The sequence below is a fragment of the Marmota marmota genome, unplaced genomic scaffold (genome assembly GCF_001458135.2).
Source record: "Marmota marmota marmota unplaced genomic scaffold, marMar, whole genome shotgun sequence".
NCBI classification, from domain to species: Eukaryota; Metazoa; Chordata; class Mammalia; order Rodentia; family Sciuridae; genus Marmota; species Marmota marmota.
Genome location: NW_025999999.1, coordinates 5,456,173 through 5,528,261, shown reverse-complemented (window position 1 = coordinate 5,528,261; position 72,089 = coordinate 5,456,173). Strand labels below are relative to the sequence as shown.

The window sequence follows — 72,089 nt, the reverse complement described above, 5'->3', positions numbered from 1 at the left end:
AACAATGGTCTTTAGAGAATTTGACCATTAGGAAAAATATTAAATGCTAGGGAAAAAATAACTATAAAAGTTAATAATACAGCAGATGTATAAATACAGGTGATCAAAGGAGTAATAATGCTACTTTTGAGTTCTTTTTATTTCTAAGTCTGTATCCTCTGTCATAGAATTTTATTTTCCTTCTTTTTCGTTGTTAAAAATAAATACTTTTAAGGTTACCAGGCTGGATAGATCATAGGTTTGAGCCACATGTAGAAAAAAAAAAAAATGTTTTCTGAAGGCTCCAAATATGATTATTTGGAGCTTTTAATTAAATTTAAAGCCTAAATTATTAGGCTTTAAATATGATTATTTCTTGTGATTGAAAGATAAATGTATTTTCTTTTTATTTTATTTATTTATATATCTACTTATTTCTTTTGTGTGTGTGTGTGTGTGTGTGCGCACGCGCAAAAAGAAACCCAGGGCTTCTCTTATGCTAAACTACACTCTACCCCTTAACTGTGTCCTCAGATCCAAATATTGTATACTTTTTGTCTTCAAATAACTCAATTTTGGGCTGGGGTTGTGGCTCAGAGGTTGTGGCACTCGCCTAGCATGCATAAGACACTGGGTTCGATCTTCAGCACCACATAAAATAAAATAAAGATATTTTTAAAAAATAACTCAATTTTCAGAACATTGTGTCTTTATCAGTGTTGGCATGAGGAGAGGGGGAACATGTCTTGGTGTAAATGCTTTACAGATAATTCTGGGTCTTTCTTAATTTTTTAAACAATGGAAATTCCAGAATTAAAAGCTGTGTTGGGATTATATAGTCTAACCTCTTACCTAATAGTAATCTTTTTGTAATACCATTTCTGTCATGTGGTCCCACAGAGGCTACTTGTACATGCTTAGCAATAGGCTAGCATTTCCATTATTTGAAACTCAAATTCTTAGAAAAGTTTTCCTTACCTTGAGCCACAGTTTACTGCCTAATAACTGCCACCTGGCTATACCTTTTACCTATCAAATAGCACCACTGTACCTGGTGCCCAACTGAGGAGGACAGAGGCTCAAATCTAGCACCATCTGCTTGCTATTTGTGTCTGAGGAACCACATTTGCCCAGAGACTGGTGCCTTTTTCTGATTGACTGTGATGCTGTGTGGGCTAGCAGAAGGCCTAACAGAAGGAAAGCTTTTATGTACTTCCTTTCAGATCACAGCCCGGTACATGGCACAGTTAGAAGGAAAAAATTAGGCTGAGTTCTAATATTCTAATTTTTGTTTTTCTTATCTCTGGGTGACTTTGGACCAATCATTCCATCTTTCAACCTCACATTCATTTTAAGTAAATACCTGAACATACCCTAATGGACCCAAATATCCTTATTTGAAAAATGTTTCTCTAACTCATGGTCAAAATTACTATGACCACATCATAAGAGAATCATTTCCGGGGCTAGGGATAAAGATCAGTGTGAGAGTGCTTTCCTAGCATGCACAAGTCCCTGAGTTTAATCCCCAACACTGCAAAATAAAAATTTTTATAATTTTTATAATGTTTTGCTTTAAAGGGAGGCTGAGAAGACTAAACTTCTTATAGCTGCACAGAAACAAAAGGTTGTGGAGAAAGAAGCTGAGACGGAGAGGAAAAAGGCTGTTATAGGTACTTTGACTTATTTCTGAAATGAATGTCTCTAAGAATCTGTGCTATGAGTTGTCTTGTTCTTTGTTGGTCTCAAGTTGGATATTGAGAGGATTCAAATAAGATGGTATCATCTGTAGTGGAGAATTCTGGAAACTTCATTGTGCATTCAGATGTCCTGAAGCCTTTGAAAGAAGGTGAAGCCAGTACTTAATGAAGTATCTTGGCTCTCCATCATGTTGTTGACTGCTGCTGTTGTCTTTTTCAAGTGTAGTGAGAAGGGCTAGGGTTTATGGGCAGCTTTAATCTCTGGAGTAGAATTTTCATTTATTCAATTTAAGAATAAGGAAGTTTTTTGGCTAAATCTCAAGTTAGAGTATGTGTCCTTGCTGTTATCATGCACCAAGTTTTATTTGTATAGATAACTGCCATCTATGAAAGTACAATAGTATTACTTACAGCTCATTTTGAATTATATTGTAGGATACTGTATATTAGATTGCCTCTTTCGTCTACAGTTGATGCTGAGTTTAAGGACTTCTTTTTTTTAAGTAAATATATATAGATAGATAGATAGATATAGATAGATAGATAGATATAGATCACTGTTTTCATATATATATATATATATATATATATATATATATAGGAATGTACAAAGAATATATAGGAAGTCTTAAAATTTTACCATATTTTAGCTAGGTGTAGTATGCACACCTGTAATCTCAGTGACTTGGGAGGCTGAGGCAGGAATATTGCAAGTTTGAGTCAGCCTGGGTAACTTAGTGAGACCCTGTCTCATAAAATAAAAAGGACTGGGGGTATAGCTTAGTATTAGAGTACCCCTGAGTTTAATCTCCAGTACTACCTTTAAAAAAGAAAAAAAAAAAAAAGGATTTTGCCACATTTCCTTGAGATATTTTCTTTAAAGGGAAAAAAAAACACAAAAACTATATATGTCTTTGAAGCCTACTTTGTCCCCTTCCCTAGTCTTATTTTTTGACCCTTCTTCTTAGAGCAGCTTCTGTTCTGAAGTAGATGTGTACGTTCTTTTTATCCATATTTTTAAACTTTTATTTCTAATATGTAACAATAAACAGCTTATTTACCTCTTTGAAGCTACAAAAACAGTATTATACTCCCTTTTATTTTACACTGGGCCTTTTTCTGACCATTGAAATTTATTCATATTGATACATGTTCATTTGGTTCATTTTTAACTGCTGGGTAATTTCATTCTGAGTGAACCTCGAATTTTTTTCTGATGAATTACTAATAAAGAATTTGCATAGTTTATGGTTTATCCTTATTACAGACCCTACTGTCCTTTTTATGTCTTCTTTTACTTGTGTGCAAGAATTTGCCTAGAGCAGGGTTATTCAGCATGTGGGGTGGGGTAGTGTCCTATCACCAGCTATTCTTTTCTGAGCCACAATAAGATAAGCCTAAATATTCAGATCAGAGTGAGTTTAGAAGTTCTTATAGCATTTTAACACAGTAATTTTTTGTTTTCTCTTGGTACTGGGGATTGAACCAAAGGCAGTTAACCACTGAGCCACATTCCCAACCCATTTTTTATTTTTTGAGACAGAGCATCACTAAGTTGGTGAGTTTGGCTTTGAACTTGTGGTCCTCCTGCCTCAGCTTCCTGAGCCACTAGGATTACAGGTGTGTGCTACTGTGCCCAGTATGATCTCTCGTACATTGAATTAATAGTAAAAGATGGAGTTTATGTTTTTATGTTCAGTTTTTAAATTTTTTTAGTAGTTCATTTTTATTATAGTTTATAATATATTGGTTCTTCAAAACACACACAAAGGCATTTTCCCACAGATAGTCTGAGAAGCACTGTACTAGAAAAACATATCTCGAAGTAGAATTGTTTCATCATAGGTTGTACATATTTTCAAAATTTACATACTGCCAAATTGCTCTCTGAAGTGATTGTTTTATTTTATCGTCTCTTCAATAATGCTGAATTCCAAGTTCTATCCTTCCATACTTGAGTTCCTCATTCTGCAAATCCACCTCAACTCTTAGAGCTATCAGACTTTTAAACATTTACGTCAATTTAATGGTAGTCTTGGTGTACCACATAAGTTCAATTTTAATCTCCCTGATTATTAGTAAAGTTGAATATCATTTATTGGTCATTCAGGTTTCCTTTTTCTTTTCCCGTATGAATTGCCTTTTAGTGTCCTTACCCCGTTATTTTATTATTTTTTTGAACTGGTTTATAAGGGTTCTTTATATCTTTTTAGTACTAATTCTTTTCTAAATTTATGCATCAAAATATCTTCTCTTAATTTGTTGCTTGACTTTGAACTCTGATATCTTTGACATACATATATATTTTAACTTTCACATAGTCAAATTGATCACTCTTTTCCGTTATGGTTTGTGGCATTCCTATCTTTCCCTACCGCAAAGTAATTTCTATTCTAAAAGTTTTAAAATTTCTGCTTTTCGAATTTAGCCATGGAATTTATTTTAGTGTTTAATGTGACATAGAAATTCGAGTCTTTTTCCAAGTGACAAACCAATCATTCATTATTTATTCTACTTATTTCTAATGCATATATATCATATAACAAGATACTATATGTAATTTGTTGTGTTGCTAAGATCTCTGTTTTGTTCCAGTTTTTTGATTTTGGTTTTTTTGGTCTATCTTTTATTTCTAGTATGTAACAATAAACAGCTTATTTACCTCTTTGAAGCTACAAAAACAGTATTATACTCCCTTTTATTTTACAGTGGCCTTTTTCCCAGTATTACCTTGTTTTAATTACTGTAGCTTTTATGTTAAGTCTTACTATCTGGGAGAGTGAGTCAGTCTCTCTTTAGCTATTCCTCTGAACTGTTAACTATTTCTAAAATTGTTCTGGACTATTCAGGGCCCTTTATTCATCCATATAAATTTAAGAATCAGCTCCAGTTCTATAAAATACTGTGTTGGGATTTTTTTATTGGCAATGCATTGAATGCATACATCAGTTTGGAGAGAATTACAGTATTTATGATCTTGAGTGTTATTATATTTCTCCATTTACTATAAATATATTTCAGAAATTATCACAATTTTCTTAAAATTCTCACACATTTGTTAGATTTATTCCTATATGTCTTTTAGGTGTTTTTTCTGTCATAAGTATGCTCTTTTTTAAAGACAGGTTTTCTGATTGCTTGCTGCTTTTGTATAGATTTGCTGTTGATTTATTATTTAGTATTCATGCTGAAAATGCTATTACTCCTAGTAGTCTCTTGAATTTCCCATGGAGCAATCATATTATCTTTGAATAAGGACAGTCTTAAGTTTTTTGTTTATTAGCTGCATACCTTTCATTTCTTATTGTTTTTAAGCTGTGACTTCCTATACAGTCTAGAAAAGAAAGATAGCAACAGGCACTCTTGTCCCTAACTTTGAATAGTCCTAGTCCTATTTGTTATATTTAATATTAATCTGTTAATGAAGTTTCCTTCTGTTCTTTCCTTGCCAAGAGCTTTTATTGTGAATGACTGTTAAAACTAAAAACTTCTTTTTACTTAGATTTAGATAAATATATGATTGTTCATTTTAAAGTTGTTAATTTGGTGAATTATATTCATAGATTTTCTATTACTGAATTTTCTTTGTGTTCCTGGGTTGAACCCACTTGATCATGATGTAGGAGGTTCACTGTAATAGATTTCTCCATTGGGTTTGCTGATAAATTCCTTTAGAATTAGTACCTTTTTTAAAAAAAAAAAAATGAATGAGATCCATTTATAATTTTTCTTTCTTCCATCAGGTTTTGTCTGTTTTTATTTGGGGATTTGGGTTTGTTTTTGTATAATGATTCTCCTAGCCTTAAAATGAATTGAACACATCTTCACTTTCTGTATTTTGGAGCATTTTGTGTAAGATAAGTATTATCTATCTCCTTTTATAGATATGGTGGAACTTACCATTTTGGTCTGGTGGGATTTGTGGTTTGGGTTTTGCTTGTTTGTTTTTGTGGTAACACTTAACCTACTGATTTAATTTCTATATTGAGTTTAGGTCTGTTATTTGTTTCTTTTGAAGTCAATTTTAGCAATTGTTTTGTTTTGGAAAATTGTCCATTTATCAGATATTTCAAATTTGGAGGCATAAAACTATTTATAGAATTCTTTCATAGCACCTACCAATCTGTATGCCCCTTTTTCATTCCTAATAGTATTTATTTGTGCCTTCTCTTTTCCTGAATCAATTTTGACAGATCTGTCTTATTTTATTTGTTTTTTCCGAGAACTAGCTTTAGGTTTTGATTTTGTTGATTCTTGCTTTCTTTCTTTCGGATGCTACTTATATTTGCTTTTATTAATTTTTTCTTTCTACTTTCTTTGAATTTACTCATTGGTTTCTTTTCTAACTCCTGGAAGAGTTAAATACTTTTAATTCATTAACTTTCAGTTTTTTCAAATGGTTTCTCAGTTTTATTCTAAGTTCTGCTTTAATTATTTCTCGGAAATTTTGAAGTGTATTTTGTTTACTGGTGTTCCGTTTTACTTCTTTTAACAATATTCTCATAATAATGTCTTTGACTTATGAATCATTAAATGTTCTGGTTCAGTGGGTTTTGAGGGTCTACCTTTTTCATTGTGGTTTTCCAATGTGAATGTAATGTAGTCAGAAAATAAGTGCTATATGGATTCTTAAGTTTTTGTTGAAATTGTTTTGTGGCCTACCTATATACATTGTCCTTTTCTGTAAATGTTCTGTGTGCTTTAAAAGATTGAATATATATTCTCTATTTGTTGGATGCAGGTTTCTCTATATTCATTAATTCAGGCTTATGAATTGTGTTGTTCATCTGTATTCTTCTAATTTTTGTCTTCTTGAGTTATCAATTATTGAGACAGGTGTGTTAGAATTTCCTACTGTGACCATGTATTTGTTGACTTGTATTTTTTTTTATTTATTTATTTGTATATTTTGGGCCTGTATCATTAAGAGCACTCAGGCTCAGGATTGTTACATTTCCCTGGAGAATTCCTCCTGTTTTATGGTAATATTCTTTATCCCTAAACGTGTTTTTTGACTCAAGATCTATTTTGCCCGATGATAATATAGCTGTGACAGATTTCTCTGCTTTTTTTCTTGGTGTATCTTCCCATCCTTTTACTTTCAACTTTTCTATGTCGTTATGTTTTAGGTGTGTCTCTTGTAAACAGCATATAGCTGGATTTTGTTATCTTATCCAATGTGAGAATCTATCTTTTAACTGGTGAGTTTTAGTATTTTTATATTTATTGTGGTTACTGCTGTATTTGGATTTGTTTGTATCATTAAATTATGTGCTACTTACCATACATTTATCTTCCTCTGTTGCTTTTTCCCTTCATTTCTGATTGGTATTAACTTGATTGAGTTGTCTTTAAATTCTTTTCTTCCTTTTACTTGACTGGAAGTTTTACATTCTGTTTCTGGAATGTACAAACTAGACATCACTGGTGAAATGTTAATACGTATACTTGACAAAGTCTAAAAGTTAATTGTTCTCTACATTCTGTTCTTGAACAGTTCTTTGGAATACTTTAACTCCTGTCTCTAATCTACATATTATTGTTGCCTTGTATTTTAGTTGCATGTTGTTTTTATTCTCCCATTGATTATCATCATCATTATCATTGATTCTTATAGTAAATATTTACCTTGTTTACAAATGTTGAATAATTTTGTCCTATACTGCTTCTGGCAGTTTGTTCTTTTTTCTGTTAGGTTGTTTGTTTTGTTTTATTTTTTCCTTTCAGAGAAGGCTAAGTAAAAGAAAACTTCAGTCTTCAGACTTCCTCAGTCTAAAAATGCTTTTATTTCATTCTTGAATGGTAGTTTAGCCTACAATTCTGCACCAAACTAAATTCATTTTTTCTTTATCACTTTGAGAATATTATTTTATTTTATTTTTGTTTGCGGGCTATCAGTCTAATTGTTTGTTTTGAGTACTTAATCTTTCTTCTCTTTTTGCTTTTAAGACTCCTCTGTATTGGGGTATTCTCCAATTTCATTATGATGTGTCTGTGCAGAAGAAAGTTCTTGCTAGTGAGCTGGTGGGTGGAGTTCTTTAACCTCCCTTTCACTGGAGTCACAGCCTCCAGAGATCTTGGTTTTATTCAGGAGTCAGTTCTAACAATTCAAGGAATGCTATAACCCAAGTGTCTCTCCCTTTCTTGCATTAGAACACCCTCAGGGCTGCCACTGTATAGGCTCTCAGCTCTCTCTTTATTCATGTAACTTTAGGATCATTCATTATTTGTTATGAACTCAGCCCTGCATTAAAAAACAAATTTGTTAAGATTTTAACAATTCTTTAAGGTGCTGCTGAGAGATTTTGTTGTTGTTGTTGTTTATTAGCCTACTCCACAACTTTTCTAGAACTAGAAGTCTGGCCTTGTTCTTCATTGTTTTATTCCCACATGACAGTATTGAGGGATTACTACAATAGTTTCTCTGTGTTGAGGCAACATTCTCTGGGTTCTAGCTTTAGCTTCTACATCGCTCACCTTTTACTCAAATTTTATTTTGAGTTTCTTCTTACAATTAAATTTCTAGCCCAGTAGTTTGTTTTTAGGATAGTATAATATAGATTGAATTTAGTCTGATGGGAAAATAGGGAAATAAGCCTTGGAGTTGATAAAGGATACTGTTCTCTGGAAAGAAGTACTTTGAAATTTTCTCACCGTTATGTGCTTCCCCCAGGGGCCAGAGATGAGATGTGTTAAAATACAATCATATCTTGTTATCTGTGGGAATTGGTTCCAGGACATCTACCCATACCTCATACCAATATCTGCAGATGCTTATGTCCCTTATATCAATTTTTTTATGTAATTTATGCTTATTTTCTCATATAATTTAAATCATCACTAGATTACTTATAACTACTACAATACAAAGGCTTTATAGTTGTTATATCGTATATGGAATAATGACAAGAAAAATTGTACATGTTTAGTATAAACATAGTTATTTTATTTCCAAGTATTTTCAGTCAAGAGTTGATTTAATCTGCAGATTTAAAAAATGCAGATATAGTATTTGTTATTTAAGCTGAAAAGAATTAAGAATGTTTTTTTAAGAATTGCACTCTTTGAATTTGAAGTAAATTAGAGTCTCTTTTCCCTGGTCCTGGGTCCTTTGGTTTGACCAGACATCTACTGAGGGTGTTTAGTTTCTCCCATGTGTACTTGCCTGCTGTAGCTAACATGTTCACTTCAAATGTTCATTTTCACCTTCTCAGATAAATTATCCAGATTTTTGTTTTATCTTCTACAGCAGTCAGGATATTCCTCCTTTATATTCTTTTCCTCATGTCATTTTCCTGATGGCAACTTAGCAATAGATCCTGAGATATTAAAACTAAACTTCTTAGCCTGTCACTCAAGACTGAGGCCTTGTAGCCCTCTTTCTCATCTTAATTTTTGTTGTTTTCTCTCGTCAACTGGCTATGTATCCCCTTTCCATCATGACTTGTTCATCTGTACCTTTTTGTTTCCTGTCTTGTCCATTCTTCCCTAGAAGATTTCTATGTTGTCATGCATTTATGTTGCTGTTTTTATTCTGTAGTATTTTTATTAAGTGTCCTTTTTCCCCATTAGCTTGTGAACCATTGCTAAATAGTATTATGAAGGACTGAAACTATTGACCTTTTGTACTCCCTCTTCTCACAAAACTTGCACTGTCAAAATAAAACTGTGAAGTAGGAAATAAATTCCCTCTTTTACATTTGAATTCCTTTGTTTACAATCTAAATCTATTAAATTTAAGGAAATAATTAGCTATAAAGCCTCATGTAAATAAATGTTAGACTGTGCACTGCTGATTCTAAGTACCAAAGGAACTAGAGAAACATTTTTGAGTATGTCTTCTGTTGTATAATTATAGAAGCAGAGAAGATTGCACAAGTGGCAAAAATTCGGTTTCAGCAGAAGGTGATGGAGAAAGAAACTGAAAAGCGCATTTCTGAAATTGAAGGTACATTGGGGACAGTGTGAGGATCTGTCTTCCTTCAGAGATCAGCTCTTGATTGTCTTGGGTAGGAAAAACAGAATATTATGGCCTGGAGGGAATAGCTGGCCTGATATTCTAGATACAAGAAATTTTTGACTGTTATTACATATCTAGCAGTTGCCTTGGCTTGTGACTCTAGTAGGTCTACATTTCATTTCCTTCTTTAAATTGGGGCCTATTGTTTTATTCTCGGAGTACAATAATTACTCATAATCAATTGTTTTTTTCTTTGTTTTTTGGTACCAGGGATTTAAGTTTATGGGCGCTCTACCACTCAGCCACATCCCCAACACTTATTTTTGCATTTTATTTAGAGACAGGGTCTCACTGAGTTACTTAGCACCTTGTGGTTGCTGAGGCTGGCTTTGAACCTCCAGATCCTTCTGTCTTCACCTCCTGAGCTGCTGGGATTACAGGCTTGCGCCACCATGCCCGGCACTCATAATCAACTGTAAAGAATATACAAGACAATAAACCCTATCACCATCAGTTTCTTTTTCATCTGTCAGCAACAGTGATAACAACAACAAATTAGCCAGGGGATAAAGAAGCCTCAGTTTTCATGAAAAATCTCAAACTCATTGATATCACATAGTGGCTTGTTAATGTTGTTAGCTCACAGTCTTGCAGACACTTTGAGTTATAAACAGCTGCTTCCTATCTTTCTGTGCTAACTGACTCTGGGTCAAAATTGGAGGAAATTGGGACAATGCAGTAAATAGAATAGAGCTTACTCTTATATCTGTAATTAGTTACTTTACTTGAAACCAATGGGGTAGGAGGCTTTGGGTAGTGGGAGGTGGAATGGGAAAGTAAAGGAAAGAGGGAACCACTTCAGGTAAAAAAAATTAATGGACTCAGATTTTTATTCAGCTTCCTTGACAAGGAGCTGTTTAGGGGCTGGGATTTTAAAAGTGCTAATGTTATAAATTGTTAAAGTGAGGTAAGCATTGAAATATTAAGCAGTGTAAAAGGGACAGTTACTCTACTGAGGGAACAGATTGACAGTATTTTTTTGTTTTTACACATCTCGACTATGTTTTACTTGATAGATGCTGCATTCCTGGCCCGAGAGAAGGCGAAAGCAGATGCTGAGTATTATGCTGCACACAAATACGCCACCTCAAACAAGGTGACTGGCTTTCTGTGCCACATTCCTATTGATAGTTTGGGCTTTGCCTTTCGAAGATATCTAATATGATAGAGCTGAATTTATCCAACATCAAGGAAGGATAGTGACCAGTCAGTCCTTCAGCATTAGCCAATCACTTAGCAAGACATATGGCACACCACATTATTGGGTAGGAAATTTTGAATGGTGCCTTATAAAAGTGAGGAGTAAGACATGACATAAATCAGTTCATTTGTATTGGAATGTAGAGACTCAATAATTAGTAAAGTTGAAGAGCTTAAAAGAGGGACAGGTAAAGACTGAAGTTCATTTAGAATTGCTTTCCAGGTAAAGTTATCTGCCAGGTAGAAGCCATGCTTTTTAAGAACGTTCTATAATGCAAAAATAAATAAATAAATATTACCAAAAATAATAATGATTTTTTTAAAAAAGAAAAGAAAACAGACTAAAAATAGATCTTCTTTTAAGTTATTATCATCATGCAACATCAGTTCTAAAAAAGTCTTCTTAAAAAAAAAAGTTTTGGCATGTCAGAAACATTCTTGGCATTTAGTATGAGATACTTTTTTTATGTTGAAGACTGTGTCATACATTGTGTGGGATATTTTGCATCTCTGGCCCTTGCCTACTAAATATCTGTAGTGCTGACCAATTATTTTAACAACCATAAACACACACACACACACACACATTTTGAAATGCCAACAATTGAGTACTCCTTGCATTTTGGATTTAAAAACTTTTAATCATGAGAAATTTCATGTGTGATAACACTGAGAAAGAAAGTAGATTGGGTGATGTATGAGTGAACAATTTTTGTAGAAGGTTTGGGTTAACTAGAGAGTACAGGCTAAGTGAGCAGAAATTATTTCATTAGGAGGCAGCTACAACCCCTATAGGATTCTGAGAAGGGAAGGATAAGTCCAAGATTTGTAAGGTGATTAACTGAGTTGGTACTGGTAAAAGGTTGAGATAAGTTGCTAAGGTGTATGATGCAATTTGAAGGATTAGAATTGAGATTTAAGGTATAAACAGAGCTTAAACTTTCAATTTAGAAAAAAAATGATATATGATAGGTTTACAGAATATGAATTGTCAGTACTTGGGAAACCAGTATAAATTTAGAAATAAACCTAACATTGAGGACACAGCTCTATAGAAACAGAATGTAATTTGTTCCAGATGAAGGCAAGAAGGAAAATTTTAGTTTATAAAACTAGCAGACCACATCTGTAGTAGGAGAAGCTGGACAGGCACAAGCATTAAGATCTTGCTACTAAGATCAACTTTATTCTCAAAGGGACAAACGTTTTATGGCATTTTGAAAAATGCTACTCAGATACCAACCTATATTATAAAGGCTTTAAGAAGTAATTTAGTTGGACATTTTGACCAGACCTGATTGCAGTGTTTTGACAGCAGATGTGAATCAACTGGAGAGTATAGAGATCCAGGGAGTGAAAGATGTAAGAATGCAGAGAACAGATGTTATGGAACTGTGAAGGACAAGAAGGGCTTTTGCCTAGAAGACAGATTGGGACCCAAGACGAGTAGAGGATTGCTAAGAAAGGTCCTAAAGGGCTTTGGGAGTGTATATTCTGGGAATGGTGGAAATGAGTTTTAATCAAATCCAGAATGGTTTTTGGTTAGATATATCTTGGCACCATGATTTAAACAAAACACTGACAGGGAAGGAGATCTGATAGTCAACAAACATCTGTCTATCATAAGCTGCTTCTGGGTAAAGGCAAGATGCTAGATAGTAACTTCTTGAGATTTTCCACTTCTAGAATTTGGTCAAGAAAAACAGAATCACAAACAGCTGATTATAAGATGATGAGCCCAGGCCCCTCATTGGAAACTCCAGCATCCTCATCCATTGACCTGTATGTCTCTCTCAAGAGAATCAGTAGAAATTTAAGGTCAATTACAGTATGATTTCAGCAAGATGAGAAGTGTATGTAAAAGTACTTAACAGGCCCTAAGTCACTATAGAAATATTAATTATCACTAGTTATCATTATTTGTTCCTCAACACCCTCTTTCTTCTATTAAAAAGTGAACAGCTTCTCCTGCATTAAGACAGCTCATTTGAAGGAATTTTAAGTCAAGAGTTTTAACTGCTAATATGATAGCACACTCCAGAGTATCATTGGCAACCCTTCCGAGTTGAGTCATATACTCAAGAAAGCAATAGGAAAAATGGATATAGAAAAAAAGAGATAATAACTATTACACCAGAGTATCCTGATTCCTTTGCTCTTGTTTGTCCTACACAGCACAAGTTGACCCCGGAATATTTGGAGCTCAAAAAGTACCAGGCCATTGCATCTAACAGTAAGATCTACTTTGGCAGCAACATCCCTAGCATGTTTGTGGACTCCTCTTGTGCTTTGAAGTATTCAGATGTTAGGACTGGAAGTGAAAGCTCCCTCCCCTCTGAGGAGGCTGTTGAACCCTCGGGAGAGAGTCCCATCCAAAACAAGGAGAGCACAGGTTGATGCAAGAGGTGGAAATGTTCTCCCATATCAAGATGTGTCCCAAGGGGCTAAGTGGGAACAGTGGTTATATGGACTCTTTGGATTTACAGAGAAGTTGTGCTCTGTCTGTTCTGGCTCTCTTGTGAATTGTCCTGGTTTGTCAGCTGATTGCAGGATAGAGCCAGCTGTCTGGCACTCAAATGGTCTTCTCAGCCACAGTTTATCAAGTCTCCTGTATGTATTCCTTTCTAAACTGGTACTCATGAATGAGGAAAGTCTGATGCTAAGATACTGCCTTCACTGGAATGTTAAACACTAAATATATAACAAGCTGTGTTTTTTTAAGCTGAGATCTATTGAATAATGTTTACATTGGTCTCCGGGGCCATGTGTGCTCAGCCATTCAAGAGATAGGAGGCCAGAGAGAAGACCTCTAAGACATGGTAAGTTAAAGAAGACTGATTGCACCTGGGATCCAGACTCTCTTTGGAGTCCAGTCCCAGTGTTCATCTGGGTGATTAACATTCAGGCCACTGAGGTTCCCCAGGAAATGATCTTCCACTTGAGCAACTATTTACTTGATATGATTTGCACCTTTGTTTTCCTACAGTCAGGTTGGTGGCTTCCAGGGATATGCGCTTTGCCATCCAACCAGAGATTCCTAATCACTTGTTTATTGCATTAGTAGGTTCAGAGATAAGGAGAGTTTGGTTTAAAGTTTTGAGGGAAATGAAACCTTTGCTCTGAACCAAAGCTCTGGGGCCCTGCATTCCCTCCGTTGGCTGATGACTGTGAGCATCACTGCCCCAGGCTATGATGACTAAGGTGCCTGGTTTTTAACCACAGACAATTCCTTATATGTCACCTCTCAGCTCTGGCTGGCCAAGAGTGAGACAGGGCTTTAACTGCACATAGAAGCAGTGTGCAATTTCTAGCCATTCATTGCACAGTATTGTATCATAATTGCAGGAAGTTTTTATTTTTAAAACTGGATTTGGGGTACATTCATTTTGCCCCAGCACTTCTGTCTAAAGGCCAATACATAGGGCTGCTGTGGTTACTAGCACATTGATTCTCCTTAATATTATTCACAGAGTATAGAACAGAGTATCCTATAGAAAGTATCCTTGGTCATCTTGGTCTCCTTCCTTCCTGGCCCTGGGATATTGAAATCAAAGTTATTTCTCCAGCTTTCACCTTCCCTAGAAGATCAGAGTTAACCTGTGGCTATAGGAGATCTACTTCATCTGGACCTCTTTTTTTTTTTTTTTTTTTTTTTTAGGTCATCTATCACTTTACTCTGAAGCTTGAGTGTACCTCTTATCAAAGGGCTAATTAAAGATCAGGGAACAGCAACAATAAAAAGACAACCCACTATTAAAATGGATAAGTGATCTCAATAGGTGTTTCTCCAGGAAAATATACAAAAGACCAATAAGGACATGAAAGTTGTTCAACATAATTGGTCATTAAAGAAATGCAATGAGATGCTACTTCACAACTACTAGGATGGCTATAATAAGAAATGTTAGCAAGTATGGGAAGAAGAAATTAGAAACTTCCATATATTACTAGTAGAGATGTAAAATGATGCAATGACTTTGAAATTTATTTTTATAATTTCTCAAATGTTAAACTGAGTTAACATATGACCTAACAATTCCACTTCTGGATGTCTACCAAAAGAATTGAAGCATATCCACACAAAGACTTATATATTGAAGTTCCATAGTAGCATAATATATAGTAGCTAAAAATTAGGAAACAACCCAAATGTCCATAAACAATGAATGAATAAATAAAAAGTAGTTATATAATGAAATATTATTCTATAAAAGGAATGAATCATGAGGATTGCTAATTCGAGGCCAGCCTCATCAATTTAATAAGGCCCTAAGCAATTTAGCAAGACCCTGTCTCAAAATAAAAAATTAAAAAAAAAAAAAAAGACTGGGGATGTGGTTCAGTGGTTAAGCTGCCCTAGGTTCAATCCCCTGTATTGGGAAGAAAAAAAAATGGAGGTGGGGGGAGATGAAATACTGATGTATGCTACAACATGTATGAATCTTGAAAATATGTTAAGTAAAATAAGTCAGACACAAAAGGCTTCATATTACAAGACTATTTATATGAAATGTTCAGAATTGGCAAATCTATACATTAAAAAGTACATTGATGGTTGCCAGAGGCAGGAAAGAGGAAAAATAAGTGGCTACAAATGAGTATAGGGTTTTTTGTTTTGTTTTTTTTTTTTTTGGAGTAATGAAAAGATTCTAAATTTTAATTTTGGTGGTACTCAGCTCTGAATATACTAAAGATTATCAGACTATATAAAATGATGAATTGTATGTGAATTATATCTCAAGCTGTTAATTAAAAAAAGAAACAGGTAATAGGGTGAAAATCTCAGTTCCAGAGCCTTTGAGGAACAAGAAAAAATTCAATGTAGGTACAATAGTATTAGTGGGAATGGGAGCGCCAGAAAAAGAGAATAGGTGTCAGGAGAGGGAAAAGGTAAGGTTGGTCATAGTGGACCTTCTAAATCTTGTCACACTTCAGTGATTTTTTTTTTCCAAAGATTGGAAAGAAACATTTCAAGCAAAACCTTCCCAGATTTTAAAACAGCACTGATTTAGTTAAGTAGTTTTAAAATCCCCCTTTCCCAACGTGTTTACCAGTCTACTCTATTTATCCATCTACCTTCAACATCTAAATCAATATTAAAGCTCTAACTTTTCACAGTATTTCAAAGTCAATAATTTAGTAACCCTCAATGAAATGCCTGCGAGTGTATACTTGCAGAAACTCAACAAAAACCAGTGGATGCTGGTTCTGCATGAAGTACTAGAAGGTACACAAAAATACATACAGTCCCTAAGATACTTTTGTTCTCCGTGCACAAGCCATCATTAGCTGAGGCCCCATCCCAGCTTACTGGTTCTTCAGCCCTAAAAAGAACTGAGAAGAAAAAGTACATGCAGTGGAGATGTTTAGAAAATCAAAGGATAAAGGGAAAAATGGGAAATCTTTGGTCTCAAGCTTCAACAAAGTAAACAAACCTCAAGCCTATCCTAGTTTTTTTTCCCAAGTCCAAAACTCGGACCAGCCTTTGCTCAGCAGGGCACACCCCCTTCACAAGCTTTGCTTTTAAAAAGTAACCTCAGCAGTTACTAACATCCAGAAGCTGAAATGGAGCTGCTGGGAATCACTACTCTTGTTCTTGGAATTTCTGTCACTTGTCTGATTTTTCTTTTTGTGTTGATGAAAAGTCCCACAGGGAAGGCTTCCCCCACCCTATCTGACTCCATTTCCCTGCATTTCCCTCCAAGGTAAGAGGCTTTGACTCTGATAAGGGGATCATTTCCAGGCTCTGCATCTCAGACCACTGGGGAGTTAGCTGTCTTACTGCAGTCTTTCTTAGTTCTATCCACCACATAGGTACATTGCAGTATTTATTTCTGTATTACCAAAAGTACAGATAATCCTCTCCCTTTCAGGACTGACTCACTTTAGAGCAAGTAGTGAGAGGTGTTGGCTTGACTTGAGATATTGATTGAATTGTAGTGAATGAGAAAATTCTGAGATCAGAACATATTTTAATTTAAAGGCTTTCAATCCCCTCAGCATATACACCAAAAATCAAGTGCATCAAATATAAAAATGTAATAAATGTACTTTTATATTATTTTTACTAATTATCTGTGGGAGGCTTTGTGATCCATCTTTTAAATAATGATATCCCCACACTGCCCTCCCCAACACCCTGTTCTAATGCAGCCCAGTTCTGCTACCCTGACTATAGTTACACCTTTGGAAATATTCTTTAGGGAGAAGATTACCTCCATGAGTTTATTGTATAAAAAAATATTCTTCAGGATAAAGAAATACTATAGTAGAGTTCTCCAATTGTCTTAGCAATAGATAATTTACTAGTAAACATTTAATGATTCCATGCTTTATAACAAGTTGTATTTTAGACTATAGTCTGTTCCTTTCAACTATTTGTCTATTATTTGTTAATACCACACTCTTTTCTTTCGTGTTATTGTTATTTTCTTTTTACTGCAGACGTCTGAAGTAGGAAAGGCTACTCATCTTGTGGCAGTCCCAACAATGATCCATCCACAAGAGCTGATCTTGGTCTCCAGCCCTGTCTAAGGAGAAAAGGACGTCCTCTTCCATCCCCATAGTAAAAAGGACTCATACTTTCTTGTACCTTCATAGTAAGTTGAAGTTGGATAGTATCAGTCCTCCAACTTTTTCTTTTTATTCACACTTTCATTGGTACATTATATTTTATACATAATGATGAGATTTGTTGTTTCATACACAAAATATAATGATATAATTTGACCAATATCATTCCCCAGCTCTTTCCTAACCCCCAAATTTGTTTTTTGCCTTCAACATTGTATTAACTATTTTACCTGTCCATATAAACTTTAAGATTGGCTTGTCAATATTTACAAAATAACTCACTGGGATTTTTATTAGGATTGCATTGAATCTATAAATAAGTTGAGAGGAACTGACACCTTGACAATATTGAGTCTTCCTATCTCATGGACATGGAGTATTTCTCAGTTTATTTATTTTTCTTTTATTTATTTCATCGGAGTTTTGTAGTTTTCCTTTATACCTAAATATAACATTTTTGGTGATGATAATATAAATGGTATTGCTTTTAATTTCAAGTACTTGTTCATTGTTGGTACAGTTTGAGTTTTGTATATAAACCTTGTATCCTGTAAACTCTATGTAATCACTTATTTCTAGAGGTATTTTGTTGATTTTTTTCAGATTATATATATATATATAATTTATTATTTATATATTTTATATATATTATATAAATATATATATATATGCATCTCTGAAAGCAAAATGATTTTATTTCTTCCTTTCCAAAACATACTTTTTTTTTCCTTTTCTTGTCTTATTACATTGGCTAGGACCTTCAGTATGACATTGAAAATGAGTGGTAAAAGGGCTCATCCTTGTCTTTTCCTGATCTTAGTGGGAAAACTTCTATTTTCTCACCATTGAGTAAAGTTTAACTGGGGTATGATGTTACACACCTGTAATTCGAGTAATCAGGAGGCTAAGGCAGGAGGATCACAAGTTTGAGGTCAGCTGCAGCAATTCAGTGAGACCTTGTCTCAAAATAAAATAAAAAGGGCTTTAGATGTAGCTTAATGGTAAAGTGTCCTGGGTCCAGTCCACAGAGGAAAAAAGTAAAAGTGATATTAGTTCTAGGTTTTTTTGTAGATGATATTGAGGAAGTTCTCTATTTCTATTTTGTTTTTATTATGAGTGAATATTGGTTTTTCAAAAGTGTTTTTTCTGCATCTATTGTTATAATATTGTGATTTTTCTTTTTCTTGTTGATATGAAGTTTCTTTCATTCAATGTTTTATTCTCTCTCTGCCTTTCAATTTTAGAGGTCTCCATTGATATCCCCTGGCTCAGAGATTCTTTCCTCATGTCCAGTAGCTAATGAGCCTATCAAAGGCATTGTTTATTTCTGTGACAGTGTTTTTGATCTCTAGGATTTTTTTTTACTTTCTTATAATTTTTCTCTATTTTCATTACCTGTTTTTTCTTCCATTTTGTCTACTTTTTTCCATTAGAGCCCTTAGAATAGTAATCATAGTTAATAATTCCATCAATCCTGCTATATCTGAATGTGTTTGTGGTGCTTTATTTGTCTCTTCAAACTGTTTTTTAACCATTGGTGTGCCTTGTAATTTTTTAGAAGCCAGATATACTGGGTAAAAAGAAATCTGGTAAATAGGTATTAGTGGTATTGTAACAGGGGTTCACTTCATTCTTTGAATATAAACCTTGCTCTGCCACTGAGACTTATTTTATTTTTTCGTACCAGGGATTAAACCCAGGGTCACTTAACCACTGTGTGATTAATCATGAATGTGTGGTTATCCCAAGCCCTTTTTTTTGTTTTGTTTTGTTTTGTTTTGTTTATTTAGTCTCACTGAATTACTTAAGGCCTTGCTAAGTGACTGAGGCTGGCTTTGAACTTGCGATCCTCCTGTCTCAGCCTCCTAAGCTGCTGGGAATACGGGTGTGCCCCACTGTGCCCAGTGTTTTAAAACTGATGTCTTTTCCTTCCTCTTCTCCCTCTCCCTCTCCTTAACCACAGGGGAAGCAAAGTTAACCTTCCTCAACTTTAACCTTCCTCCAGGTTTCTGTCCTTTGACTCAGGGACCACAGGAGTAAAGGAATCCAGACTTCCAAGCTGGCACTAGCAGTTCAGAGAAATGGCTCTTTCTCAAGGCCACAAATGAATTGTGACTCCTGGCAGGGCACAGCTGGAAAGTGTCGCAACCCCTTGCCCGCAAGGAAGACGCAACTCAGGAATCTTCTTTCAGCAGTTTATTCAGGCCCTTGATAGTTCTTCTTCTCCCCCTCGGATGCCCCTCCCAGCCTTAATAAAGCATCTCAAGCCCCAATGCAAAGCTGCCACGTGGAGCTTTCTCATAGGGTGATGAAAAGTCATGCGCCAACTCTCCCAAATTAGGAGTTGTTTGTCACAGACCACAGTGGAGCCAGCGCCATCTTGTAATGGCGACCATAGTCTGCAGAAACGGCAGAGGCGGCTCACCACAGGAAAGTAGCCTTTGTATTCCTTCTTTAAAAGCCCACTGTTCCCCCTGAAAGAATCACAGCCTCTGAGACAGGAGTCCCCTGTGTTTTCCTTTGCTAGCAAAGCAATAAAACTTCCTTTTTCCCTTTTCTCAAAATTAGGTGTGAGGATGGAGGTCAGGAAGTTTTCTGCAGTTCTGTGATTTTACTTGTCTTTTTAACAGTCTTGTGCCCCTGGGCTGTGAATTTCACAAGTGTTTCTCACTCACCCCCCTATTTCCTCAGATAGGACAGACTAGGTGGGGGTGAAATTGGTTATTTCCCCTCCACTATTGGAAGCCTGCTGAAGTTGAATATTTCCCTTCCCCTTCTTGGTTAAGCTCTAATAAAACCCAGTAGATTAGACTCTGCTCAAGGTCTGAATGCAGACCTTGTAAAGAAGAACAGAATGCTTTTGGGTATGCAACCAGAAATACAAGTCCTCCCCTACCAGAAACTCAAGGGGATTTCTTTTTCTCCAGTATTCACTGTAGGAACCCAGGAGAGCTCACAGTGGTAAAACTCACAAAATCATGCCCCTCTAAGACCAGGCCCCTCCTAGAATTTTCACTTTTGAACTTATCCACACTGAGCCTCTGGCAATTTTGTAATTATAATTTAGGTTTTCCTATCCTGCTGCTGGTTTCCCATAGAAGGTTTCTACTTTAGTTAGTTTTGTTGTTTGCAATACCAGAAAGTGAGTCCAGAGCCCTGCACATATTAGGTAAGGGCTCTACCACTGAGCCACACCCAAGCCCTTTTTATTTTTTGAGACAGGATCTCCCTAAGTTGCTCAGGCTGGTCTTGGACTTAAGATGAGTAGTTGGGATTGTAAGCATGGGTCATCACACATGGCTGATCTACTCCAGTTAGTTGTGATTTTCTGCATTTGCCTGTTTATATCTCTATTTTTCTTGGGAAGCAGCAATCTGCCTTGGGGCCTCACTTCTCTGAAAAATTTAAGAAAGTTGTTGTTTTTTCAGTTTTTTCAGTGTTTGGTTTTTTTTTAAGCCTGTTAGTAGGACAGAGAGACAACTTCCAAGCTCTGTACATGCCAGACCAAAAATTAGAAGTCCAGATGTTTATATTTTAAATAGGATATCCAGGAAAAGGTTCACTAGAATGGTAATATTTGAGCAAAGACTTCAAGAAGATAAAAGAGAAAGCCATAAAGTTAACTGAGAAAAATTCATTCCATTCAGAGAAAGCAAGATCCAAAACTGTGACAGAAGGTACCTGGTATACTCAAGGAATAGCAAGGAGGTCAATGCAGATAAACTAAGGGGAGAAAAGGGGCAGAAATAGGGCATAATGTTAAGTACAGAGAGAGGATCTGATTTCATAGTACTTTGTGGGATCCTGTAAGAACTACAGTTTCTTCTCTGAGATAGGAAATATCAATGGAGAGTTTTTAATTGGAGTGGCATGATAATTTGTGTTTTAGCAACATGGCTCTGGAGAATTAGTTAAAGGTAGTGATACCGCCCATTGCTGGTGATGAGTTCTGCTCCCTCACGTGTTGAAGAATAACATTAGAGAAGCACACCAAGGCAAGCATATACAGCATAGTTTATTTTAAAAGGGCTTCCTTTGTTCTCCTGCTCTCTTCCCCTTATCTCTCTCCTTTCTGCAAACATGACTAGGCCCAGGAGATGCTCTGTGGTATGGCCAAAAGATGAGAAGCAGATGGGCTGGAGGGGCCAAGGTAGAGTGATCTGGGCAGGATCAACTGTAGGGAGGGATAATCCCTGGGACAGGTTAACTTAGCAACAGGTTGGAGCAGGGGCTGGTTATCTTGATATGGGTGGAGGAAGGGCTCTGAAGGAATAACATTTCAATCCCTCCTTTCTCTGGATGGACCCTTGCCTATCTGCTTAATTCTTGGTAGCTAAGAAAGGTGCTCAGGGTTAGGGTTAGGGTACCATGCAAATGGCATTTCTCTGATTTACAAGATCTAGGGCCTTAGTAGACATTCATTTTTTTTTTTCCCTAGTGAACAGCTGCTGGTGATTCAAATGCTGAGGGTTAGACCCCTGTGGAATCTTCACTTTCAAGTCTGGTTCCAGGTGGAGATGACCCAAAGGCAGAGCTCAACTGGGAGCATATACTGGAGCCATCTCTCTCTACAGGGCTACTTCTGCCTGGCTTTCTCCAGAATTACAGGACTGGAGCTACAAGAAGCCCTTATCACATGGGCAGACCTGGAATACAGAAGGGAGCCTTCAGGAAACATGGCAAGAATGAGGCAGAAACTGCAAAGCATTTTCAGACCAAACCTGAGAATGTGTAGCCATATTCTACTTATTGTCAGCAATTTTCAATAGATAACTTAAAAGGGATGTTTCCCCCCTTAGTTATACTTCCCCTTTCAATGGGGAAGTGGTGGTCACACTGCAGAAGAGCAAAAGGATGGGACATATTATTGTCAGGTAGGGAAGGAGCCATCTGAGCTGTCTGGGAAAGACCAGCCAGCTCAGCAGAAGATGAGGAGTCTCAGAAGCCAAGGAGCAAAAGTGCTATGAGGAAAGGTGTCAGCTAGGTCATGGATCATACAAAGGTAGTTTGAAGCAAGCAGATGGTGTTGGAATCCTCAGCAAGAGCAGTTCCATGGAAGAAAAAATGGGGAAGCTAGACTGAAGAGGGACAAAGAATAAATGGGAGTAGGGGAATATAGCTCAGTGATAGGGTTCTTGTCTAGCATGTACAAGGTCCTGGGTTCAGTCCCCAGCATCACAAAAGAAAAGGGGGGGGGGGCAAATAATAAATGGGATGACTTCTGTTCCTACACAAAATGAAGGGCTAAATGACCTTTTCATGAAAACTGATACTGTTTGCATAAAATATTCACATTGTCAGAAAACATTCAAATTTGTGAATATTTTAGTATATAGTTTGAGGACTTAAAATTTTAGTTTGAAGAAGTAAAACACTGGAAGAACAATGCTTTACCACCCATACAAGAAAGAAATGGACAAAAAAAACTAAAAGCCATTCAATGGTAAATTAACCCATAAAATAACTGAGTTTTTAGGGCAAGCATGTAACTTTGAATCTAGAGAAAGAGACAAGAGCCTACAGGGCAATAAAAGTTGGAATATTTGCTCTCCTAGGACAAATATCACTCTAGCACCTTTAAAATGGTTAGACTTTAAATATGTAAAGATAAACTTTAGCTATACCACGGTGAATTCCACCTTTATGTATTTCTAAAAAGCACTAATTAAAAGTAAATTAGTGGAAGGAAGACCAGTAGAATAGAAGAAGGGGGATAGGAGGAAGGAAGAGGAAAGAGAAGGAGATGGATATCTGGGACTGAAATGTTATAAATTAGACTCCATGAATGTGTGATTATGTAAAAATGAACCCAACTCTTATGCATAACTGTAAGGCACCAATAAAAGCAAAGGAATGGGAAGAGATTAGGTCAATACCCCAACTCAGAAATAGGAGGCAGAGAGAGCATTTGGAGCAGGTTTCTTGCAAGAGAAAGTGAAGCTATGCTCCTGGAGAGCAGAGCAGGCAAATTGGCTTAGGGACCTGCTGACCCAAAACAGTTGGGTTTTTGTTAGAACAAGGAGTTGGGAACTTGGGACTGGCAGGAACTGGAGCATCAGGTAGACACTACTTTTCAGGCTGGTAATGTGCAACTGCTGCCCTCATGTGGGAACACATCTGCCTGCATCATGAGAACTTAGGGCATGGACCTGCACAAGGGATTATTTTGCTTTTTCCAATCTAGAGCCTCCAACAGAAGGTTATTGTGAGGTGGTCAACTGACCTTTGGTGTGGATCATGGGCTCATGCTCACCTGAAGAATGTGTGTTCCTGTTAATCTACAGAGGAGGGTGATGGTGTCTTTTATATAATGTGGAGAAGGTGGGTCAGTTGCCTGTCCAGGGTCCTTTGATAGCTGCCCCCTGCCCTTGGTTCTCCTTTCTCCAATCCCTACTCATTTCTTTCTGACCACCTACACTGACAGTGGGGCTTTTGGGAAGCATTCAGATCATGAAGCCTCTGACATCATCAATATGTTAATCCATTGATGGATTCATAGATGATGGCATTATTGGGAGGTGGGTGGTGGAAACTTTAGCTAGTTGGAGGAAATAGAGGGTGTGCTCTGGAAGGTTCATTTATAGGATTTGGTGTTGGAATCACATTTGGGTCTGCCAGTACCTGGCTGTATGACCTCAATTATTTTATTTTTGGTTTTGGGAGTTTTTGTTTTGTATCCATTTATTGACATTTACTAAACTTATAAATGAAAACTTATTAAATATGAGCTAGAGTTGGTGATTTCTATACATTTTCTAAAGGACAATATGAATGTTTGTTAACTTGAAGATCAGATGGGCACACGTTACATTTTGATTTTAATCTTTCAAAATATTTAGTCATTCAGATATTAAGTACTTACTGTATGTCAAGAACTAATCTAGGTGATCAAACAAGTTATTTTATCTTGCAAACTTTGTCCAATTTTCCTACTTTGAAAATTGACCAAACTCCCCAATGGAGATTTTTAGCACGGATATTTAAATTCAGAAATGAAAGTGTAGTAGCCAGATAATCTTAAGCTTATTCTCAGAGCAGACTGTAAGAAGTAACTGTTTACATTGCTTTTAAAAAATTCTATTTGTCATTCCTGCAAAACACAGGAGAGTGGATGACTGACAAAGAAGATGCTCCTACTAGAGTGAGGATTAACATTTTCCTACTATTGCTGCTTTCTAGAAATCATGAGATAAGCCATGATCCCTGCCACGTAATTCCTTTCTTCACCTGTACAGAGTGAAACTATTAAGACAGGAGACTAAGGACATATCTATTCCAACCTTTGTTTCCTTCAACAAAGTCTTTATTATTTCCAGCAAAATAGTGAGTAGAAATTCAAGCAGGATCAGAACAATGGGCTGCCCTTTGACCCTTGACCCTTTTCTAGGCCACTTTTGGTCACACCTTGAAAGCTTTTTTAGGGCATTTCAAGGTCTCTGAGGAATGCAACCTACTCATAGTTTGTCTTTGCAACCAAATTTCATGAAGAATTGATCACATGATTGAATGCAAAGCCCCAATATGAAGAACAAGATAAAGCTGCCTATACAGAGGCTGTGTTGCACAAGATACAAAGATAATAACCCTCCTTCCTTCTGATCTGCCCCATGCTACTATCTGAGACACGAAATTCAGACCCTATATCATCCCCAAGGTGAGCTGTATTTGAGAAAGCTGCAAGGGATAGAAGGTTTTGTGGGGCCTGGGAGAAGCTTCTCAGTTCTGTTGCTGGAAGCGAGGCATGCTAGAGTCACAGAAAAAAACACAAGATCAAAGTGTGTCACCTCTGTTGCCTTCCTAAAATGGGGGAGGCTGACGTAGAGCTTCCAAGATCCCTTCCTACTCTCCTAGCAAAGGTATTAAATGAATAGTGATTTCCATTAATAAGAATCTCAAATATCTGATTTTTCATGACAGATTAATAAAAGGGAAGAACTGGAAAAGTGACTGCAGTTCTAGGGTCATCACGCCACATTTCATTGCCTTTAATTCAAATTCTCTCCTCCTAGGACCCCACATACTCAAGAAATTTGAAATATCACTACTCCTGACAGTTAAAATTTGTAAAGCACTTAGCGTTGATCAAAGTGTTTACATACACACTAGGGATGTAGTCAGTCTTCTGTAGTGACGAAGGGTGTGGGCTTTATATTTAAACAGTTCTACAGCATAGAGGAGGAAGAAAAGCTACCAAACCTGACCCAAATACTGCAAAAACAGAGTCACCAATCTAAAAATATCAATGCAAAAGTCTATCAACACATAAGTGAAGCATAATATTAAAAATGCTACACCACTAACCTGATAATAGAATCAGGAACATGACACTAGTCAACACCAGAAAACATACCTTGAGAAAATTCACCATTTAGATAGAATGGGGAGGGGGCATACATTATCATTTTATTTGTACAGAAAATGCTATCAATAACATCCAACATTCAGTTTTGATTTTTTTTAACCTTTAGTAAAATAGGAATAGAAGAATACCTCCTTAGGCAGAAAAAAGATATTTCCCAAATCATGTTTATTGATGGAAGACTGCAAGAATTTCCATTAATATCAGAAATAATATAAGCATATCTTCCATTATTGGTGTTATTCAACTAAAATTAGAAAAAAAATAGCAAGAGATAGAAAATTTTAAAGATGAAGGTAAAATTTGTACTTTGATACATGGGAAACACAAAAATTAACTTCAGTACTATTGCAAAATAGAAGATATATACACTAATTGGATACAATTTATATTTTTTTAAAAAACAATTACTATACTATATGGAATGAAAACTAGCTGTGTGCAGTGGTACATGTTTACAATCCCAGCTACTTGAAGGCTGAGGCAGGAGGATCACAAGTTTGAGGCAGTCTCAACTACTTAACAAGACCCTGTCTCAAAAAATAAAAAGGACTGAAGATGTAGCTCAGTGTAGCATGCCCCTGATTTCAATCTATAGTACCCCCTCACATTGTTGCAATGAATATTCTTATTTTAGGAAAAATATACAAAAAGGATAAATTCCTAGTAGTGAAATGCTTTTTAAGTTGTGTGTCTTGAATTTTAATAGATACTGCCACATTGATGTCTGAAGAGGTTATAACAATTGACACTATTGGAAAGAATACATATATAACATCTTCAGTCCTTTTTATTATAGATATAGGTATAGGTATAGCTACATAAAAGCTAAGTTAATGAGTCTAGCCTTGAACTTTTGATCCTTCTGCCTCAATTTCCCAAGTCACTGGAGTTATAGGTATGTGCCAACACACCTGGCAATATTTTTATATTTGAAGACTAGAAAAATCTTCATTTAAAAAGATGTTCATTAAAAAAGACTATTTAAAAATTCTGATATTTCTGTAAAATGGAATACTAAGCAAGCTACAGAACACTGTAGAGTGTTCCCACTTGTGTGAAAACATTGGAGATTGTGTGTGACTTTTTCTTTTAATCCAGAAGATATATTCTTGAGGATATGTCATTGCTGATAATAGTGATTATATCAAAAAGGAGACCAGGTAAGTCAGTATAGGAAAAAAAGATAAACTTATTTTAACTTTATACTCTTTTGTTCATTTTTGTATTGTATATCACATGTATGTATTACCAATTTCAGTAATTATACAGATAATGTTTAAGGAATTTTTTTTTTAAAGTAAAAATGAGAAAGCAAGCTTTTATGACCAAATGACCATTTAGGGTCTTTTCCAGTTAACCTTCTGCCTGATACTCTGATATCTTCATTGAAGTCATATCAGTAAACACACATCACATTAGTTTTTTAAACTCCAAAAAAACTACTTTTCTCCTGACTAGGATGATTGCACAGGAACAGACTATTTACAAATTAGGCAACACTGGTACACAGAATGGAGTCAGAGTTCATGCCATGCATGCTTCCCATTGGCTAGAGGGCAATCAAAGTCAACATGTCACCTAACCAATGATTGCCCTGTTGGAATGAGGGTTAGTAGGAACATATGGAAGAGTCTAGGTTTCCGGAATTCCAAATAGCCACTTCCTGTCCGATTCTAAAATCATCAAAATGTAAATGCAGAGATAGCTATTGTTTGTTATTGTCTTTCAACATGAATATCTGTTATATGCCAAGTAGGAATATCAGTTATATGCCAGGGTAGGAACTGGAAACCCAGAAACAAATAAGATATCACTCTGTCCTTAAGGACCTTCATATTTTTTTTTTGCATTCTTTTTTTTTTATTTTTTTATTTTTTTAAGGACCTTCATATTTTAATCATCGAAGAGAAACAACTAAGCTAACAATAATAGCATAAAGTGATGTTTGTGGAGAAGTATACAGAGTTTTATGGAAACCCAAGGAAGGATACTGAAATCAGACCAGGGCAAGTGACAGGAAAGTTTTATTAAAAAAATGATGCTTGGATTTATTTTTGAAACACAAGTAAGTCTCAGCCAACTGGAGTTGGAGGAGAAGTTAAAAACTCAGGCTTTTTAAAGATTGCAAGATGTTGGGTAAGAGGAGGAGGAAGGAGGTATACTGGGGAGAAGGATGGGAGCCAACACTGGAAAGGCAGTAAACATCAGACTATGTAGGGCCTCTGCCAGGTAAAGAAGCATGGACTTACCTTGGAGAATGGAGAACTAATAAAGAATCTGAGTGGAGGAATCAAGGGCCAAGTAAGAGATGAAAGAAAGATCATGGTGGTTGCTGTGGGATGTGTGGTGGAGGGAGTGAAATCTCAGGTAGGAAGATAATGGGAGGCTGTTCCATGATCTAGGCAAGAATGAATGAGAGGCATTGGTGAGGCTCTCAAAAGAAAACCAAGAGGGCCTGGGGATGTTGCTCAAGAGGTAGCGCGCTCGCCTGGCATGCGTGCGGCCCGGGTTCGATCCTCAGCACCACATACAAACAAAGATGTTGTGTCTGCCGAGAACTAAAAAATAAATATTTAAAAAATTCTCTCTCTCTCTCTCTTCCAGTCTCTCTTTAAAAAAAGAAAACCAAGAAGAGAGAGAGAGTGAGTAAATCTGGGAAGGATGTGAGAAGAATTTAGAATGGCTCCCATGTTTTTGACTTGGACAACAGGTGGTGCCATTTCCTAGAGGAGCAGCTCCAGGAAAAGAGAGTCTGCATTTGGATTCAAACAGGTTGCATTTGAGGTCCTTAAAGAACAGCTTAAAAGGGGGAATAGAAATAATATTAGCATAGATAATAAGAAACTAAGAAATACAACTAAGAATAATATATGCATAGCACTGTATAGTTTATACAAAACTGTTACTGCAAGGTGAAACATGACTGGAACAGACACTGTGGGGAATGAGAGTGGAGTGGGGAGGATTATCTCAAGAGAAGAAGAAAGCTATTTTAAAACGTATTGGAAAATCCATCTGGGCAAGATGCAAAAAATGGAGGAAACCACAAAAGGATTTCTCAGGACTACATTTAGAGGGGAAAAAATATTCAAGAATAGTCCAGAAATTTTGAGCTAAAGATAGTTTCTAAAAAGGGGATGGCATTTTGAATTCACTTCCAATTCTTGGTGAAATAAAAGAGCAAAAAATTAAAAAGAAATTCCCACCTTCACTAAAACAAGAAAATGTTACCAAATAAAACTAATAAAGAATGCCAAATGAAGTGAATTTTAAAGTTTTAGCAGGACATGGGTTTTATGCATACATACACATATATGCATGGCTGTGATGAAAATACTCGACGAGAACAACTTAGAAGAGTAAAAATTTATCTTGGATTACAGTAGCAGAAGTTCAGTCCACGGTGGTCTGATTTCATTGCTCCAGACCCAAGATGAGGCAGAACATCATGGCACAAGGGCATGGTGGAGGAATACTGCTCTATTCATGGCGGCCAGGATTCAGAAAGAGGGAGAAGGGCCCTAAGGCAGCTGCGTGTTTCTGGGGCATGCCTCCAGCCACACCCCACCTGCCTATAGTTACCACTCAGTCAGTCCATTCCAACTACGATGGACTAATGAGGTTACAGCTCTCACAATCCAATAAATTCACCTCTGAGCATCTGTGCATTAATATAGGAGCTTCTGGGAGACTCTTCCTATCCAAACCATAATAAAATATAAAATATTAAATTGAAAAATAATAAGTGTATATATTTATGGATACAGTATGACATTTTGAGATATGTATACATTAAGTCAAAATAATATTCATCACCTCACCTACTCTCATTTTTTCATTAAAAACATTTAAAATCTACTCTTAGCAATTTTGACACATACGATATGTTATTATTAATTATAGGTACCGTGCTATGCAACAAATCATTAAAACTAATCCTTCTGTCCAACTGAAACTTTGTGTCCTTTGATGTCAGTCTTTGTCCATCTGCCTTCTCAAATACTTGATTACCACCATTCGCTCTCCTCTTCTATGAGTTTGACTTAATTTTTAGGTTCCCCATGTGAGTGAGATCATGTGGTATTTTTCTGTGTTTGGCTTGTTTCACTAAACATAATGCCCTTCAGGTTCATCCACATTGTCACAGACATCAGCATTTTATTCTTTTTAAAGGTTGTATAGTATTCCATCATGTATACATACCACATTTTCTTTATCTGTTTGTCCACTGATGGACATTTAGGTTGTTTACATATCTTCACTTTTGTAAACAATGCTGCAATGAACATGCACATTTAGCTATCTCTTCGGTATACTTTTTTTTTTTTTTTTTTGGTTTTTCTTAAGGACCACAAAAGTTCTCTGAAAACCAGTACAACACAGAGAGATGCCAACAGACTTGATTTTTATGACATATGTGGCCAGTGGACACATATTTGAATTACATTCTCTGAGACTCTGTTTCTTCTCTACAAATTTCCTGTTTAACATGTTATGATGGAAATAACAAGTGATGATGGAAAACAATTATATTAGTTTCTCTTCTGAAAGAACACAAAGAGAGAAGGAAAGGAAGGAAAGAAGGGAAGTCACTCTAAAAAAATGATTATAAATCTTATATTATTTTAAAAGTAGAAGCTAAACAACTCTGAGAATCATGGAGAGAACTGAATGTAAATGTTATAATACTGAAAATGTAAACATAATGTGAACTGGGCATGGTGACATATACCTGTAATTCCAGCAACTCAGGAGGCTGAAGCAAGAGAATCACAATTTTGAGGTCAATTATTTAGCAAGACTCTGTCTCAAAATAAAATAATAAAAAGGGCTGGGAATGTAGCTCAGTGATAGAGTGCCCTTGGGTTCAGTCCCCAGTATTGCAAAATAATGATAATGGTGATGGTGATGATGATGATGATAATTAAAAGACTAACAAATCCAGAGTCATTAGATTGCAAAGGTTTTAATTTCATTCCATTTCTCTAACTCTTGGAATAAAATCTGAATTCCTTGCCAAGTGTACTCTCTACTCTCTTCTCACATGGCTTCCTTGGTCTCCAGATTCCTGCACTGGCCAGACTTCTAATCCCAAGGCAAATAAGTCATTCATTCAACAAATATTTATTGAGCACCTACGCATTGAAGGCAGAGCAGTGGAAAACACAGGCAGTAATCCTTGCCTTCATGCCATTGACATTTTAGTAGGGGATATAGACACAAAATTAAAAATAAATACATAGTATACTTTCAGATAATAAGTATGATAAAGAAGAATCAAGTCAAGGGGTAGAGAATGATAAGGAGTAGCAGCTGGGGTCAAGTTTGATAAAGATATCAAGACTAGCCTTTATAAGGTGATGGTATTTGAATAGTGGGAAGGGAAAACTATGAAAAAAAATTTAGAAGAGCATTTCTAGCAGAGAAAATAGCAAATGTAAATGCACCAGAGTGGAAATAAGCTTAATATGTTCAAGGAATAGAAAGTTCATTGTGATTGTTTACTGGACCTTTATGGAGTCACTGAGTATTTTGTGGGGGAATTTTTTATTTCTTTTTTTAAAAGCACTCTGGATAGTATGTAGAGAATAAATCAAAATAGAAGCAGGGAGACTATGGTCACTATCTAAGCAAGAAACGTGGTGATCTGGCCTATGATGTCAGAGTTTGACCATCTAAAGGTGAGAGAAGTTGTCAGGTATGAATATATTTTCCTTTTTCTTTTTTTTTTTTTTTTGGCCTTTTAAATTGTTATTTTAAGTCAGGCTTTCTCTAAGTTGCCAAAGCTTGCCTTGAATTTTTCGTCCTCTGACCTCAACCTTCCAAGTCACTGGGATTACAAGTGCACCACTGCACCCCAGGCAGATCTGATGTATCAAACACAGTTAAGTATAACTTGCTGGTATGGGGAGTGAGATATCGGGGTTATCGTAGTGTCCTAAATTTTGACATAAGCAAGTCAATCCATTGTGGTAAATTTTATCAATCTTGGAAATTAGAGGAAAGGAAAATTTTCAGAGTAACCCGTATAAGACTAATGATCACAGATTGATGACAGTAATTATCCCTGATGACAGTGTGAAGGTAATATTTTATATTTTCCTTGTACTTTCTTTTTTCTTAATTTTTACAACAAAGATTTTATTTTTACATAAGCAGTAGAGTCATTTTAAAAAATAAATATTTTTCAGATAGTCTGAAGAGTAATAGCCAGATGGGAGGTAGTTTGCACAAGGTATTTGGTCTGTAGAAAGCTCTTGGACTTTGGAGTCAGGAAGCCAATTTAATCTCCAGATTTTCCAAGTAAAAATTATATAATCTGAGCAAATTATTTGAGTTTAGAGTTCTTGCTTATATAAATAGGATATATTACTCTCTCAAGAAAGATTGGCACATCCCAGAGTCAGCTTGCAAGCAAGGCAAAGCAGCTGCTGGTGACGTGGCAGGGATGGCGCTCAAGAGGCTGATGGGCAAGTACAAGCAACTAACCCAGAATCCTCCAGAAGGAATTCAGGCCCCATGAATGAAGAGAATTTTTTTGAATGGGAGGTGTTGATCGTGGGCCCTGAAGATACCTGTTTTTGAGTTTGGTGTTTTTCCTGCTATCTTGAGTTTCCCACCTGACTACCACTGAGTCCTCCCAAGATGAGGTTCACTTGCGAGATGTTCCATCCCAGCATCTACCGGGACCGGCAGAGTTTGCATCTCCATCCTCCACAGGCCGGTAATGACCCCTTAGGCTTCAAGAGAGGCTCTGAGAGGGGGAGCCCCTAGCTGAGTGTGGAAAATATCCTGCTGTGGGTGACGGGCATTCTGGCAGAGCCCAGTGACGAAAGTGGAGCTAACATGGATGCTTCCAAAATGTGGTGAGGTGACTGGGAGCAGTTTTACAAGACTGCCAGTCAGATCTTGCCGAAGTCTCTGGGACTCTGAGGCTGCGCACGCGCAGAAGGCAGGACCGCACCTTGTAGTTCCAAGGCTGCTCTTGGGACGCTCAGTGACAGTGCTGCTGGTGCTGCCACCAAAACAGCAACCACGGCACTTCTTGTTTCTTACCTTTCCACCTCAAACAGGCTTCTTTTCTGGAATCATGGCCTGCATAGCTTAAGGACAGCTTTGCGATGTCCAAGTGTTCCTCCTCGTGGAATGTTCAGGAAGGGCACCTGGCTGTCTCTAATTCGCAGCCATTGCTCAGTCCGTGCTCCCTCCCGTGGCTGTCCCCAGGATGAGGGCCTGTGCAGACCAGCTGCCTCCAACAAAGGCATGGGGCCTGTGGCAATGGGGAAGGGGCGGTGGCGGGGTTGGGCTGGCACACTTTATACCCCACTCCCGGTTCCATGTGCTCTGTGAGGCGTTCACGACGTCTCATCTTGTGTTTTACAAGCAGAGGTTGTACATACAGCCTCTTCATTTGTTGTGCATTACAACCACACTTAGAAATACTTTCAGGGATGCTTTGTAAATGGTCAGTGAGAAAGGAGACAGAGAACAGATTCTTGCTGGCCTCGAAGACCAGTGGCTTCTCTGGTTGCATTTTTAGGGGATTAGCGTTCTGTCACCGTTGCTTGTGCACTCCTAGAGCAGACACAGGGAGGTCTTTGAAGTGTTAGTGACATTTTTCTTCTGAGTTCTGCAGTTTTCCTTTTCCAGGCTAAAAGCTGGGTTGCTCCAGAGCTCTACACTGTGCGAGCAGTTGCACCAGGACCATTCTTTGCCCTTGAGGTCAGAAGGGACTCTACCATTAGTTGGCCCAGAGTGCAGAGGTACGCCTTTCTCCAGGTGGAGGGAGCACTTTTTTGTAGTCTGTGACTTTGATGCCACCTAGGTGTCTCTGACTACAGAGCTGAGCAGCACAATACCCTAAGGAGACATCACAAGCAATAACAGATCTGTTGCCTGGTGAAGCAGATGCCTGACCTGTTCCAAACAGTTTGCATTTCAACAGGAGTTTGTTTTTAAAAAGATGGCCTGTGAGACCTGCGATAGATTTCATTTCACATTAGCCTCTTTCCTTCATGTTAGCCTCTTTCCTTCCCTTCCCAAATGTGTCCAGCGGACATTCGTCTATTAGGGAAACCTCACATTTCATGGTGTTAACAATTCTGTAGGAGGACTTGTGTTTGGAAGGATAAGGAGGTGTTGTGCTACATAGTGTTTACAGGCATGAAGGAGATGCAGCCTTTCCAGAGTAGGAAGCAGTGGCCTGTGTAGAGACTGCTGGCCTGCTTCAAGATCATGGGGACACAGTCACCTGTGGGTGTCCATGGGAGGTGGGGGAGGAGCAGCAGTATCTTTGCAAAACATAGTATTTTATTAATTTATATTTATTGAATGAAAAACAATCCTATGGTGTCCCTCTTCCGTTGTGGAATTTAACTACTATTAAATAAAGTTCTATATTTCCCCCTCTTAAAAAGAAAGAAAGATTGGCACACTTTGTGTCTCCAAGGCTCTGTTCTGACTCCCGGTACTAGAGCAGGGTAGGTGGCATTAGGCATGGGTGCCTATTAGAAATCCTAGTGAAAACGTGGGATAGGCAGTGGAAATGCAGTTCTGGAGTTCAGAGAAATTAAAAGAAACCAATTGGAAAGTTACCAAGTTAAGTGGGATTTGTAGATGAGACTGTCTAGTAGATAAAGGAAAAGAGAAAAATGTTAGGACAGATGCCTGGCTGACTATAGGGTGATAAAGAGGAACCAATAAACTCTTTCCTCTCAAAATCCACTTCCTTCCACCCCAAACTTCTCACCTCTTTTATCAGATTAACATGTACTTATTCAGATGTCAGAGCTCAATATGAACATCACTTCATTTGTTTTTAAATTTATTGTTCATTGTTCTAGGATGAAATTGTAAATAGTGGGATAAATTAGTCCTGACCTTCATTAAGCTTATCTTCTACTAGGAAAGATAGTCAACTGACAAGTGAATAGGCAAGCAAAAAAGGTAATTACAGACCAAGAAGTCAAACACTGACTGAAATAACCAGGATGATAAGACAGTAACCAGGGGAGGTCCTTGTAGATGATAGTGGAAGTTCTCCCTATGGAGCTGACCATATACTAAGATCAGAAGTATGAGATGAGGTAGGAGAAGAACTGGAAAGGGCTTGGTATACCTTAAGAACCAACTTTCCTTATTCTCCAGGCTCAGTCAGGCTCTCTTTGCCCTGCTCTCTCCTAACACTTGACACCCAAAAATCCCTCAAAAGAGTGATTAGTGATTTAAGTAGTCCTGGACTCCTGATTAATTTACAGGTTTAGTCAACTAACATTAATTAAGCAGGGTTAAATTATATTGAGACTACTCAGCACATAACTGCTGGAGAATACCAAGAAATGTTAAGACTAAGCTACCTGGAGCCTGGGCTAGGGAGGTTGGCTTACTTGCCTATACTAGGCTGGCGTTTTCTCCCCACCCCCCTCTCTCCCTCTTCCCAAATCTTTCCACTTTCTGGTGGGTTCCTGTCCTTACTCCTTACCTGTATTCACTGGAAAGGGTTCAATAAGATATTGGGCTAACTGTGCCAGCATGGAATCCAGGCCTTCCTCTGTTACTTACTAGTTACATGACTGAAAGATTCCTCATCTAAATTGGAAATTACCCTCCTTCCTTAGCTGTTTGGGGAATACATAAAGAAGTAGTTGATGCCCCATAAGGCAGTATAGAATTGTGAAATATTATTAATATTTGTCAGGGCTGGGGATGTGGCTCAAGCTGTAGCGCGCTCGCCTGGCATGTGTGCGGCCCGGGTTCGATCCTCAGCACCACATACAAACAAAGATGTTGTCTCCGCCGAAAAACGAAAAAATAAATATTAAAAAATTCTCTCTCTCTCTCTCTCTCTCTAAAAAAATTAAAAATAAAATAAAATCCCACCTGTGAGAATTCTAATCCTCATAAAAAATATTAAAAAAATATATTTGTCTAAGGCAGACTGCAGGTTCAATGGTCCAAACAGAGACAGTTTTGAGGACATTGTGAACCCAGAAAGAAAGAAATGCCTAAAATTTGGTTGAAAAGAAGAAACAAAAAACCCTGAAGATGCCATTTGTTCTGGGCCTACTCAGCCATCTGCAGGACTGGCTTCCCAAGATTCGAGTCAAAATCTTGTGAAGCTTAATTGACATTAAGCTTTCTGTTCAGCCTCCCCCAAGTACCCAAGTTTTCTTCCAGGCTTAAGATTTTTGGGGATGTATTAATTTCCTGTTGTTATGGTAAAAAATGACCACAAATGTAAACACAGATTTATTAAAACAACACATATTTATTATCTTACAGTTCTAGACAGCAGAAACCTGAGATATGTCTCACTGAATTAAAATCAAGGGATGATCCTTTCTGGAAGCTCTAGGGAAGCCTTGCCTTTCATAGTTTTTAGATGCTATTCACATTCCATGACCCCTTTCCTCCATCTTCAAAACAAGCAAATGACTAGTTGCGTTTTTCGCACATCTGATCACTCTGACACTGACTCTCCTTGCCTCCCTATTCCATTTACAAGAACACTTGTAATTACACAGAGAAAAATCCAAGATAATCTCCTCATCTCAAAATCATATTCCTTTGACACTCAAGCCCATGTTCCTTTTACCTCTAGTTGGTTTGAGAGGCTTCAGGGCACTCACTCTGGGATTCTATGTGGAATCCCATTCTTGGCCTTGATATTCCCTATTTACAACAACTGGCAGCACAAACAGGCAGGGAAGGTGCCTCCTTCTTTTTGGGAATGGGAGTCATTGATTTAGCATGGGCAAGGTCTCTGTAAAGATCTGTAGGCACATTTGCCAGAGAAGGGGGGAATTTTGCTTTCAGAGGAATAATTTTGGGTTATCTGAGGGCCACCAAGCCAAGCCCTCAGTAGTGACAATAGATATCATCCTAGATCAAGGACTTAAGTGAGAGATAGGAGTAGTGATGTTCTTTCAATCTTCTGTCTTGATCTCGACCTTCACCACATAGGGTAACAAGGTTTTAACAGAAAATTATGGGATTTGTGGTACTGTTAATTTTTTACTTATCTTGGGCCAACCCTCTGGACCATTTGTGAGCCACACTGGCCAAGTGATACAGTGTTCACCCAAAACACCAAGAGGGAATAAGTACCTTTATTGACAGGTTATAAATACATAGGATTTCCTTAGAAAGGTGGGATAAAGGCTCCAGCAAGACACAAGGGGAAAAGTCAATAATGGGTTCATTTATTTATTTATTCATTCATTTGTTGAGCAGATGTTGAGACCTGTTCCAGGCTCCTTGCTAGAAGCCAAAGATCAGTCTGCAGGGAAGATACAGTTCATCAGTGGGGTTGAACTCTGTTCAAATACCCAACAATTAACACAGTGACTACACAACAGGCAAAGCCATAGGCTTTTAGACTGATTATAGCAGTAACTGCAGGGGTCAGGGGAACTCAAGAATTGGAGCTGGGTTAAAGTCTCTAGGGAAATAGCATGCAGGAGAGTATGGTCAGAAGACAACAGGAAGAGCAACAGGTCTGTGTGGATGACGAGGCACAAATGGACCTGGTAAGACGGACTTGAAGGCCAGGCCAATGCATTTGGATTTTGTGCTACAATGCATGAAAATCAATTGAAACTGAAGTATAATTTACATACCACAATATTTGCCTTTTTAAATTGTATAATTAAATGATTTTTAGTAAATTTAGCAAGTTGTACAACCATTACCATCATCCATCACTCCAATAAGATCCTTCCTGCTCATTTACAATTAATCCTCATTCCCATCCCCTATCTCAGGCAAACATTATTTTACTTTCATTATTTTTTTATTATTACTTTCATTATTTTTATTTTCATTTTTTAAATTTTATATATCATATATATAAGTTGTAGATAGATGCAATACCTTTTATTTTATTCATTTATTTATTTTTTTGTGGTGCTGAGGATTGAACCCTGTGCCTCACCCATGCTAGGCAAGTGCTCTACCACTGAGCTACAACCCCAACCCCTCCATTCCTTATTATTGCTAAATAATATTCCATTGTATGGATACATTGTATTTTGTTTATCCATCAGCAATAAATTGATATTTGGGTTGTTCCCTCTTTTAGACTATTATGAATAATAATATGAACATTTGTGTACAAGTCTTCTGTTGATGTATGTTGGCATTTTTCCTTGGATAGATAACTAAAATTGCTGGGTTATATAGTAAATATATATTAAATCTTTTAAGGGCTGGGGATGTGGCTCAAGCGGCAGCATGCTCGCCTGGCATGCGTGCAGCCCAGGTTCGATCCTCAGCACCACATACAAACAAAGATGTTGTGTTCGCCGAAATCTAAAGAATAAATACTAAAAAAAAAAAAAAAAAAAATTCTCTCTCTCTCCCTCTCTCTCTCTCTCACTCTCTCTTTAAAAAAAAAAAATCTTTTAAGAAACTGCCAAACTTCCCAAAATACCTGCACTATTTTACATTCCCATCAGCAATATTTGAGGGTTCTACTGTCTCCCTGTTCTCACCAACTGCTGTTATTGCTGTCTTTTTTATTACAGCCATTCTAGTAAAGGTGAAATGATATTTCAGATGTTTTTAATTTGATTTGATTTAAATGTGCTGAAAATATTTAAATATGCTTACTGGACAATTGCATATCTACTTTGGTTAAATATCTGTTCAAATCTTTTGCCCAGCTTTTAATTGAGTTTTTTATAGTACTATATTTGTGTTATAAGTATTCTTTATGTATTATGGATATATTATCAGACGTGATTTACAATTGTTTGCTCCCAACTTGTGACTTATCTTTCATCTTCTTTTTTTAATATTTTTTTAGTTGTAGATGGACACAATACCTTTATTATTTATTTAATTTTATGTGGTGCTGAGGATGGAAACCAGTGCCTCATACATGCAAGGCAAGCATTCTGCCACTGAACCCCAAACTTAGTCCTATTTTCATCTTCTTAATGGTGTCTGTTGAAAGACTTTTGAGGGAAAAAAGGACAAGACAACTAATGTGAACAAATTTTAAATGTGTTTTTTTTTTTTTTAAAAAAAAGGACAAGATAGAGCTGTGCTTCAGAAAGATAGTCTGGCAACTGTATGTGGGATGGAACAAAGGGGACAGAGAATTCTTTTCATAAGTTATAACAAAGGGAACAGGCACAGGTCAAGTTTCTTAAAATCCTCTGGGAATCAAAGGGTTATAAGCAGATATTTATCAAAGCATGTTTACAGTCCAGTTAATCAGTAAACCAGAATCCGTGAGACTACCAATATAGGGATGTGCAAGAACTTTTCAAGAGGTTTTCCAGGATTGGGAAAGGAAGAGAAATGAGCATGGAGAGCTGAGGGGCTATTCCAGAGCTACATAAATAATTTCCAGCATTGAGTGGGAAAGTCCTAAGCCTCCTTTCCAGTGCTGTCACACTAGTGTTTTGTGGTGGGAGCTAGGTAGTGCTGGTTTTCGGCTCTTTGGATTTTGACTGTTGAGGAGGCTATTTGGAGAGGTGGGAGCACATTTCAGTGTCTCTCTTTGAAGAAGCCCAGCAAGATGTCAGACCTGCTTTCAGCCTTCCTGCACCTCCTCCTTCTCTTCAAGTTGGTTGCCCCAGTCACTTTTCGTCACCACCATTATGATGACCTTGTGCGGACACTGTACAAGGTGCACAACCAGTGCCCCTACATCACTCAGATCTACAGCATCGGTCGCAGTGTAAAGGGAAGACACCTCTATGTGCTGGAATTCAGTGACTACCCTGGAATCCATGAGCCCTGTAAGTCTTGAGCAATTCTGGGAGCAGGTGGGACAGGACTCTTCCCTTACAAATCCAGTCATTGGTATTGTTTCTAGGATGGTCGGTGGAACCTTCTCCTATGGATTATTACCTCTTTCTCAAACTGTGACAAGTCTTTGCCTACTTGGCTCTTAAACTTCCCCTGCCTCTGGGAGCCACAACCCCAATTCAGGCTCCAGCCACTCCTTCCTCTTTAGGTTCTGTTTGCTTAAGACCTTAATGGCAAAAGGTGAATCTTCTTCCCGGCTCCATTCCCATCCCCCTACCTTCCCTCCCATTCCCCTTCTTTTTTCTTGCTATTATAGTATAATATCTTTCACAATCCAATGGCTCAGGAGCATAGCAGAAATAATTAGCTCTTGTAGTTTTGTCAGGGAACTAAGAAGGGTTTAGGAGACTCTTCCTGGAGTAGAAGCAGGATAGAACACAGTATCCTAGAGTTCAAGGGTTAGGGTATTAGATTTATTTATTGGATTCTTTTTTGCCAGTTTGCTTCTATTGTCAAAGCAATCCATGTTTAGATTAAAAATTAGAAATTAGATGTAATAATAATAAAGTTCATCCATAATCCCAACATTCACCGAAAACCACTGGTAACAAATGGATGCATATCTTTCCAGACATTTTTCTTTGCATATTTAAATCTACCTTTCATACACATGTAGTTTTTCATAAAAATAGAATCATAGCTACTTTCCTCATTTCACAGTCTGTTATGAATAGCATTTGTGTCTATAAATATAGATCTATGCCACTATTTTGGGCTGTGAAATATCTTATTGCATGGTTGTCTTTAGCTGCTCAAGAGTTGATGGACATTTAAGTTATTCCTAATTTCTCATTGCTTTACTTTACTTTCCTCTCCACTCCCACATCCTCAGCCCTAGCCCAGTCTCCACCACAACTTGCCTAAATTATTGCATAAACTCCTAATGGGTCTCATAACTCCTAACTGCTCCCACTGAATCTTCTGAATCTTCTCTGAATCTTCCTGAACTTTCTCTGAACCTTGTGTTATTTGGCACACAAAATAATTGTTTTCCTAGAAACTGTTATAATCTTACTCTTCTGTTTCAAAAATCCCATGAATTCGGACTATGAGAATATCAGAATATTACATAGGAGAAGCTCAAGGATCGTCATATGGTTATATGGTCTGAAGGGACTTGCTTTGAAGTTGCACTTGCATAGCTAGAACATGCTTTTACTCAGATCTCGTGTACACTGTGGAAGCTTAAGACTTTTAGTAGGTATGATGGGGTTAGTCCCCCAATACATGTCCCCTTCTTGGTGCCCCTATACTTTCTAGCATTCAAGGCCTTCCTTGGAGTTTGTTTATACAACACTGCCTCTCCTGATTCCACTTTTCTCTGAAGCCTGTAACTTTAGCTATTCATCCATCTGTTCCTTTCATTCACTTATTTTATAAATATTTACCAATCACCTACTATATGTAAGAACTTTTATGTATTCTAGAATTACAGCACAGAATAATACAAAGACCTTGCCCTCATAGGCCTGAAGCCTAGTGGAGTCTACTGAGTAATACAATACATATTATATCAGATGGAAACTAATGCTAGAGCAAAAACAACTCAAGAAAGAGAGAGAGAGTTTCATGAGGTAATATTGGGAGGAGCAAGGAATTGGTGATCAGGAAAGGAATCCCCACTGAGGGGGTTTTGAACAGAGATCCAAAGGACATGAGGGAACATTTCATGTTGATATTGGGCAGGGGTTGGGGAGGTGGCAAGATAACAGGCAGAGGCAAGAGCAGATGCAATGTTCTAGGAGCTAGGGCATGTTGGCACACATGAGGAAAAAGTGAGGGGGGGCCCTATGGTCCAGCAGGGTGAACAAGGGTAGAACAAGAGGCGAAGTCAGAGACAGACAGTGGGGAATACTGGGCAGCAGAGGATCACATAGGGCCTTAGAGATCTTTATAAATATTTTGCCTTTTACTTTGAGTTAAATGAGAAGCTACTAGAGAGTTTTAAGCAGAAGAGTTGCAGAGATCTGACTTACATTTTTTAAAAGATCACTCAGAATAGAAGGCAGCAAATTGCCGCTCCAGAACCAGCACCAGCTTTGGTGAATGAAGTTTTACTGGAATGGCCACACCCATTTGCTTTTGCATTACTTTGGTTACTTCTGCTGGAAGAGTTGAATAGCTGTGACAGAGACAATATTGCCTACAAAGCCCAAAGGATTACTTTCTGTCCCTTTAAAGAAATTATTTGCAAACACTTGATTCAGGAGAAGAGGCTTAAATAGGGCTGGGCAAATGCTAGGAGACCAAGTGGGAAATTCATTACAAAAATCCAGGCATGGGGTGTTAGGGGCTTGAACCAAAATGGATATATGAGAAATGGTTGTATATTATGAGGGCTGGGTCTTGCCCATGACCTGCGCGGGCTATGAATTTTCGGTTTCCCTTGTGTGACATGTACTGGCTGAGAAATATGGCGAAAAATCACACAACAAAGAAGTAATTTTGAAAAGTGAAAATGGGACGGCTCTATGACCTTAGGGGTCCTGCTTCCACAGTGGAAGGAGAGAGAGAAGAGCCCACGTTTGCTTTATTTATACAAGGGGGCTTCAAAGGATTTCCAAGGAATGTTCTTTTGCCAAATAAGGTAGGAGGAGGGCTGTCCAAGCTCAATGGGTAATGCCCCAGTCAGGAGCTACAGAGCAACCTCTCTAGCCGACTAAAGACTGAGGTCACCTCGTGCTTTGAGTAATCCATTAAGTGGGAGAAGCCACAAAATGACTTGCAATGTCAGAATTGCAAGGCTGAGGAGAAGCTTTTCAAATAGATCCGGGGTGGCCCCCACAGTAGGGGATATGGGCTCAGTGGTGAAGTGCTTGCCTGGCATGCACAAAGCCCTGGGTTTGATTCCCAGCACCACATGATGGGGAAACAAAAAGAAGGAAAGAAAAAAAAATGATTATGTTCTCAGCCCTAGCCTAGGATGGAAGTGTATCCCTGTATACTCCAGAGGCTAAACAGGAGTATCACATGTTCAAGGCCAGCATGGATATTTAGAGAGACCCTGTCTCAAAATAAAAAATAAAAAAGACGGGGGTTGTAGCTCTGTGGTAGGAAGTACGTGGTACCCTAATACCATGAAGAAAAGAAAGACCAAGAGAAAGAAAAAAAGAAAAGAAAGGGAGGGAAAACAGAAAAAAGAATCTAATCTTGAATACATACTAAGTACATTCCACCATGCCAAGTTCCACAGGACAGTGGTTCCCTGACTTGGATTTCATAGAAAAGTTAAAACATTTTTTTATGAATAAGAGAGGTTTGAGGAGACTAAAATAGATTTTCCAAGTTTTATTTTATTGAATAAGGATATGAAGGAAACTGACCTCTACTATTACCAACCTTTCCTGAAAGAACACCAAAAAACATAAGAAATACATAATCTAAAATTTAAGAAATACCACAAGATTAAGAAAACACATTATGGAAAATTCACAGAAATCCTGTAGGTTACAAATGTTCCTTTGGAAAAGACTGCTCTAGGAATACTAAGATAACTAATAATGGATCATGTTCTAAAGAAAATTAAAAATTGTATACATTACTAAGGCCAGGTCCAGTAAATGAATTATAATATGTGCAAAAATATAAAGTATGGTAAAAGAGAAGTCAGCAGACAACTCACTTCCAGCAAGGAGAGCCCAAGATGGCCTCACAGAGTAAGAAATATTTGAACTCAGCCTATGAGTATGATAAGGAGAATTTGGAAATAAGGAGATGAAGAGGTGCAGAATCAAAAAAGAAATGGAGGCAGAAAAGTGTTGGGTAGAAAAGAAGACACTTGACAAGAAGCTTTTCTCTTTCCTTTTAAAAGGGCACAAGAGCCAGCACAATGGCACAGGCCTGTAATCCCTAGAGACTGAGGAAGCTGAGGCAGGAGTATTGCAAGTTTGAGGCCAGCCTCAGCAACTTAGCCAGACCCTGCTCAAAAAGAAGAAGAAGAGGAAGCAGCAGCAGCAAGAAGAAAAAGGAGGAGGAGGAGGAGGAGGAAAATAAGAAGAAGCAAGCATAATCTTTTTAAAAAACATTTTTAAGTTGGGGTTGTATCTCAGTGATAGAGTGCTTGCCTAGCATGTATAAGACTTCCTCTTCCTCCTCTTCCTCTTCCTCCTCCAGGGATTGAACCCAGGGGCCCTTAACCACTGAGCCACATCCCCAGACCTTTTATTGAGACAGAGTTTTACTAAATTGCTCAGGGTCTTGATAAATTGCTGAGGCTAGCTTTGAACTTGTGATCTTCCAGTCTCAGACTTCCAAGTCGCTAGGATTATAGGCCTACACTACCATGCCCAGCAAGAATATTTTAAAAGTGTTTTTATTAGTACATTATATTTTTTATAATTGTGGGGTTTATTTTGACATATTCATAAATGCATATAACGTAACTTGCTTCTTTTCAATTCTCAGTATTATTTCCTCCCTCTCCTGACCCCTTGCCTCTACTCTATTGATCTTTTTTTTAATAATTTATTTTTTTAAATTTGTGTTTGCTTTTTAATGTATAACTAATGCTCTAATTGGTGCATTAGTAATACATGAAAGTGGAATTCATTGTGATATATTCATATGTGCACATACCGTGATTTGGTCAATTTCTTTCCACAGACTGATCTTTAAATGATTCTAGGGCTATCTCCAGAATCTCAATTCTTAGCCAAGCTGAGCAGTTGTTAGCATGGCCAAACACTAAGGACTGAAACATAAATAGATTCCTTCCTACTCTGTCTCAAGACATGCCTCTCAGATACAAAGGAAAGATTTTAGCTTCCTAAGTGCCCTAAAAATTATGTCTTCAATTCAATTGGGATGACAGTTAAATGTTATGCCATAACCTAGATTATTTCATGAGACATGTTTTGGGGAAACACCAGCCTCACCCTGAAGGATTAGTCTCTGCTTAAGAAGCAGCATGCTACTGTGAATGGTACTACAAATGCAAGCTGGGCTTTGACTTCTATTATCTGCACTAGCTAGGTGGCCTCAGACAAGTTTCTTAACCTCTTTCATCCCTAGTTTCTTGGCTTTGAGGCTAACTATGCCTACTTCACAGGTTTTCTGTGAAGATGAGTAATAATGAACATAAATACCCAGTTCATCGTGGGGGTTCAAAAGGTAGTAAGCATTATTATCCCTGGTATGAAGTTTTAGACATTTTGCAATTGCAATTGGTTAGGAAGGGGCTCCAGGATTATTGGTAAAGACCCAATGAAAGCCTAAGGTTATCTTTTATGTAGTAATGAAAAGGAAGGAAAAGATGCTTTTGCAAGATCATGACTTAGTAGCACTTCTAAACTTCCCCATCTTTTCTTCTCCTGCATGTGCGTTTTCTGCTTGCAGTGGAACCGGAAGTCAAGTATGTTGGGAACATGCATGGTGACGAGGTGCTGGGCCGGGAGCTGCTGCTGCAGCTGTCCGAGTTCTTGTGTGAAGAATTCCAGAACCAGAACCAGCGCATCATGCAGCTCATCCAGGAAACGCGCATTCACATCCTGCCCTCCATGAACCCGGATGGCTACGAGGCGGCGGCCACACAGGTAGAAGCCCAAAGGAAATACCAGGGATAGACTAAAGCCATATTAGGACAGAAAGTATAACACAGAGCATGGATAGATGGGTTCTTTGTTTCCAAATTCAAAGAATGAAATCCATGGACGCAAGAGTGAGAGCAAAGTAACAGGATTTATTAGCATAATAGAAAGAAAGCAGAGCTCCCAAATAGGGAAGGGTCCTGAGAGGGATGCCAAGGGGTTATCTGCTGTCTAAGGGTTTTTAAAGGTATATCTGATGACCCAGTACAGATAATTTTGGGGGTGAGGGATGGACCAATCAAGCTCTTCAAGCTCCCAGTTTAGTAAGCCAATCAGAAGTGCCTAAGTTTAATCCCTTATTTACATAATTAAGAGGTCAGGTCCAACCTTGTGATTTGACATGTCTATCGGGAAGGGGAATTTCTTCAAGCAAGGTTAGATCTGGTAGTGGGCTATAGCCAAGGAAGAGCCATGTGGTTGAAGCTGTCAGCAGCAGAGACAGGATATGCTAACTAAGGAGGAGCTGTTGCAGTTGAAGCTGTCAGAGACAATGCCAGGATATTCTCCAGGCCCGATGTCTCCTTCTAGGATGGCATGGTCTCATTCCCCCTTTTCCCTTCTCTGAGGCTCTATCCTGTCTGCCTGTGGGAGGTCTACCTTCTTGCCCATTCCCTCAGAACTAAATGCCAACAGACAATGTATTCCAGTAAAAGAAATAAAGGATAACCCTAGGAGTGATGGCACTCGCCTGTAATCCCAGTTTCTTGGGAGGCTGAGGCAGGAGGATCACAAATTCAAGGTTACCCTCCACAACTTAGCTAAACCCTGTTTCAAAAAAAAATTTTTTTAAAGTAAAGAGAGAGAGAGAGAGAGAGAGAGAGAGAGAGAGATTTTTTTAAATATTTATTTTTTTTTTTTTAGTTTTCGGTGGACACAACATCTTTATTTTATTTTTATGTGGTGCTGAGGATCGAACCCAGTGCCCCGCGCATGCCAGGCGAGCGCGTTACCACTTGAGCCACATCCCCAGCCCAAAATTTTAAAAAATTAGAAGTCTGGAGATATAGCTCAATGAGGAAGCACTCCTGAGTTCAGTCCCCCATACCAAAATAAATAAATAATAAATAAAATAAATAATTAAAAATAAAATAATAAACAAAATAAATAATAAAAGATAAAATGGCTGAGAAAAAAAGCAACAGAAAATAAAATAGAACTATAATAAAGACTTTGGTCCTGTCTAAATGTAGCACATTAGGCAATAACTGTGGGCTCTCTGAGCTTCAGTTGCTTCTACACCTGTCCAGTTGACCTCAAGGTTTATTGTGAGAATCAATGAGGCAATGTCCATGACAACACTTTGTAAACTGAAAAATACTATGCAGAAGTGAAGTGATATTGCAAAATACACCTCTTTCCCTGAACTTTTGGCTTCTGATTGTAAATATTGTTCACCCTCCCACCTTACATGCCTATTTGAGGGGTTTTTGTGTTTTTTGTGGAAGCAGGGATTGAACCCAGAGGTACTTAACCACCCAGCCACACCCCCAGCCCTTTTAAAAAAATTGACAGAGGTTCTGCTAAGTTTCTGGTTCTGGCCTTGAACTTTCAATCCTCCTGCCTCAGCTTCCTGAGTAGTTTAAATCTACATGGGAATATGGTTAAAGATTGATTAGAGGCAGACAGGGGAATGGAACCAGAATGTTGAGCCAGTTATGCTGCTGGCTTTGAAAATGGAAGAAGGAACCATAAACTCAGGAATGTGGATGGCCTCTAGAAGGTGGAAACATCAGAAAACAGATACCCCTAGAGCCCTCAGAAGAAATTCAACACTGCTGACACCTAGCATTTATTTCAGTTTTCTGACTTCCAGACTGTTAGGGGAAGCCCTTTGCCATGCTGTTTTTCCTTCCTTCCTTTTTTTTTTTCTTTTTTTAGTGCTGGGGATGGAAACCAGGGCCTCATGAATACCAGGTAAGCCCTGTATCACCAAGCCACACACTCAGCCCCTCTTCTTGTCATCTTAACTAATAACCAGTCTGGGTAGCAAATCAACTGATCAAGGCTTAATGCTAACGATTAAGAACTACATTGATAAGAATGAGCAAGCAGTGAAAAAACCCTGGAAGCAAAAAGAAAATCATTGTATCATAGAAGTGTGCACCACGGAAAAATCAGATAAATGTTTCCATTGGAACAGAATTGCTACAGAAAACTTAAGAGAATTTTTTTAAAGTTATGTGTTGAATGGTGATCTAAGAATAAAATATAAGCAGGATATTATGAAAATATAAAAATAAAGATCTCTTAGAGAAAATTCAAGAGGTAGTACATCTGTGACTTACTTTTCAGCTGTCCAACATCATTCATTCACCCCACTTTGGGAAACAACCAACAATTTGGACTCTATCCTCTCAGTCCACAGGGCTGCCAGGGACACTAATCCCTTTCTCCAATGCCACACAAAACATTGAATGGAATTTCAGTTTTTAACAGGCATCTTAACATATCTCTGTTATACCACTTTTTATATTTAATTATTTGTGTATATATATCTACCTTATGTACACTATGAATTAGTAGAATAATGCCTCACTTACTCCTTTCCCTAATGTCTGTCAGACCTTTGAATGGAAACTTAAGTAAATTTGAGTTGACTAACTGGATGACTGAATAAATGAATGAATACATGAGCAAATAAAAATGTGAAGTATGAGAAGAGAAAGGAAGTTGATAATGCTCAAAAGAAAATAAGAAAGAACTTATATTTTTCAAAAAGCAAGAGAGTGGATTTCCATGGTAAAACCACTTTGGAAAACAGCTCATCAGCTTTTCAAAAAGTTTAGTCCCTGTTACCAAAAAAAAAAGTGACCTTACATCAACGGATACCAACAGGTCTACTCCTAGGTATCTACCAAAGGAAAAGAAAATACACATTCATACATAGACTTGTACATAAATGTTCATAGCAGCATTGTCCACACCAGCCAAAAAAGCAGAAACAACCCAATGTCCATGTACTGTGTTGAGTAGTATCACTGTCCTTAATTTTGTGTTCACTTAGTACCTGTGAAAGTGATCTTGTTTGGAAATAGTCTTTGCAGATATAATTAAGTTCAGATGAGGTCATACTGGATTAGGGTGAATTCTAAATCCAAAATGATTACTGTCCTTATAAGAAAGAAGTGTCTAAATAGAGACACAGACACACTAGAGAGAAATCCAGGTAAAGATGGAAGCAGAAATTAGAGTGGGCCATGGTGGTACATCTCTGTAATCCCAGCAGAAGACTAAAGAAGGAGGATCAGAATTTCAAGGCCAGCTTCAGCAACTTAGCGAAGCCCTAAGCAGCTTTGTGAGACCCTGTCTGTAAATAAAATATAACAAGGACTGAGGATATGGCTTAGTGGTTAAGCACCACTTGGTTCAGTCCCTGTTACAAAAAAAAAAAAAAGAAAGAAAGAAAAGAAAAAAATTAGAGGGATGCATTCACAAACCAAAGATTACCTCCAACCTCCAGAAGGTAGAAGAGACAAAGAGAGAAACTTCAGAAAGCTGAGCCTGCTGGCATCTGGATTTCAAACTTTGAGCTTCCAAAAGTGTGAGACAACAAATGTCTGTTATTAGAAGACTCCCGTTTTGTGGTAACTTGTTACAGAAGCTGTAGGAAACTAATGCAGTCCCTCATCTGGTAAATGGATGAACAAAATGTGATATATCCATTTGATAGAGTTATTCATCAACAACAACAACAGCAACAACAATGAGGCTCATCAACAAATGAACAAGCCTCTAAAAATATTATGTGCAGTCAGGGAAAAAAATCACAGAACATACAATGCATGATCCTACTTTTGTGACATGTCTAGAGAATGTGAATCTGTGGAGAAAGAGTGATGACCTTGGGCTGGTGGGAAAATGAGGACTGACTATAATAAAAAAGTTTCTCGGGCTGAGGTTGTGGCTCAGTGGTAGAGCGATTGCCTAGCATGGTTGAGGCCCTGGGTTCGATTCTCAACACCACATATAAATTAATAAATAAATAAAGGTCCATCAACAACTAAAAAAAAAATTTCTTTTTAAATGTTTCTCTTTAGAGTGATAGAAATGTTCTGAAATCAGATTATGATGATGGCAGTACAACTCTATAAGCATATCAAATTCATTGACTTGTACACTAAAAACAAGTAAATTTTATGGTATGTAAATTATATCTCAAGATCTTTTTTAAAAAAAAACAAGAGCTCCCATGATTCTGAAACACTTTCCTGTTGTTACAGCTTCTCCTGGGATCTCTATCTGCAGTACATGTTTTACAGGGAAACTTCAACCACACCATTGGGATTTTGGAGAGGTTAAAGAAGAAAGTGCTACATGATTTGATAGAGGCAGTTAATATCATAAAAGAGCTGTACAGTGTTCTTAAAATATAGGATTCAGTCTGAAACTTACATTTTTCATCTCTTCATTTTTTCTCTAGGGCCCAAACATGCCTGAGTATCTCGTTGGCAGAAATAATGCCAATAAAGTGGACCTGAACCGTAACTTCCCTGATCTCAATATCTATTTCTACTACAATGAGAAGCATGGAGGACCCAACCATCACTTGCCCCTTCCGGACAACTGGGAAAGTCAGGTAGGAGATAAAATTTGCAAACAGAAGCAAAAAAATCAGCATCTGGAATTTCTTGCAAAAGGATTGTTAAGCAATCTTCATATTAACAAGCAAGAATTAAGCATCTCTTCAACTTCATGTAAATTTGTCTAGAGGAATAATAATTGTATCTTATGCTTCTTTGTATTTGTTCTCTCCCCAAGTAGAGCTCTCCAAGGAGCATAAATATTTGATGATAGTAGTGATGGGGGTGGAGGAGATGAAAGCAGTATCCTGTAGTTGCAGGGTACTTAATCATTTCACAAAGTCCTGTCATAGCCAGTGTTTCAGTTGATCGTTAGTGTGGTGAATTCATTGAGCAGTGTCATCCATCTCTGTTTCTTTTGTTAATATTTATTTTTTAGTTGTAATTGGACACAATACCTTTATTTTGTTTATTTATTTTTATGTGGTGCTAAGGATCAAACCCAGGACCTTGCACATGCTAGGCAATTGCTCTACCACTGAGCCACAACCTCAGCCCCCCAATCTCGGTTTTATAGATATTATACTTACAGATAAAATAGTTCAGGTGAGCATGGTAGCAACTTGGGAGCCTGAGACAGGAAGATCACAAGTTTGAGGCCAGCTTGGCCTATTTAGTGAGACTCTGTCTCAAAATAAAATAATAAGGGCTGGGGAATGTAGCTCAGTGGTAGAGTACCGCAGGGTTCATTCCCTAATACTGCTACTACTAAGAATAATGATTTAAATCTGCACAGCTAATAAGTGATTGGAATCAGGATCAAAACTCAGGCCTTCTGACTCTTAACCCAGCATTCTTTCTATTGCACTAAACTATTGACAGAGAATTCTAGCATTCTCTTCTCAAGATTTCTCAAATCTCTCCTACTTATGGTGAACTGTGTATTTTTCAGCAATTAGTTCCAAAAAGAGATTTAGGAAGTCTGACCCTTGTGGGTTTTCCTCTTCCCTTTGTATGTGTGACCTTAACATTTTACCTTATTCTCCCTCATTTCCCTTCTGTCTCAATAGGAGATGCCAGTCCATGCTCCTAAGCCTCACTCTCCAGGAGGCCTATAATGTGACCCTGGAAATATGAAGTTTCACTATGCTAGTGGGCCTGCTCCTACAAATAGCTACAGTCATCTCTGGAGCATCATTGTCATCCTTGGTTTTTATATTGTAGGGTATAGTTCTAAATGTTTTATTTGTGAATATCTAAACTTAGAAACTGGGTGGAGAAAAATAAATCAGGCATAGGCCTTTATTCTGGGAATTTCCTGGATGGAATATTCTTAGATATTTTTTTCTCTTTGAATAGGAAGTAAAAGTCATGCTTATTAAGTGTCTGATAGCAACTATCCTTTGGCTCAAGTAAAACATGAAAAATAACTTTGTACTAGTCAGACTATCTAGCCAAAAGAATGTTCTTATTTGTTAAACTTGTTTCTCTTAGTAAAGTAAGGTGATTGATTCAGTAATAATTAGGGTCCCACTTAGTCCTCTATCTAAATCTTAAAAGGAAAAAAGACAATGAGAAGTCTCTCTTGCTCCTGACGGAGTAGACTTGAGAAAGAAGAGCAGTGAGGAGCTAGCCTTGTTCTGATAGGGCTTCAGACTTGAAGAAAGGACTGCTTCAAATCCTCTGAGCCTCATCAAAGACCAGAACTGGAACCCTTGGTACTATAGCCATGCTTCCCTTAATGACATTTTGGTAAATGATGGATGGAATATATAGTAGTGGTCCCATAAGATTCTATCCCCTGTGATGTTGTAGCCATTGTCGTTTGTGTAAGTACACTCCAGATGTTTGCACAATGACAAAATCATCTAACAGTACATTTCTCAGAATGTAGCCTCATCATTAAGCCTCACACAACTCTATATGCATTCTGATTGTGTGAACTCAACACTATTCATTCAGTCCCCCTGGGATGGAAAAATGGGTCCTTCAGAGCTTACCCCTGGTCCAGGAGGAGTAATTAACACATTAACATCTCATAATCTCTAAGCACATCTACCCTGAGAGGAGGAAAAAAATTGAGGACTATAAATTGTTTATTTATAATACTGTACTCTACTACTATACTAGGCTAGTCCAAGTGGATTCAAGGCTTTGCTTAAAATACTGTCACTCACTAGCAATATAACGCACTATAAAGGGTACAGTTACACTACTTGTCCAAGGGATAGTGTATCTAATTCATGACATTTGGATACAACTAGAGGAGCATGTTCCACATGTCAACATTACAGCACATGTGTTGGGAGAAGGAGGAGGCTGAAAACCTATTATTGTGATCCAGTGTTTTCCAGATTTATTTTCTAAAGCCCCAAATTCCTGTCTTAGAAGCCACAGGACAATGAGTAAATAAGAAGCCCTTTCCTAGGGTCCAGATAGAGGCTCAGCTGGAGCTCTGAACTTTCTAATTATGATAGCCCTCTTCAAACAGATCTCTCTCTCTCTCTCTCTCTCTCTCTCTTCCCCCTCTCCCTCCCTCTTTCTCTTTCTAGCTTATTTTCTCAGGGTAATTTTAGGTTCATAGCCAAAAGTACAGAGCCCCCACATACATCCTGTCCCCCTATTCCCTACCCCACCATCACCCACCTGAGTATACATTGGTTAGTCACTGAACCTGCACTACTCACCACTAACACTCAAAGTTCATAGTTTACATTAGTGCTTATTCTTTTTTTAATATTTATTTTTTGGTGTAGATGGACACAACACAATGCCTTTATTTTTATGTGGTGCTGAGGATCAAACCCGGGTCCCGCCCATGCTAGGGGAGCGCTCTACCGCTGAGCCCACAATCCCAGCCCTAGTGCTTATTCTTGGTGTTATCAATTCTATGGTTTTTGGCAAATGTATGATAATATGAATCCACCATTATGGTGTCATACAGCATTGTTCCACTGCCCCAAATATTCTCCTTGTACCTGTTTAGTATATTACAATTCACGTAAAATTTCCTTCTGAAAAAGCCTTCCATATACTTAATTTTGGAAACTGTCATTCCAGAGGTCAGAATCCAGAGGAGGGAATAACTTCTCTGTGTTATTCAGACACACTCTCTCCCCAGGCCCCTTCCTCACAGTGACTTCCATGGCCTTTCCTTTGCTGCTAGCCTTTCTTATCTACTTACAGGTGGAGCCCGAGACTAAGGCTGTGATCCACTGGATGCGCTCCTTCAACTTTGTTCTTTCAGCCAATCTCCATGGAGGGGCAGTGGTGGCCAATTATCCATATGATAAGTCTCCTGGGCATCGGTTCCGAAATCCCTACCGCACTACCAATTCCCCTACACCTGACGACAAGCTGTTCCGGAAGGTATGCAGAAGGGCATTGTCCTGGCCAGGGGAACATGGGTGGGGCTCAATAGACCTGTGTCAAATCAGGAACAAGTCCATAAAAAATAACAGAAAACACTGCCTGCTTGTGAACCACTTAGTCTGGTAAATTACATTTAGGTTTGCATGATGAGCCATAAATTCATGAAAAAGTAATTTAAAAGAAAAGCTTTATACTATAATTACCATGATGTACAAAATGCAGATATAATTTGATTCAAATGTATGAAATGTCAAGATCATTGTACTGTCATGTGTAACTAATAAAAAAAATAACAAAAAAAATATGCCAAAAGACTGGTGGTAAGTTAGTGACATTAAACATGAATTTTAGGATTTCTAATTTATAATTTTATGATAATATATCTGTGTTAATGAAGACTACGCACATGAAACAGGCTTAATTAATAATTCAAGTATTAATGTATACTAATATATACATTACAATTTATATAAATATATTTAATAATATAATAAATTTAATATTTTATAATAAAATGTATTGGCTAAATTATAAAATATGTTAACATATAATTATATATTGATATATAAATAATAATAACAATGTAATTCCTCAACTAATGAATTACAATAGCAAAAAACACCAATTATTCCTTTTCTCCAATAATCTCATTTTGTCCACTCTTATAATTCAAAAAAAAAGGATTATAGAGAAAGACTGCATATGTTTCTTTTCTTCCAAAATAATATATCTCTCATTTGCCAATACATATTACTTTTCCTGTTTTTTTTTTTTTTTTGCTCCTTGATTTTGGCTAGAGAATGATACAATTGGAAGGGACCTGCACCATCTAGTGCTACCCCTCCTTTTGCACATGAAGAAACTTGACCCCAAGAGAGTGGAAAATCAGAATACAGATCTCTTAATCCTAGTCTGCTTCACACTCCACACACACACACACACACACACACGCTTACATTCACACACACTCACTCTCATACCCACCCTTGTACATACTCACATACACTCCATCTCTCTCCTGTTCATATTTTCTTGACTGAAGCATATATTCAGTTGCCTAATAGGACTTCATGGCACCACTCTAATTCTGAGCATGAACATTGCCATATGAGATCATTTTCTGCATACTTTTCCTGTAGCTGGCCAAGGTCTACTCCTACGCACACGGGTGGATGCACCAAGGTTGGAACTGTGGGGATTACTTCCCAGATGGCATCACCAATGGGGCTTCCTGGTATTCTCTCAGCAAGGGTAAGGAGAGTCCTGGATACTGCTCAAGCTGAAGTAGTGTAGTGCCCACTTCTGAATGACTAGTTTTTTTCAAGGAAACAATAGGGACACTATGGAATTTTGCACTCCAGTAAACATCTGAAAAATGGAGAAGATTGGCATTTAGCGTCATCTTGTGAATCTTTAAAACTAAGGTAGGAACACCTGTGGTCCTGTAAAACTGGTAGTTTACACAATAGACTAAAGCATAGGAAGAAAATAATGGGGCCAAGTGATGAAGTGTGTCTCTGAGAATAAACTGGTTGAAACCCAGCTTTCCCACTTACCAGTCATGTTGTTTCAGGCTACTTACTTAGCCTCTCTGTGCTTTGTTTACTGATCTGTAATTAAGACTAAGAAGGTTGGGGATGTAGCTCAGTGGTAGAGTGCTTGTCTAGCATGTGTGATGCCCTCAGTTCAATCCCAAGCATGGCCTCTCCTCAAAAGAAGAAAAATACTAGCCTCATGATTTTGATGTTTAGATAAAATAACAGACATGAAACATTTAGAAATGTCTGGCTTATGAATGTTTTTAAAAGTAGTACAGAGAATGCCTCACATGGCAACAGGTGAGCAGAGGAACTGGCCTAGAAAACACCAGTTGCCCTGAGTTCTGCTCTCCACCCTGACTGCCTGCCTCCCGTGAGCAGGAATTTGCCATAGGCATTGACCATTAATTCTGTAGCCTCAAACAGAAGTAAACTTCTCCATTCTCTATTGTGTGGACCTTGCCCATGTTTGAGGGTCAACATGAACCTTTGATTATGAACCTCTGGCAGATAGGCAGTCTATGGATAGGGAATAGGCCAAAAGAGGAAGCTGGGTTCTTTCAGGAATCACTTTTAGCATTTGTTTTCCCCCATCCTCTCAAGTCTGAGCTGGCTACAGCATTGGTGAGGGCTGAGTTGATGGTGGAGTGAGATAGAGAAAGGTTAAGGAGTTGCCATGTACTGAGAGGGAAACTTGTGGCTGTAAACTCACTGAACACAAGGCAAGTAGATTTTGTGAAACTCTGATTTCTTTAGTTTATATTAGAGAAGCAATAGATGTCACCCCCCATGATTAAAAATATCAAATATGCTTTTTAAAATTAGACTTGTTCCTTGTTTCCTCGCTTCCCTTCTCCCTCCTCATCCTCTAAGAAAGTATGGCCCGTGCCTCCTCTGAGAATCCTTGTCCTAAATTAAGCTGGTACATTCCAAGATGATTAAACTAATCAAAATGGTTGTTTTGACAGTGTGGTCTCTGGTTCTGCATAGCTGGCATCACTGGGGACTTGTGAGAAATATGGATTTTGAAGCCCAAACCTAGACCCACTGAATCAGAAACTCTGGGTGTAAGGCCTAGCAGTCTGTATTTAGCCGGAAGTGCCAGCTTGCCAGGGATTCTAATGCATGGAGAGAATCAAGGGTTATAGTTATTGTTGTCCAGCTTCCCCATTCTTTCTGTAATGGCTGTTTGCATTCATTAGCTTAAAGAGCAAGTGAAAGTTGATTAAATGGATACTTAGTTTTCAATTTTCATTGTGGTAAAATACACATAATATAAAACCTACTGTCTTTTCTATTTTTACGTGTACAGTTAGTTCAGTGTTATTAAATACATTCATAAAGTTGTGCAAACAGCAACATTGCTCACCTCCAGAATACTTTTTATCTTGCCTCAAGCCCCTGGAAGCCACCATTGTACTTTTTGTCTCTATGATTTTAACTACTCTGTATACCTGATGTAAGTGGAATCATGCAGTATTTGCCTTTTTGCAACTGGCTATTTGACTTAGCATAATGAGCCTAAGGTTTATCCATGTAGCAACATGTGTCAGAATATCCTTCCTTGTTAAGGCTGAATAATATTCCATTATATGTATACACCACATTCTATTTGTACATTCAGCCATTGGTGGACACTTGAGTGCTTTTGAATACTGTAAATAATGTTGCTGTGGACATGGGTGTACAAATATCTATTTGAGACCCTGCTTTCATTGCTTTGGGGTATATATCCCAAAGTGGAATTGCTCAGTCCCATGGTAATTCTGGTTTTTTTTTCCTTTTTTTTCTTTTTTACTTTTTTGAGGAACTACCATACTGTTTTCCATAGGAGTGCTACTATTTTAGATTTTTTTACAAAATGCACATAAGTTCTAATTTCTTCACATACTTGCCAACACTTAATAATTTCCATTTTTCTCTTTTTATAGTAGCCATCCTAACAAGTGCATGGTGGGATCTCATGATAGTTTGAGTTGCATTTTCCTGCTGATTAGTGATATTAAACATTATTTTATGTGCTTATTGACTATTTGTTTATCTTTGAAGAAATGTCTATTTAAGTCTTTGCCCACTGTTTAATCCTGTTGTTTGGTTTTTTTGTTGTTGAGTTTTAGGAATTCTATATACATTCTGGACATTGAGGTCTTATTGGATACATGACTTAGAAATATGTTCATCTATCCCATAGTTGCCATTTTACCCTATTGACATTATCTTTTGATGCATAAGTCCTCAATTTCCATGAATTCATATTTGCTTATTGTTTCTTTTGTTGCCTGTGCCTCTGATGTCAGATCCTACAAGTCATCACCAATCCAGTGTCATGAAGCTTTTTGCCTGTTTTCTCCTAAGAGTTTTTTAGTTTGGGGATCGTACATTTATGTCTCTGATCCGTTTTGAATTAATTTTTTACATGGTGTTAGATAAGGACCCAACTTCATGTATTTGCATGTAGATATCCAGTTCTTGAGCACCCACTTGCTAAAGATTGTCCTTTCCCCTGGAATGGTCTTGGCACCCTTGTCAAAAATCATTTGATCAATAAACAAATAAACAAAAAAATCATTTGACCATATGTGCAGAATTTCTGGGCCCTCTCTTCTATCCATTGCTCTGTTGGTCTGTCTTTATGGCAGTACTACATTGTAGTACTGTGGATTTGTATTAAGTTTTAAATTCAGGCAGGGAGTCCTGTAGCTTTGTTCTTTTTCAAGGTGGTTTTAGCTGTTCGGGGTCCTTTGAGATTCCATATGAATTTTTGGATAGGCTCTTCTATTTCTGAAAAGAAAAAGGAATTGTGTAGATCACTTGTATAGTATGGACATCTTTGCATAATTTTTAACCCAAGTGAATTTGCCATAAGTACTATCCTAATAATCAGAAACATACTAAAAATAATTTATTCCATTGAATAATTGAATGACATAGATCAGAGCAGACATTTGGTGGAGGAAAAATATACAGCTATCTTCTGCTTTTTCATGAGTCAGTTTGGGAGAATTATTTTCAGATCAGCATGTTCTCAGTTAGGGTGAGGGATGTGAAAACAAAATATTCATCTTATTTTTAACCTCCCAGGTCTGAAAAACATTGTAATTTAAAAAGAAAAATCTCCCAAAAGCAATACATAACGCATGTTCTAATAATAAGGCACAGTTAATCATCAGGCTTTGGAAATGATAAGATAGATGAGAAGTGAAATTAAATCCTGAAATGGGAAAAATGGAGAGGAAGCAAATGACAAAATGAGCATTCATGAAGAGAGGAAATGGGAAAGAGAGAAAGGCATGTGAACTGGAAACTTGGAGAAAGCTTTTTTTCGTACCAGGGATTGAATCCAACGGACTTAACCACGGAGCCACATCCCCAGCCCTTTTTATTTTTTATTTTTAGAAAGGATCTCACCAAGTTGCTTAGGGTCTCATTAAGTTGCTGAGGCTAGCCTTAAACTTGAAGTCTTCCTGCCTCAGCCTCCTGAGCTGCTGGGATTACAGGCATGCACCACTGTGCCAGCTAGGGGAAAGGTTTTATGGGAGAGAAAAGTAAACAGAGATCAAGAGGTAGAATAGAAGGTGGGGAGGGTGATGGTGTGGAGAAATTGTGATTAACAAGAGATGAGGTGGGGGGTTGGGTGGGAACCTAGTTGTACAAATCTGCAATTACCCTCTTTCCCTTAGGAATGCAAGACTTTAATTATCTCCATACCAACTGCTTTGAGATCACTCTGGAACTCAGTTGCAACAAGTTTCCCCGTCAAGAGGAATTACAGCGGGAGTGGCTAGGTAATCGGGAAGCCCTAATCCAATTCTTAGAACAGGTAAGATGTCATTTTTCACCAGAAGGAGGGAATGGAAGGAGGGAGGGAGGGAAGGATAGAGAGAGGGATGTGGGTGTTCCCCAGTGACAGGCTCCATTTTTGAGTTAGCAAGATCTGACTTTTCCAGTCACTCAGTGCAGTAGATTTTGGTTGCCCTTCCCAGTGAGATTCATTCATTCAACATGACAGAGCACTATGATCTGCCAGAAACTTAAGAGCTTGGTACTATTAATAAACAAATACACAAACAAATATCCCTGCCAGTATAGAATTGAATTCTAGAGAGGACAGACAATAAGTAAAATAAGAAAGTAAATTTTAGAACATGTTAAAGAGAGATGCTATAAAGAGAGCCTTCTTAACAACCAACAATAAAAAATTAAAAAAAAAAAAAAAAAAAAAAAAGGGAGAGCCTTCTAGGGAAGGTGACTTTTAAACAGAGATTTCAAAGAGTTGAGGGAGAGAATCATGCAGATATTCAGGGCCAAAAGGGGTTTCCTAAATGAACACAAAACAATCATAAAACCAAAGACAAACCAAAAATGTTCAACATCACTAATCATCAGGGAAATGTAAATCAATACCAAATGAGATACCCCTTATACCCATAAGAACTTTATTTTTCTTTTGCAACACTAGGGATTGAGCACAATGAAAAGTAATTTAGCCCTGTATGTACCACAGGGCTACATACCCAATCCTTTTTATTTTTTTATTTCGAGACATAATCTTGCTAAATTGGCCAGGCTGGCCTCAAGCTTGGGATCCTCCTGCTTCAGACTCCTCCTGAGTCACTGGGATTACAGGTATGCACCACTGTACCCGGCTCTGCATACCAATTGGGATGGCACCTACCAGGAAAGAAAAAAATGGCACATCTCTAATCCCAACAACTGTGGAGGCTGGGGTAGAAGAATTGCAAGTTCAACGACAACATTGGCAACTTAGAGAGACCCTGTCTTTTTTTTTTTTTTCTGTTTAGAGATACATGACAGTAGAATGTATTTTGATATATTATACATACATGGAGAGAGACCCTGTTTTGATAAAAAATAAAAAGGGCTCAGGGTGCAGGCCAGTGGTAGAGCTCTCCTGGGTTCAACCCCCAGTACCAGACACACACTAAAAAAGTGCTAGAGAGGATGTGAAGCAAATGGAATCCTTGCACACTGTTGTGGGAATGTAAAATGGTTACAGCTACTATGGAAGTTCATCACCAAATTGTAAATAGAATTACCATAGGAGCCAGTAATATTGCTTGTGGATGTATACCAAAGCACTGAAAACAGGGTCTCAAAGAGGAACTTGCACACTCTTGTTCATAGTAGCATTTTTCATAATAGCCAAAAAGTGGAAGCAACTCAAGTGTCCCTTGATAGATGAATGTACAAACAAAATCTGGAGTATATATATAATAGATATTATTTAGCCTTCCTTCAAAATGAAGGAAGTTCTGATACATACTTCATTGTGGATGAACCTTGAGGACATCATGTTAAGTGAAAAAGCAAATGTGCCAGGTGTGGTAGTGCACACCTATAATCCTAGTAGCTCAGGAAGCTGGGGAAGGATCACAAGTTCAAGGCCAGCCTCAGCAACTTAGCAAGGCCCTAAGCAACTCAGAAAGACCCTGTCTCAAAATAAAAGGAACTTGGGATGTAGGTCACTGGTGCAGCACCCCTGGGTTTAGTCCCAAGCACCTCATCCCTAAACGTACTCATCCCGGCAAATACTGTATGATTCCACATATATCAGATATGTAGAGTGGTCAAAATGTGAAGACAGAAAATAGAATTGTGGTTGCCAGAGCCAGGGAAAGAGGAGGGAATGGAGAGTTTTTATTTAATTAAGTCAGAGTTTCAGTGTTACAAGATGCAGAGAGTTCTAAGGATGAGTGCTGGCACTGGTTGCACATTCTGACTGTGTTTATTAACACTGAAATGGACACTTAAAATGGTTAAGATGATACATTTTATGTCATGTATGTTTTATAACAATTTAAAAATTTTTAGTTAAAAAAATGCAAGGATGGGCTGGGTATGGTGGTGCACATCTGTAATCTCAGCAACTTGGGGGGCTCAGGCAGGAAGATCGAGAGTTCAAAGCCAGCCACAGCAACTTAGCAGGGCCCTAAGCAACTCAGTAAGACACTGTCTCTAATTTAAAATATTAAAAATGGCATGGAATGTGGCTCAGTGGTTTAGTGCCCCTGAGTTCAATTCCTGGTATTCCCCCACCCCCCAAAAAAATGCAAGTTCAGGATAGCAGTGTGGCTAGCCTCCCAGTGGGTTTCAAGTGTAAAGTAGAGTGTGATAAACAATGAGAGCAGGTGGCCAACAGGGACCACAGCTTTTTAGACCATCCTAAAAACTGTAGCCTATGAGCTGAGTTAGGTTTTGAGTAGAACATGACATGATTTGACTTAGGTTTTAACAGGATCGCTGTGTTCTGTTGAGGAGATTATTGGTGTGGAGGAGCAGCAAAGAGACTGGGTTGGGGGCTGTTACCCACTTGGGGAGCTCGAGTGTGAAAGCATATAAGAAAGGGCTTTATACTATAAAAAACTCCACCAGTTTGAGCATAACTCTGTGCTCTCAACTTTTCCTGCAGGTTCACCAGGGCATCAAGGGAATGGTGCTTGATGAGAATCATCATAATCTCACAGGGGCTGTCATTTCTGTCCATGGGATTAATCATGATGTCACTGCGGGTAGGTGGTCCCTACTTGGGGGTGTCAGGAATACTGGTGGTAGAGGTTAAGAAGAAAGGGTACTAGAAATGGAGAAAGTAAATTAAAAGGCTGGATCAAGCAACCAAGATGTTTATATGGAAAATCTTTTGCTTGTGAAACAAGCAATCCCTGAGAGGCCAGGACCAGGGGGAAAAAATGAAAAGTAACTTCTTGTCAGAGTGGAGGAGTCACTGCCCATATAACTTTGTTATTTCCGGCCTTGAGGCTATAATAGCTTGCAAATTGGTGTGAAAATGGGGTAGAAAAGAAAAGAGAAGGACTGTAATATCTGTTTAGTTTGTCCCTGACTCAGGCATTTCCATATATGTCCACTAAGACAAAAGTTAGCAAGATTGGTTCTGGGCTTGCTGCAGGTCAAGACTGGTAATGGAGAGAGATCTTAGAGCTATCTGAGGCCTCCTTAAAGGGTATAGAATGATATCATGGAAGAATGGTGTTGCAAATGGACCTTGCTCAGATTGATTATGCACAATTTATAAGGTTTTTTCTTGTTTGTTTTTAAAGGATAGAAGTAGTTACCAATGGTTAAGGGTTGGTAAGATTTGCCTACCTCCCAACAACCTTGAAACCAGCAAGGCTCAGCTCATTTTACCACACAAACATTTATTACCAATCATGCATTTTTACAGTTCATGTAATCTGTTTAAGTTGCATGAAATCTATATTCTTTAAGGTGATCCCAGCATAGCTTCAATCAAAGGTCCATTCAAGACAAAAGCAATATTCTAAAAGCAGAATTCTGAAGCCTCTTGATCAGGTTTCAGACAACTGGAATCTTTCATCCCAATGGCTGGACCCAGGACCATTTATGGATCCAACTTCAGGCACCCTCTCAAGAGCACAGGCTTCAGTACTTGTTAGATTTTTATCCCATATAAGCAAGGGAGAGGAATATCTCTGAAACATTCTAGCCACTGATAGTGATCATCATTCATTCCACCAATAAGTGCCCACTTCCCCACACTCATTGTGCTAATAAATAACATTTCACTGGTAAAAAAGATCTATTGCTAAAATTCATTATGCTACTTAGCAAACCATATAAAGATAAACATACTTGAATCCCTCTTCCTACCTGCATCTGGAATGGGATCTTTCTGATAAAACATTTGTTATCCACTTCTAAGTATGAACCTCCAATTAAGAAAATGATAGCCCCCAGAGTATAACTCAAACTATCTAATATATGCATAATAATACCCTGCCTTTGCTAAAGTATTTTAAAGTAAATTAAGACATTTAATAGGTAGCAGAAAAAAATAGTTACTCATTATTACCTGTACCATTCTTTATTGCATTTATTATTTCAATTAATCTTGCTGCATACTTTAAAAATTTTATAGGCACCATCATGATTGGCCATAATACTGCATTCCTGCCACAGAAAAACAGGCTTATTTTGAAGGTGATGGAAGAAATTTTAAAATATGATTTTCAAAATCAGAACATTGGCAATCATTTAGTAAGCCTTCCTACTTAATATAAAATTACATGCTCACAGCATCTCTTACCACTGGTTGTCCAAGCCATCAGTGTGAGGGCTATTAGTGCAGATTGTACACAGCTCTACCATGTAGCTTTTCTAGGACGCCCCATTAAACATCTACCCGAGTGTTCGCAAATTCATAAAGCAGTCATTTTTTTTTTGATAGCTCTGTTTATTATAATAATTTCTGCTTCTGTTTAGCAACTTAAATCTATAGTTCTCATTCTTGTTTCTTTAGGTAGAGATTATTTCTTCACAGTGACTTTTTGACTTTTCAAATATTAAAAACAGGTCTCAAATAGTTTTCTTAATCAGGCAACATAATAAACATTTTAACCTTTGCTTTCTTCTAGTGACCCTTTACTAGACACAAGTTTGTATTAAAATCCAAGGTCTAGAATGGAAGACAATACTTTCAGTGTGAAGCACAATGGGACATTTTCTTAGGGGCTCCTCCTATTGAGGAGGATCCTTATAATCAATTTAGTGCTTCATCAGTTTCATTCTGCCGATAAGAAAAAACAAGCTGTAGTCAGCTAAAACCTCCAGATCACTCTTCATAACAAGGTACCATTTGGGGCATGCTTTTAATCAGCAGACTGAGTCACATCCTTGTCACTATTAGGTGAACGAGGTGATTACTTCCGGCTACTGCTCCCAGGTACCTACACTGTCACTGCCACAGCACCTGGGTTTGACCCACAGACAGAGAATGTGATCGTGCATCCTGGGAGACCAACGCTGGTGAGTTCCGCTGAGCTTTACAGAACACTACAAATATCATTTATTCCATGTCTTAAACAACTGGTTGCTTTGCTCTAATCTTGTCTGAGCTTCCCTCTTTCACCTTTAAAAAAAGTTCATTGCTCTTCTATCCTAATTTTTCTTCTCCTTCTTCTTTTGTCTCCTTCCCCACTTCCTTTTGGCTTTTTCTTATTCTTCTGTTTAACACAGCATCATGATTAAAAGAACTGTATGTTTTAAATCCATCTTATTTGCCCACAGACCTTGAATAAATTGCCTCTCTCATCCTCATTTTCTTCCTAAGACTAATGGTACCACCTTCACAGGAGGTTCAAAAGAGAAAGAGCACAACTAGCATTTAATATAGTGGTTGACATGACTCAACATGTAAATCCTGGAGCTCCTGCACAGATTCCCTGGCTTCCCCTGATTGCATAAGCAAGGAATACCACAGGGTGGCGCTCTGCCAGCCCTTGGGTGCCCTGTTGGCTCACACAGTCTTGATTTCTGCTTGCCTCTGCCAAGAGCCCGCTGCTCTCTAATTAGCTGACTGTAATATTCAATCTCCACTGCTTTCCTTTATGGATAGGATGAGAGGCAAAGAACCTTTTTGATTTACAGTCTAGAACTTTTTTACTTTAGGTCATATTAGATAAGGTTCTCAGAGCTTAAAGGGAAGCAGAGGTCATGGACATTAATCCTCAGATGTTTTCAAATGAGGAAAAAAGAGTCAATTCTATTTAATGAGTATCTACAACTCTTGTTTCCTATAGTTGGCATTTCCCAGAGCCTCCTCGCTTGTCCTTTTCCTTCTCTACACAACTCTAGAGCTTATTAGACCCTCCCTTTCTCTTTCCTTAATACAACGCAGTCAAGTATATCATCATTTTAAATATAGTAATGTTCCCCAAAGGCTCAGATATTGAAGGTTTGGTCCTCAATGCAACAATGTTCAGAGATGGGTCTTTTGAGAATTAAATGGATAATGAAGGCTCTGACCTCATCAATGTATTGATCCATAGATGGACTCATAGCTGTGACATTGTTGGGAGGTGGCAGAAGCTTCAGGAAAGGGGACATGGTCTGGAAGGGTATAGCTTGTCCTTCCTTCCCCTTCCTTCCTTGCTTTGGAGAGGTGAGTAGCTTTCTCTGCCACATTCTTCCGCCATGATCTTCTGCCTCACTATAGGCCTAAAGTAATATAGCCAGCCCACCACTGACTGAAATCTGAAACCATGAACTAAAATAAATCTTTCCTCCTTTAAGTTGCTTTTCTCAGGTATTTTGTCACAGAAATGAAAAGTTTAGCACAGAGAGTTTTCAAGAATTATCTCAATAACCTTCACAATAACTCTATGAGGTAGATATGAGTGTCCCCATTTGTGGCTGCGGAAATTGAAACTTGTTTAAAGACAAGAAACTTATATAATATCACCCTGTGAGGAAATGATGGAAGCCAGGATTTGAACCTATGGCAGGCTCTCCAAGCTGCCTCCTCATCCATTGTGTCAGGACCTTATAATCTGTGTTCATAACCCCTTATTTTACCAGCAGCCAAGCAGGGAGCAGATTTGGCTGCCTGCATACATAAGAAATAAGCAAATGATGTAAAAAAAGGAAAAATGAATTTTATGCAGTTTGATCAAAGTGGGGACAAGCAGCTAGATTTTTCTCTGCTGGCCCTAAAGAAATGGTTACAGTTTATAGCAATGAAAGCCAGGTGATAGGCATATGGAGGTTTAGCTAGGCTGTGCTAGTCAGAGAACATGTCGGCTTCAGCTTTCCTAATGCCTGGCCCAGTCCAAGGGTAGTTTTTATTCTCAGCATGAAGAAGCTTTCTGTTTCAGGATGACAGTAAGGAATTACTCTGTAAATCCTTTGAGAATTCCTCTGAAATTTTTAGATAATCCTCCCCCTAGTCCCTCTACTCCCATCTCCTGCAATACTTCTACTCACAGATGCAGGAAGAAAAGAGTAACTCTTCCATTTCAACCTGTTAGCTGATTCCAATTTCCCAGCCAATGTGTCCTCTTTCCCTTTATCCTTATTCTACACTAAAATCAAATGACCAGCAGACAGCTGTATACATAGGTCTTGTGCTAAGCAAGTTTATTCAATGCTGAATGCAAACAACCAAAAGACCTCTCAAGTAACATACTCTGTTTCAAAGTATTTCACCTCCTTTTTTCACATATTCTTTAAATAAATTAGCATAATTGGTTCTTTATATGTCAAATATAACTTAGGGGGAAAAATCTGTCTTTTAAGTACAATTCTCAGATACAGTAACATCTAAGAATCTGATCTATGGATCACAGTAGAATCCAGTTCCCTTTCCATCCTAAAGCAGACAGCCATCTGGCTGAAGAAGGAAAAAAAAAAGATTATTTACAGAAGGGTTTCCATGTTACAATCAAGAAGTTTTAAAATACCTCCCAGGGTCCTATGCGGCCTTGCTTTTCCCCACAGCCTTCCAGATGTGGCTCCTTCTGTTTTCCTCTGTCCTTTCCTCCTTTTGTTGTCTCTCTCCTCTCTTCTTTCCCCTTTCCTAGATTTCTGTATTACTAAAGAGGAAATAGTAAATGACACAGTGCAGTTGGCTCTGACTCCCCTACCCCCCACTCCTTTGGTGAACTAGCAGAAGAACTGGCTTGGATTCCTGTGCACAGGGCAGGAAATAACCCCATGGAGAGGCCTCTCCATCAGTGGCCTGTTTTTCACTCCCAGCTGGCTCAGACTGTTCCAAGGGCGGGCAGCCAGGCTTGCCCCAGGGGAGCTGTCAGGACACTGTGCCTCTCCCTCTTTTTTCCCTGCCTGCAAGGGCTGTCCAGCTCCTCCACGCCCAGTGTATCCCACACTCAAAGGCATCTTTCCATCTTCAGGCTGTGGCCAGAAGGGAAGTGTCATTTAGCTTTCAAAGGATGCATCTGTGCCCAGGGAAGTTAAGGGTCCAAAAATGCATAGGCAGTCTCCATCATCTCTATCTACTGCCAAACAATAGAGCAGGAAATTTAGTTCCAAAGGTCTGAAACACACATTGGCATGCCTGAGCAGGGCACCTGTGACTCATAGTCAGTGTAAAGGAGACAGATATTATTAGGGCACCATCAATCCTAGCTCTTGTCCTAAGCAACAATATTGGTGAAATCATGATTTGGGATGTAGATATAACTTTTCTCATTCATATAAAATAAATGTATATTTACCTATGTGTCGCCAGTGATTGTGTACCAAATTGGGGAGACTATTATCCAAGTCTATAGGATACCACTGGTGCTGCTCTTGGCCATCACTGTAATAATTCTCCCCAAGTCTCCTGCCCTTGGAACCTGGAACTGTGGTAAGGAAGAATCCAAACTGGGCTCCTACATTCTGCTTTTCCTCTTCCAGGTCAACTTCTACCTCAAGAGAAGCATCGCTCCAGTAAACCCTCTGAGGAAGGCTCCAGGTGGAGGGCAGGGAGGCAGGATGCAGGCGCAGCTTCGGATAACCAAAAAGAAAGATGGGGCCAGGAAGCAGCCACACAGAGGCCCTGGCTGAAGCCCACCAGGCCCTGGCCACGTTTAGGAAGTCTTTATTTCTGCTCTCAAATCCCATGAGGCATGCTCTCTATTGTTTTTTATCTGAGACATATTTAAATATAAACATATTGAGAACAGTTCAAAATGGTCTTCATGTGTTTCAGGAGTAAGCCTTCTCTAGGCCAATGTCAAACAGCGTGGAGTGGAAAACTGGTGCAGTTGTACACATACAGCCTCCTGAGGGGTTCAGGTTTCTGTTCTGGGAGTTTGGTTTAGGCCTGTCCCCTGTGCATCCAAGACTACTTCTGCTTGGTTGGCCACCCAAGAGGGGGTTGTTATAAAGTGAAGCCACCCCATATGCCTGGCCCCTTCTGCACATGGCCAATTCCCTCTCCAGTTCTCCACATCATGACTCAGCCAAGGAGCCCTGGCCAGGACACCACAGCTGTGCTGTTTGGATTCTTCAGCCATCAGAATCATGAGCCAAATAAACCTCCTTACTTTATGAGTTATCCAGCCTTAATATTTTGTTCTAGCAAGACAAAAATGGACTAAGATTTGAAATCAGAATTAATGAGGGCAAGGGAGGGCAGAATTTAGGACAAGAAAGAAGAGTCTCCAACTTTGGGTCCAGCATTTTCCTGACTTGTACCCCTTTAATTTTATATCTAGAGTTTGATTTTACTTTATTTTTTGTATTTATTTATTTTGGGTACTAAGTATTGGACCCAGGGGCACTTTACCATTGAGCTACATCCCTAGGCCTTTGAAATTTTTATTTTGAGGTAGGGTTGCACTAAGTAGTTGAGGGTCTCACTAAGATGCTGAGGCTGACCTTGAACTTTCAATCCTCCTGCTTCAGCCTCCAAAGTCTCTGGATTACAGGCATATGTCACCAAGCCTAGCTACAGCTTTATTATTATTATTATTATTATTATTATTATTATTATTATTCCCAGGGGACTTAACCACTGAGCCACATCTCCAGCCCATTTTATGTTTTATTTTGACATAGCGTCTTGCTAAGTTGCTTAGGGCTTCACTAAATTGCTGAGTCTGGCTTTGAACTCATGATCCTTTGGCCTTAGCCTCCTGAGTGGTTGGGATTACAGATGTGCGCCACTGCAACCGGTAAGGAGGATTTTGATATAGGATGATCAGGGAAGGCCTCTCTGAAGAGGTAATACTTGGCTGATAGGGAAAGGGCAAGAAAGAAGACTCATAAAGAATATGATAAAAGTTTCAGGCAGGCTGGGCACAATGGCATATGCCTATAATCCCAGAGGCTCAGGAGGCTGAGGCAGGAGGATCACAAGTTCAAAGCCAGCCTCAGCAACAATGAGGTGCCAAGCAACTCAGAGTTCTATCAAACTAGCAACAAGCTATTGATCCTTGGGGCTTGACTCTCAATGAAACACAAAATAGGGTAGTGATGTGGCTCAGTGATTGCCTTGAATTCAATCCCTGGTACAATCCTCCCTCCCCCCACCCCCCGCAAAAAAAAAAAAAAGCACCAAGTAGAAGTAGCAAACCCAAGAACCCTGTAGCAGGGAAGAGTGTGTGTGTGTGTGTGTGTGTGTGTGTGTGTGTGTGTATGCTTAGTTTCCTGACTTATGATCTCAACATGCTAAAAGTCTCACTCAACATAGGTCCAACAGCGTAGCATCCAAACCACACTAAGTCTAGTCATAAGTGAACTAGTAAGACTCACTTTTTCCATGGCAACAGAAGACACCCTAACTTGGACCAATCATCTCAAAACCCAGGATCTAGAAAGTGGGACAGCATGGCTCCAAACAAATCTGCTATCAGAACTGGATAAGTCAAAGCTGTTGTGTCCAGAGAGACATCTTCACCACGATTTGTCTAGCACACATATTCCTGACACACACCCTGCTCCCGCCCCCTCATGCCCACCTCCTTCCTGGACTATGGCTTTATTTCTACTTCAACACTAACTTCATTCTGGCTGTTAAACCACGAGTAAACATTCCCCGGGGCAGATGCCTAAGCAAACATCAGTACCTTCCCTTCTCCTAAAACTTAAATTTCATTCACCATTTAAAAAGACTCCGTCTACGTAGCAGTTCACCTTCTCTCCCACTCCTCCCCAGGATCTCTCCCCTCAGGGGTCTTCCTTTCTCCTACCTTTATTTTCTTCAGATGTCACAGATACCCTGCACCCTTTCACCCTTGCCCCTCTGACTGGGGGCACCTGAGGGGGCTTACAGCCATGGCCCTGTAGTTAGGCAGCAGCCCAGGAAAAGTTTCAGGGGCGTTGCTTGTCTCTGATGACTCCTATTGCACAGTCCTGGGGAGGTGGCAAATAAAATCATTCCTTGGATCGATATTCACCCCACAGGCAGAGGGACAAAAGGCCTCTTTGACTTCCTTTTAGGTTGTGCCCAGTGAGGTCTTTGGAAAGGAGCCTCCATGCTGAGCATCAGATCAAAGGAGTTAATGAGTTTCCTTAAATCTGTTCTGGAATCAGATGAAGTATGAATAAGCCAAATAAATGACCACAATTTTATTCTTTTTTAAAAAATACCCAAATGTTTACACACATGTAGTTTATAGAAGACTTTTATTTTATAAACCAATATAATTTTTTTTTAAATGGAGGGATAAAGGATCCACTGTCTTTTGGGAGCTAGTTTTCAAATTTTTATTAAGGACAATTAGAAAAAATACAGTTTCTACCTAATATCACCATTGATTCATAAATAACTTGAATGCCAAAAATTAGGAAAATTACATCTTAATATTAAAAAATCTCATAAATCAAATTTTTTCCATTTTTACTAAGAACAGTATATGTTTCATTTTAGATTAGCATTTGTGAGTCAGGAATTGGAAAATGGAACTTTGAATGTCTCCCATAACTAAAAATTTATAAGTAGGGACTTCAGACACAGCTTCCTTTATGTGGTCTAGCATATGTATTCGTTTCTGGATTTCATTATTTTTAACAGTAACTTCTTTATCACACAATCTCTGCTTATGAGGGGACAAGATGACCAACAATGTCTTTAAGCTTATATTCTACCAAACTAGCAACAAGCTATTGATCCTTAGGGCTTGACTCTCAATAATGTGAATTGAGTTATGTGCCTGTCCCTAAAAATATCATAATGACTCTGATTAGTCAGTCTTGGGCCATATGACTACTCCTGGAAGGTGCAGAGGGATGGGGAAGATTGATAACATAAAATAAATGGTTCTCATTTAAAAAAAAAAAGTTATAACTCTGTTACCAAATAAAGAGGAATAGATGGTGGTAAGGGGAGGAAATGACCATTTTATTGAATTTAAGCACCATTTAAATTTTACTGTGATTTGCTGGGCATGGTGGCACACACCTGTAATCCCTGTGACTCCAGGCTTTGGCAGGAGGATTGCAAGTTTGATACCAGCCTCAGCAATTTAGTGAGGCCCTGAGCACTTTATCAAGACCCTGCCCCAAATTTAAAAAATAATAAGAGGTTAGGGGTATGGCTCAGTAGTTACATGCCCCTGGGTTCAATGCCCAGGACCAAAAAAAAAAAAAAAATTTACTGTGATTTTTAACTCAAGCAAATTCCATCATTCAACAAATGTGTACTAGAGACACTTATGTACCAGGCACTTGATAGACAACAGGGATATAAAGATAATTCAATAGTCTTGCCTTCAACAAACTCACCATCCACAAGGAAATTAAGAAGCCAGCCACTCTGCCATGGGGATCAGCCCTGTCAGAGGCCAGAGAATCATGATGGCTTTATCACCCAGTGCCCTCCTTTGTTTGCCTTAATACAGTCTGAAGTCAGATGACTCACTTCTATGACACGTTGCACACTAATCTCGAACACGTTATTATCAAATCTGGGTGGAAGACATGAAATAGGCCACAAGTTCAACAAGAGTCAGCAAGGGGGTCAGCTGCTTAAATAGGTAATGATTTCTGAGACTGTATCTGAGAAGAACAGTGTCACATCACCAGAAACACAGTCCCCCATGCCCTCCCAAGAGTCTGTTTTCTCTGAGTGTAAGATACAAATGGTGGCACCTTTTCAGGAAGAACAGTGAGGGTCATAACATCACTAGAGCCCACGGATGCACCAGAATAAAACATTGTGAGGGAAGGCAAACACAGCAGATCCAGAACAAAGTTTCCAAACGAGATGAGTTGTGGAGACTTTGAAACTTGGCAGATGATGGCTTTGCCTTTTACATATTCGGAAATCTTGGGCAAGCCAGATACTGTATTCTCAGGTCTTCCAGAGGCTGAAGGAGGAGGATCACAAATTCAAGGGCCAGCCTGGGCAACTTAGCAAGACCATTTCAAAATAAAATAAAAAATAATAAAATATAATAAAAGGCTGGAAATATAGCTCAATATTAGAGCAGTTTCCTCACATACAAGAGGCCATGGGTTTAATACTTAGTTCTGGAAAACATAATAATATTATGGTATCTTGGACAAATCAGGTAGTTTCCAAAATATGGGTACAGAATTACAAGCCATGTTCAAGAGGTCCATTAGGACAAATCTGTGTGATGCAGGGGATAATTTTCTGTGATGCACTATCCTAGCAATAACTCATTTAGTGCAAAAGTTATTTTCTTATTCATTTCTTTAGATTCTTCTGAACACACTTCAAGGACAATGTTTTATTTGGTCCTAATGTTCTAACACTAGCTAGTTTCATTTTTTTTTTTTAACAAATGAAAGCGTGGGTTTCAGACTCAGAATTAGAGTCTAAAAACAATCTTGCTTACATTGTATTTATTTTGATGTTTACCTACTATGAATTATAACCTCTACTAGTTTTGCACTTGTGGTATGAAATTTTTCTTTAAAAAATAAACTGACCAAGCTGGGCATTGTGGTGCACACCTGAAATCCCAGTGACTTGAGTGTGTGTGTGTGTGTGTGTGTGTGTGTGCGCGCGCGCGTGCCGAGGCAGGAAGATTGCAAGTTCAAAGCCAGCCTGAGCAACAGCAAGGTTCTAAACAATTCAGTGAGACCCAGTCTCTAAATAAAATGAAAAATAGGGCTGGGGATGTGGCTCAGTGATTGAGTGCTCCTGAGTTCAATCCCCAATACCCCACCCTCC

At 38.3% G+C, this 72,089-nt stretch overlaps 2 protein-coding genes, 1 non-coding gene and 1 pseudogene across 7 annotated transcripts in view; 3 read left to right on the top strand and 1 right to left on the bottom strand.

Annotated features, from left to right (window-relative positions):
- Erlin1 (ER lipid raft associated 1) overlaps positions 1–17,516 on the top strand; it is a 36,836-nt gene extending 19,320 nt beyond the window's left edge. For 3 of the 4 annotated variants that reach the window (XM_015494645.2, XM_015494643.2, XM_015494644.2), the window contains 4 exons: positions 1,561–1,652; positions 9,538–9,627; positions 10,716–10,795; positions 13,075–13,742. In XM_015494645.2, the coding sequence (XP_015350131.1) occupies positions 1,561–1,652; positions 9,538–9,627; positions 10,716–10,795; positions 13,075–13,296 (484 nt within the window). In that variant the 3' untranslated portion in view covers positions 13,297–13,742. Of the gene's footprint in view, positions 1–1,560; positions 1,653–9,537; positions 9,628–10,715; positions 10,796–13,074; positions 13,743–17,343 lie in introns of those variants that run through there. The other variant, XM_048807147.1, reaches the window with a different exon arrangement.
- On the bottom strand, positions 17,342–17,475 carry LOC125618012. The gene has a single exon (XR_007349221.1). It is a non-coding gene; the product is annotated as a small Cajal body-specific RNA 20 (non-coding RNA).
- A 13,220-nt stretch (positions 17,517–30,736) lies between the features above and the next one.
- Positions 30,737–34,964, top strand: LOC125618005 (annotated as a pseudogene).
- Positions 34,965–39,095: 4,131 nt separating this feature from the next.
- Positions 39,096–67,127, top strand: Cpn1 (carboxypeptidase N subunit 1). 2 transcript variants are annotated; one of them, XM_015494639.2, is made up of 10 exons: positions 39,096–39,582; positions 44,987–45,183; positions 47,116–47,151; positions 49,658–49,813; positions 52,944–53,126; positions 54,269–54,380; positions 58,348–58,487; positions 61,098–61,197; positions 63,351–63,469; positions 66,860–67,127. In XM_015494639.2, exons 1-10 carry the CDS (start codon positions 39,360–39,362, stop codon positions 67,007–67,009), a joined length of 1,416 nt encoding a protein of 471 aa, XP_015350125.1. In that variant the 5' UTR covers positions 39,096–39,359; the 3' UTR covers positions 67,010–67,127. The 2 variants fall into 2 exon arrangements, with proteins under 2 accessions (XP_015350125.1, XP_015350126.1); XM_015494640.2 differs by lacking the exon at positions 47,116–47,151.
- The last annotated feature ends 4,962 nt before the right edge of the window (positions 67,128–72,089 follow it).

Coding starts and splice junctions, on each gene's coding strand:
- Cpn1 (XM_015494639.2), top strand. CDS start 39,360: ATGTCAGACCTGCTTTCAGCCTTCCTGCACCTCCTCCTTCTCTTCAAG. Junction 58,488..61,097: donor TAATCCAATTCTTAGAACAG/GTAAGATGTCAT, acceptor CTTTTCCTGCAG/GTTCACCAGGGCATCAAGGG. Junction 61,198..63,350: donor TAATCATGATGTCACTGCGG/GTAGGTGGTCCC, acceptor TGTCACTATTAG/GTGAACGAGGTGATTACTTC.